The following is a 60,948-nucleotide window of genomic DNA, read 5'->3' as shown; positions in this document are numbered from 1 at the left end:
GACTTTGGTCCTCCCCTTGCATTTCTTCCTGTCATATGCAGTTATATGACTTTTCCTGTTGTTTGGTGGTGGCTAGGATTATGAGTAGGGGGCTTAGGGACAAGTAATTTAGGCTTAAGTATTAAGTAAAGGGGCTTATGTTGAACACACACGCTAGTTAGGACTTCCCTGATCTTAGTTTCTTTGCCTTTGTTTTACTGATTGTTCGAGGCAGAGGCTGCCGTCCTTAATAAGTCTCTCCATTAACTTCTTTTTGCGGGGCGGGGGGGGGGGGGGGGCAGGTACCGGGAATCAAATTCAGGACCTTGCTCTTGTCAGGCAGGCATGGCACCACTGAGCTACATCACCAGCCCTCCATTGACTTCTTACAAAGCTATGGGGTCATACTTGGGGAGCACCAGGGGTTAGTGATTGGAGCCCTCCTCTGTATGTCTAGCCTATATCGTTGTTACTTATACATATCTCTGGCTGTAACCTGTTCCTGGGTGTTCAAGACCACATTAAGGTGAGAACTTTGTCAATTGTAACTTAACCACTTGATAGATAGATAGATAGATAGATATATCTCAGTAAAATTTCCTCAGGCATTACTTTTGGGGCCATGGTCAGAGCCTCTTAGTTTCAGTTCTTCCTCTGTCAGATGTGTCATCTGCCAGGATGAGTCATTGTCTGTGCTAGATCACATGGCTTTTCTGAAGCATGGGAACCCTTTAGTGACTCTCCTTTCAGCATGATGTACATTGGTAGAATCCTATCCTCTGGGGTCCAACAATCTCCTTGCTCAGGAGGTTGGATGACTCACCAGAGTTGTAGGATCTTGCGGAAAGGTCCATTCATGTCCTGGGTCCTTGTTGACCTGGGAAAAGCAAGGGCCAAAATATTGGCTGTCCTCTTGACCTGATTATCTTTTTCAGGTTTGGTCTCCCAAACTTCAGTTGTTGAACACCCACCAAAAGAAGGTTGGTTACATCAGTGGTATAGTGACAGCAGTTAATTTTATGATTTATCTAGATAGCCAGTCTATAATATTTTCTCCTCTGAAGAAGTGCCCCTAACTGTTTGAAGGGGAAAGGGGTGTTGGCTACTCTGGCTGCTTTTGGCTGGAGGTGGTCGGAGTTGTGGTCCGAGATACTCTCAAGAGGGTCTATGTAAAGACCCTTGGTAGACATCAGGCATTTTCATCTTGGGTAGGAATATAGCTTTAAGTCTGGAGGAGAAAAAACTAAAGAACCAGTTAAATATGCATGGGCTAAACAATAAATAAATAAGACTGTTATTAATATGGCCAACAATTGCTTCCACCAGGAAGAACCAGCGATAGCCTTCCACAAAGAGGGTAAGGAATAGGTCCAGGGAGCTTCAGAATCTGACATGACATTAATCTGTCATCTAATACCTTTTTTTTTTTTTTTTTTTTTGCAGTATTGGGGTTCAAACTCAGGACCTTGCACTTCCCAGGCAGGCACGGCACCACTGAGCCACATCCCCAGGCCTGTCATCTAATATCTTGAACAGCCATCTAGGTGTTATCAGATTGATCAGGAATGTGCATGCAACATTCAGCTTTTACAGTTGCACAAGTTCCTCCATGTGCTGCTGTTGGGACATCTAAGGCCATCTGGTTCTCGAAGACAGCTTGTCTCATTAACTTGACTTCTTCATTTAGGAGAAAGATCCTGGTTAAGGTCTCATTTAAGGCCCCTTGAGTATAGCTGGTTAAGGCCTCGACGTGTTGCATGACATCCTCTAATCCTAGAGAAGGGATAAAAAATAGCAACCAAATGATCATACCAGTGAGACACACTCTTAGACCATCAGTGTCACAGATGAGGTAAGTTTGCCGGTTGACCAATATTTTAACACTCCTGCCTTGTAGCCATGCAAATCCCAGTGTGCATCTCCCTATCCACCCAAGGGGTAGCCAGGGCCACAAATTGGTTCCGCAGGACCAATAAGTGTCATTGGGGCTTGCCTATCTAATTCCAGGACAATTAAGTCAGTCTGTTGCAAACCAATCTTTGACCTATAAAGTTATAATGTGTGTGCATTGCTCAGAGGATGCCCGCCCCAAGCATTTAGTAGAGTTAGGCCAATGAGAATAGGAGTGATTTCTCTGTTCCCAACATAAGGAGGCCTGCTAAGGTGCCCTATAGTGGGAGCTAACCACATGTAATCATCCCACATCTGGAAGTAGCCATCTTTTGGCGGGGGGGGGGGGGGGGCTACTTGGGATTGAACTCAGGACCTTGTATTTTTAAGGCAGGCGTTGGCACCACTGAGCTAAATCCCCAGCCCTGGAAGTAGCCATCTTGATATCTATGATTGCTGGCTCTCGAAATAGATCCCTTACTCCTATCCTCTAGGGGCTTTACCAAACCCCATAGAGAGGTTTCAGTGGCATCTTTAGAAAAAGTCCGGTTATGTCTGGGATCGTTAAGAGTGGATTTTATGGGCTACTCAGTTACCTTGTAATGGTGAGCTAAACTATGAACTGTGGAGCCTTTCCATGTCTCTTCAATGTAGTCTTGTAATTTATTCCAGTCATCACCTTGAAATGGTGATACCCACCAAGGGAGTCCTGAGGTACTTGACAAGGGGAGCAGGCCACATATCCAGTGAGATTTTTGTTGTAATGACTCTGCATATTCCTGTGCCCACACTAGAAAGAAATTGAACTCTCCTTTAAGTGGTATAAAAGTAATTAGTGAGAGAGTTAAAAGTAACATCTTAGATTACTTATCTTGGTTTTGTCTTTTGAATAGGAACTTTAGGTCCTCCACAGGTTCACAAGTACAGGTGGGCTCAGATGTGGCCTGGGGATGATCCAGAGGTGTATTGTCATGGTTCTGGGAGGCAGTCCAGAGCTTTACTCTGGAGTGATGAATCCAGGAGTCCTGTCCTGTCACCTTAACTTCAATGGGGGAGGAAAGGATCACTGTGTAAGGATCTTCCCATAGGGGTTTGGTTAGGTCTTCTGTGTTTAGACCTTTGACAAGCACTAGGGTCCCAGGACAGAACAGAGGCTTGCTAGATGGAGTTGGCCATTTGCCTTCAGGCTAACAGGATCTGTTGGAACTGGGCTAAGGACCTTCTCTCAAGGATCCTTTGGTTTCCTCATTGTGTAGGATGTCATTTCTGAGGGAAGGTCACCCATACAGAAGTTCAAAGGGAGACAGCCCCTGAAACCTGGATGTATTTTTGGGCTATATGAGGCCCACAGGTAGGAGCTGTTTCCAAGGAGCCTTGCATTCCTGTGCCAGCTTGAGCTGTTGCAGAAATCTCAGAAAGAAATACACAGAGACACAGAATTCGGATTAAATATTAAAATTTCTTCTTGCGAGTGGATGGGAATGCCAGAAACCAGTCTGGTCAATATCCGTGCCCACTTTGTTCAGCATTTCCCTTTTTATATCCTTTTTAGCCATTATCTCATCCCTAGTGGTCTTTGATATGTAAATACAATTCCAGTTCCTATTTACAAGTCACAGACACAAGATAGACAATATACATTGTAAATTCACCCTGGCATGGTAACTTTGTTAGGTTAATGAAGTTACTGGTTAGAGTCAGATAATCCTCACCTTAAACAAGGAGTTACAGGAAAAGCAAATCTTAAAAGAACACATTACTTATTTTGCTTCTACAACTACCTTAATATTCAATCTATTAAGTTATCTAAAACTTTTCCGTATCAGAGCAAGCATCTCTTGAGTCTCCTATTAGCCCATTCTACCTGTTCTGATAACTGGGGCCACCAGGCACAGTGACGCTGATACTCAATGCCCAAGGCTTTTGAGACTCCCTGGCTAATTTCAGAGCAAAAGGCAGGCCCATTGTCATTTTCAAGACTTTGTAGTACCCCAAATCTTGGAATAATCTCATGGTCAAGAACCCTGACTACTTGTCAAGCCTTTTCAGTCTGGGTAGGAAAGGCTTCTATCCAACTCGTGTTGGTGTCAATCAGGACTAAGAGGTACTACCTGTGTTGTCCTCTTGGCATGTGAGTGAAATCAATCTGCCAGTCCTCTCCTGGATAACTGCCTTAATATTGTACTCCTTGAAGTTTTAATTGGGCATTCTGAGGATTAGTCCTTAGATACACTACATCCTTTAACCACTTGTTGTGTCACTTCAAGTCCTTTTCCCACAAAGGACTTGGTAACCAAGATAGGAGTGCTCTTTTGTCCTAAATGACAAGTATCGTGGGTACTTTTAGTTACTTTCCATGCCAAATCTCTCAGCAGAAAGAGGCAGCCTTTAGGTATGGCCCGCCATCCGTAAGTTAAGGGTTCATCCCTGGCTCTTGGCATGTAGAATTTCCTTATCAGAATAAGCAGATGGGCTAGTAGCAATAGACTAGTGGACCACAAAAGGGAGCATTCTAGCTGTTGAGAAGCAGCTACCTTTGCCTCTTTATCAGCTCTTCTACTGCCCATAACAATAGAATCTGTTCCTCCTTGGTGTCTCAGGTAGTGACTTATTGCCACTTCTTGAGGCAGGTGTACAGCCTCAATGAGTTGTAGAATCTCTGGGGAATGTTTAATGGGAGGTCTGTAAGAAGTCAACAGGCCTCATTCCCTCCAAATAGCAGCATGAGCATGAATCCCATAAAATGCACACTTAAAATCAGTATAAATGTTTACTCTTATGTCTTGACAAAGTCAGCACTGAAGTGAGAGCAATCAGCTCTGCCTTTTGAGCACTTGTGTCATGAAGTAACAGGACTAACTCTAATGCTCCCACACTGGTAATCACTGCATATCCTGCCTTCCTATATCTATCCTGTACAAAGAAGCTGCCTTCAGTGAACAACTCAGTGTCTGGGTCATTGAGAGGCTGATTAGTTAACCCTCTTTTTAACTGTTGAGTGTGGATTAGAACCTTTGTATAATTATGTTTACTTTCTCCTGGCTCTCGAAGATCACACAGAAAGGTGTCAGGGTTAATGCTTTGACAGGTTTCAATATTTACATCTGGACCTTCTAGCAAGAGAACCTAACATTTTATAGCAATCTTTTTTTTCTTTTGGTTCCAGGGATTGAACTTGGGTCCTTGTGCTTGTGCAGCAGGCGGTGAAACCACTGAGCTAAATCCCCAGCCCAGAACCTAACATTTTAAAATCTGTCCATCAGAGACCCAGGGATGGACTGGAGCATTAAGAAGTCTCCCAATGCTGTGGAGGGACTTGATTGTAAGGGTCTTCCCCTGAGTTAGCTTGTGAGCCTCAGCAACTAATATGCCTGCTACCACTAAAGCTCATTAGCAAGCTGGCCATCCTCTGGCCACAGTGTCCAGTTTCTTGCTTAAATAGACTATGCACTGGTGGCTAGGCCCCAGGGATTGGGTAAGAACACCTAAAGCCATTCCCTGTCTCCCCATTAAAAAGAGAGTATACTGGGGCCAGGGATTTAGCTCAGTGGTTCCGCTACCTGCCTCACAAGCACAAGGTCCCAAGTTTGATCCCTGGTACAAAAAAGAGTATACTTGTCTTGAGTTGGGAGTTTCAATGCAGGGGCTTCCTGTGGGGCCCTTTTGAGGACCTGGAATGCCTGTTGGGGCTCTGGGCTCCAGACAAGGAGATGAGCCCCTGCATCCTGGGTCTCCTTAAGAAGCTGGTAAAGGGGCCTGGCCTTTTCAGCATATCCTAAGCCCCAAACTCTGCAAAACCCAGTCATCATTAGAAAGGCTGTCAGCTCTTTGCTATGCTTGGGCAAAAGGAAGTCCAGAATGTGTTGAATTCTCTCTGAATTTAGTGTCCTTCTGCCCTGAGCAGCCCTAAATACGTGACCGGGGATTAGCATATTTGGGCCTTCTCTTGGGACACTTATAACTTCCAGAGGCTAAAAAGTTAAGGAGGGTCTCAGTTCCCTCCCATACTTGGATCTCTATATCCCATAGAACATCAGATCATCAGATTAATGTAAAAGGATAATGCTCTCGTTCTTCCATTCTAGAATTCTAGGGCTAGGCCAAAAAGATGGGAATTATTTAAAAACCCCTGGAGGAGGACTGTCCAAGTTAATTGGCCCACCCCTGCTAGTGAATTCTCAAAGGCAAAGAGATTCTGACTTTCAGGCACCAAGGGAACACAAAAGAAAGCATTTAAAGTTCTAAGACAGAAAAGCAGCTGGCTGAGGCTGGAATCTATGTCAGTAAAGTGTAGGGACTGGGCACAACTGGATGTAGAGGCACCAGAGCCTCACTAATGAGGTGCAGCTCTTGTACCAATCTCCACTTAATAGGCCCCTTTCTGACTTCAGGTAAGAAAGATGGAAGAACTAAGTTTCTCTGTGTGATCTAGTCTGCTCTTCATTGGAGGCAGTAATCCAAAGTCTGGGGTCAGTGTTCTCCTCTCAGTCCAGCTCCAAGCATTTTTATCTCTAGGCGGTCAGGAGACTATACCAAATCATTAACAGCCCATTATCCTTTCATCCAGACTCCCAGGGAGACCTTGACTCCTTATCATATCCCTCAAGGCAGCAGGCTATCATGCCCTTCCTGAGAGGTACATGATATACCACAGTCAGCATTGTGCATATAATATAATGGCAAGTTGATGAATCTCTGTTGCCAGGGCATAATCTTTAAAAATATTAGTGAGTCATCTAATATAGTCCAATAGCTAGACTTCCACCCACGTGTAGTTACTAAAGGCACAGGAATTTTGAATATGAGAGGTGTTCGGGGCTTTGTTCTTCCTAGTTCCTATGAGATTTTTTGCAGTGCTGGGGATCAAATCCAGAGCTTCTTGCATGCTCAGCAAGTGTTCTATCACTATGCTACTGTAGGAGATATTGTAGATAGGTAAGTTAATTAGATATCTAAAATAGTTCATTTTAGTTAGCTTATAAGTAAGGCAGCTAGCTAGGGGAAAGGCATGAGATAGAGTTAGGTGGCCAACCATGATGATAAGAAGTAAAATAAGAATAGACAAATGGTACTGTAACAAAGTGCAGCACATTAAAGCAACTTCATTGTTAAAAAAAAAAAAAAGAATAGACAGTGAACTAGGACCTCGGACCAAGGATGAACTTCTTCAGGCAACATGAAATTCAGCTCTCTCCCTACTAAAGGGAGTTGTATCCACTCCCTACTAAGCTCCTGAGTTCTGAGGAATTTAAGATGCAAAATAACCATTTTTTCCTCTAAAACCGCAGCTCCCTTTAGTCCCTACATGTTGAAAAACTGGATCAGAGAGCCTGAATTCCAATTGGTCATTTTAAATCCACAGAGCTACCTGTAGAAAGTGGCCACTAGGCAATTGAGCAATTCCTGCTCTCTTCTTATCTATTATTACTTCTGAATTGAGGGACCATGTGGCCACCCCCTTGGGGTCCCTCCTGGAAATCAGGAACTATTTTTCTTATTCCCAGTAAAAACTCTCCTAACTTCCTCCTTTGTCTTCGTGACTTTATTCCTTGAGGTTGAGACCAGGAGCTCAGTACATATGGTGACATCATGCCCCTAGCCCTATGATTCTTCAGTTTTGAATTTTTCATCTAAAAGTCCTCAGCTAGTATTTACTCTACTTCATTTAAACCAGGATGTATTTGAAGTTCAATTTCCAATAAGGAAGAAATCAAAGTTAAAGGATTGAATTTTCCTACCATTATTTTCCTTTTTTTTTTTTTTTAATGGTACTGGGGATCGAACCAGGTCCTTGTGCTTACAAGGCAGGTGGCAGAACCACTGAACTTAATCACCGGCTTATTTTACATTTTCTTCTAAGCATCTTGATATTTCATTAAAATGTAATTAGACAAGGAATTCCTTTCATTTACTCTGAAGATTTATGTTTTTTGAATCAAAAGATTTATATAATTTATCAATTATGTAAAACTTTTCAGCTATCCTTTCATATTTCTTTGTACTTCTCTCCTTGTAGAATTCATTTTAGACATGGTGTACATTGTCCTAATCTATTATATTTTGCAAGTCTTTGTATCTCATTCTGAGTAACTTTATCTGATCTTTTTTCTCTTTCTTGAATTCTTTGTTCATTTCTGATTTATCTTGACAATTGAGCCTTTCATTTCAATTACTGTAGGATTTTGGTATTTTGGGGGTGGGGGTGGGCGTGAGACAGTGTCACTTTGTAGTTCAGGCCAGCTTGAACTCACTGCTTAGCCCAGGCTAGTGTGGAACTCACAGAGATCCTCCAGCCTCTGCTTCCTGAGTACTGGGATTACAGGGATGTACCACCACACCCAAGTGAATTAGTATACTTTTAATTTTAAATGTTTATTTTGGTTTTTTTCCAAATCTGCTTTGTGTATTTTTCATTGAGTCTTGTTATTTATTCCAATGCCTTTACTAATTTTAGAGTATTCATTTTAAAGTCATATTTAAACATACGCTGGGGCCGGGGATTTAGCTCAGTGGTTTTGCTGCCTGCTGCGCAAGCACAAGGACCGAATTCGATCCCCGGTACCAAAAAAATAAAATAAAATAAACATACACTGTATAATTTCAAATTCTTAAAACTGCTATGTTGTTTACTAATACTGGATCCTTTACTTGTGTTTTGTAATTTTTTACATTATAAGATCATTTTCAGAAACCTTTTTCTGTTTATGGGAAATCCACGTGACCTAAAGCAGTTTTTTGCGTGCTTTGCTTACACTATATCCACAGAAGCTTCACAGACTCAGTACTAATCAGTACCTAAGTTCATTTTTCAACTACATTTGGATTTCTATCCTATGCAAGTTTCAGACCTGGGAGTTCAACCCTCAGCAAGTTTTGTTGTTAATGCAGTCTTATACTTCAACATCTTAAGTACATTCCTTCAACTTCTATCCTTGGGTAGACATTAAAACCCAATAACGGGGCCAGGGATTTAGCTCAGTGGTTTTTTTTTTTTTTTGGTACCAGGGATCAAACTCAGGTCCTTGCGCTTGCGCAGCAGGCGGTGAAACCACTGAGCTAAACCCCTGGCCCTAAACTCAGTGGTTTTGACGCCTGCTGTGGAAGCACAAGGACCCGAGTTCGATCCCCGGTACCAAAAAAAACCACCCAGTAACAACTGAGCATGGTGGCATACACCTGTGTCCCTAGCATTCTGAGGTGAGGCAGGAAGAGGCTGAGGCAGGAGGGTTGCAAATTCAAACCCAGGCTAAGCTTAACAGTGATTTAACAGTGACCTCGCTCAGCGAGGGTCAGCCCTGGAGCAGAGGAGCCAGGGAGGAGGAGAGTTCAGACAGCCCAGGCTTTGGTTGGCCTGCTTTGTCCTTAGAACAGCACAGATTCTATGACAAGTACTGAGAAGTAAACCCAGGCGTGCTGTACCACTGAGCTACACCACCAGCCCTGCAATTTTCACTCTGAGACAGGGTCTCACTGAGCTGCCCAGACTGGCCTTCAACCTGCAGTCTCCTGCCTTAGCCTCCCAAACAGCTGGGACTACAGCCTGAAAAACTCAAATCAGCAGCCCTCACTGTGTGAGAAATGTCATCAGGATCGAGCCAAGTCAGCACAGGCTGGTAAATTATAAAGAAAAGAGGATTGTTTTGGTTCACGGTTCTGGTCCAAGACTGAGGAGCTGCATATGGTGATGGTCTTTTTCCCAACAGTCTGCACACTGCTTGGGGCAGCACATGGTGAGAGATGTGGAGTGTGTAGGATCTTGCTTTGTAGAGCAGGCTGTCCTCGAACTCACTATGTAGTCCAAGCTGGCTTTGAATTCATGATGATCCTCCTGCCTCAGCCTCTCAAGTGCTGGGATTACAGGTGTGGGCCACCATGATGGGAAATGGCTTGTCTTTTGAAGGGCAGAGTTTTTCAATTTTTTTTTTTGGTACCGGGGATTGAACTCAGGTCCTTGCACTTGTGTAGCAGGCGGCAAAACCACTGAGCTAAACCCCCGGCCCAAGTTTTTCAGTTTTGATAAGGTCCAATTTATCAATTGGTTTTTTTATGGATAGTGTTTTTGATATGTTAGGAAATCTGCCTAATGCAAGGTCAGAAAGATTTTCTCCTGTGTTATCTTGTAGAAGTTTTTATAGTTTTAGGTCCTCTCTCTCTCTCTCTCTTTCTTTTTCTTTCTTCCTTTCTTTCTCTTTCTTGCCTCCCTCCCTCCCTTCCTTTCTCCTTTTCCCCTCCCTCTCTCTCTCCTTTTTCTTTCTTTCTCTCTTCTCTCCTGTCTCTCTCTCTCTCTGTCTTTCTTTTATTCTTTATTCTTTAGTGCTGAGGATCAAACCCATCCTAGGCACTTGCTTTACCTATTATATTTATTTCTACAACATATCTCCCATTAATCTTTGTGTATAGTATGAAGTATGTATCAAAATTTGTTTCCCTATACTACGAAGCTACTGTGATAAAAACAGCATGGTAGTGGCAAAGAAACAGACCCAAAGATCAGTGGAATAGATTAGAAGATGCAGAAACAACTCCAGACATACTCAACCACCTCATCTTTGACAAAGGAGCCAACCACCCTCATTGGAGGAAAGACAGCCTCTTTAATAAATGGTGTTGGAAGAACTAGATTTCAGCCTGCCAAAGATTAAAACTAGACCCATTCCTATCACCATACACTAAACTAAGTTCAAAGTGGATTAAAGATCTAAATATTAAGACAGAAACACTAAACTTGCTGGAAGACAAGTTAGGTAGAACTCTTGAAGATACTGGCATAGGAAAAGACTATGAACAAATCTTCAGTAGCACAGGAGCTAGCACAAAGAATCAACAACTGGGATTTCATCTTATTAAAAAGCTTCTGCACTGCAAGAGAAACCACCAACAGAGCTAAGAGACAACCTACAATATGGGAAAAAAATTTTAGCAGCTGTACCTCAGACAGAGGTCTACTATCTAGAATATATAAAGAATTGAAAAAAATCAGACCTTCCAAATTCAAAGACCCAATTCAAAAATGGGTGTCTGAAATGAACAGACATTTCTCAGACAAAGAAGTAAAAGCAGCAAATAAATATATGAAAAAATGTTCATCATCACTGGTCATTCAAGAGATGCAGATGAAAACAACACTGAGATTCCACCTCACCCCTCAAAGAATGACTGCTATCAAGAAATAACAAATGCTGGCAGGGGTGTGGAGAGAAAGGAACCCTTCTCCATTGTTGGTGGGAGTGCAGACTGGTGCAACCACTGTGGAAATCAGTATGGAGATAGCTCAAAGAACTAGGACTAGAGGTCCCATTTGACCCAGCTATTCCCCTATTGGGTATCTTCCCCAAAGAGTTGAAAGAATCATACCACAGTGATATATGTGCACCCATGTTTATAGTGGCACAGTTTGCAATAGCTAAAGCTTGGAAACAGCCCAAGTGCCCATCAACTGGAAACTGGATAAAGAAGATGTGTTTTTTTTCAATAAAACGGAGTACTACTCAGCCATAAAAAATGAGACATTTATAGCTAAATGGATGCATATTGAGGTCATCCTTTGAAGTGAAATAAATAGGACACACGTGTAAATACTGAATAGTTTCTCTAGTGTGAGAAACTGAAAGTGTAAATAAGGATTAAAATGAGTAAAATGAATAATTGATAATTTGAAATAGGAAAAGTCCCAAAGGTGTAGGGATGGTGAGAGGGGAAGGGGAAAGGGAAGAAGGGAAAGGAAAAATTATGAGAAAAGAAAAAAATGGAAATGAAATCTATGTAAATAGGAAAGGGTGGAGGGGGTGAAGGGTACACAGGTAATGGGGAAAAAACAAGAACTAAGATACATCATGTACAGGTACAAGCACTCAGTGATCAATGTAAACGTATTGTATACCTAAAATGTACCAATAAAAGTATTAAAAAAAAAACCAAAACAGTGACCTTGCTCAAACAATGAATAAAAAAGAACGGAGGAGTAGCTCAGTACACCCTTCCCCCAATACATGCATAACAACTATTCACTTGCTGATTCAGGATCCAGTAATACTGCTCCAAAGTTGAGTCAGCTGGGCTGGGGATTTCGCTCAGTGGTTCCACAGCCTGCCTTGAAAGCACAATGACCTGAGAGTTCAATCCCTGGTACCAAAAAAAGAAAAAAAAAAAGTTGAGTCAGCTAACACATCACTCTGGTTTTCCTTTCTTCTTTGTTTTTGACATCTGAAGATTTTCTTTTTGTTTATGTGAGCTTATTATAGACAGGTAAATTAGTTACAAATATTATGAGCAGTCAGACAGGGCTGGGCCCTGGAGAGAGTCAATGAAAAAGACAACTGTGGCTGGAAGCACATTTGTTGAAGGCCAAGCTTCGACACAAAGAAAACTGACTACACCCACATACTTCTGCTAGGGATGAACAGCAGTGATTAATAGTCTAAATAGGCATCGGGCCTGGGGATTTAGCTCAGTGGCACCATGCCTACCTTACAAGCACAAGGTCCTGAATTCCACCCCCCATCCCCCCACCCCTCGCCCCCGCCACCAAAATAAATAAATTAATAAATAGGCATCAATCACCTAGGTGGGGTACCAAGACCTTAACCCATCTCTTCCAGGAAAGGTTTCCCTCCCAGGAGAAATCCTTGTTTGTTCCATGTTTGTTCCCCATTTAATCAATATTACCTAAGCAAATATACTTGTGATCTTATTGACTGACCATGGTTTTGTACCACCTCATACCCACCTTGTGATTTTCCTTTAGGTCAATATTACCTAAGCAGCTATACTTATAATCTTTTTTTTTTTTGCAGCTATACTTATAATCTTATCAGTTGACTATAGTTTTGTCCCACCTACCCTCACCTCATAGTTTTGCTCTATAAAACTCCCTTGAGAAGCAGGGTCTGCGGGCAACCCACTTTCTGGGGACCCTTCTGTTTCTCTTAGCCAGAAGCTATCTTTCTCCCAATAAATACTTCCTACTCCTAACCTCCTTTATTCCTAGAATTCACTCTTCAATTTTAGAGAACATGAACTCAGCATATCAGACATCTAGCAGATTGGGAATTATAATTTTCTCTCATATTATTTGGATTATTTAGAGGTCCATATATCATTCCTATGTCATATGCCCTATGTGAGAAGGGTAGAAGGGAGGGGAGGGGAATGGGAAAAAAAATAAGAATCAAGATATATCATGTACAGGTACAAATTCCTTACTTTTTTTTTTTTTGTACCGGGGATCGAACTCGGGTCTTTACGCTTGCAAGGCAGCGAAACCACTGAGCTAAATCCCCAGCCCAAATTCCTTACTATTAATGTGATCATTATGTGTATCTAAATTGTACCAATAAACTTAATTAATGATAAAAAAATAAAATAAAGCTTGCAGGTTCACTGACTCCCGTTATGGAAATTAATTTTCAGGACTTGTCAGTAAAAAAGGTGTGAGAAAGATTAGAGTAGATATAGGATGCATCAAGAGTGGAGTGTGGGTGTGCAAAGAAAAGAGGCACCATACAGTTGGGAACTGGGGATTTTTTATGTGTTTTGGGAGATGGAAATCTGTGGAATCTATATCCTTAATCCTAGTCTTAGTGGGTGGGAGAGGATGGCCCACACCAGGAGATAATGGTCTATTTTTAGGGGAAATGCCAAAAAGGTGGTCCCTTCATGGGTGAAGGAGGACCTTTTGTGAGTAAAAGGGACTGAGCAGACCCATTTGCAGCTGAAAGGGTTTTCTGTTTGGGGAGAAGGAAAAATAAATCAATAAATAAACAAACAAACAAACACACTGGGCTTGTGTTCTGAGGCTACAGTTTTTCTTTAAAGTACAATTTTTAAAAATTCAATTTCCTTGTCTCCTTTCTACTTAGTTTTATTTCTTTTACCTCAGAAAGCACCCTTTTTTTTTCAGTACTGGGATTGAACCCAGGGTCTTGTGCGTGCTAGGCAAGCATTCTAGTCCTGAGTTACATTCTCATCCCTTTTTATTTTCATTTGAGATAGGGTTTCACTAGGTCACTAGGTTTCCCAGGTGGTCTCAAACTCAAGATCCTACTGCTTCAGCCTCTCCAGTAGCTGAGATTAGAAGAATGTACCACCATGATGCAGGTCAAAAGGGAGTAATAGTGGACAATTAAGAGTTTGTTTGGGGCCGGGGATTTAGCTCAGTGGTTCCGGCGCCTGCCTTGCAAGCGCAAGGTCCCGAGTTCAATCTCTGGTACCAAAAAAAAAAGAGAGAGTTTGTTTGCTGGGCACTAGGGAGGCTGAGGCAGGAAGATTGCCCTGAGTTCGAGGCCAGCCTGGGCTACATAGCAAGATTATCTCAAAAAAAAAAAAAAAAGAGTTAGTTAGTTTGACACCTATAATCCCAGTTTATCAAGAGGTTGAGGCAGGGGGATCATAAATTCAAGGACAGCCTGGGCAGTTTAGTGAGTCTCTGTCTCAGAAAATAAAAAGAAGGTGTCATTATCTTGTACACCTAAAATGTACCAATAAAAGGATTAAATAAAAAGAAAAGAAAAGGAAGCTGAGGTTGGTGGCACATGCCTGTAATCCCAGCACTAGGGAGCCAGAGGCAGGAGGTTTGCCAAGAATTTGAGGCCCCCCTGAACTACATAGCGAGACTCTGTCTCAAAAAAAGAAAAGAAAAAGGATGGGGGATGTGGCTCAGCAGTAGAGTGGTTTGGATTCAATTCCTAGTACTCCCCTCCCCACACGGATATTTTAAGGGAGATGCAGATCAAAGTATATTATACATGTGTATGAAAAATGCCACATGTAACCCAATATTCTATTAAATTAATATGTACTATAAAATATATACTGAAAAAAAGAGCTTTCTTCTCATGAAAGCATGTAGGTGATTAGTGATGCCTATCCAGCAGTCTGTGTTTATTTAATGATCTCTTTAGAAAGAGCTGGGGATGTAGCTCAGTGGTAGATCTTTGCCTCGCATGTGCAAGGCCCTAGGTTCACTCCCCAGTACTGCTAATAATAATAATAATAATGTTATTTATTATTCTTAAAATATCTATTTAAGTGCTAAAAGAGCTTTTCAGTGACAATGAAGCTTTTTGTGTGTTTTTCTTTTTGACAAGCTGTGAATAATGTAGGAGGTGACAGCTTCCCTCTTAATCAAAAATAGTAAAGAAATGCATTTTGGGGGGCTGGGGATTTAGCTCAGTGGTTCTGCCGCCTGCCTCGAAAGTGCAAGATCTCAAGTTCAATCCCTGGTACCAAAAAAAGAAAGAAATTATTTTTTAATGGTAGTTGAAGACATTAACAATAGAGGCAGTGGAGAGATAATGAATGTACAAAGAGGAGGTACACTCCTTCCTCCTACCCCTGGTTTTTATCTGAATAGGCCTGGCTCATAGGCAGAGAATGAAGTTGTCTGTGTGAATAATTTAAACAGCCAGGAAGACACATTTAATCACACTGATGCTTGAAATGCTACCATTTGCAATCTATTTCTTTGTACTAAGCAGAAGCTCTTGAAGTTTATAGATTTATAAGAGGAGCAATATGTCAAACATCTAATTCTCCACAGTGAATTATATATTCATTAATTCAATAAACATTTTACTGAGTGTCTCCTGACTGACAAGTTTGAGATCATAAAATGAACGACTCAGTACTTGTCCTCAAGGAGTTCACTGTCTAGTTGATTAACGCACATGTAAACAGATACCTTAACACTGCAACCATGCTGGATGTGGTAGTGCATGCCTGTAATCCAGCATTTAGGGAGCTAAGGCAGGAAGATAGTGAGGCCACCCTGACCCTGACATAGTGAGATTCTGCTGCCCCCAAAGTAGCTAAGCCAGGGGTTGTGGTGCACACCTGTAATCCCAGCACTCTGAGAGGTGAGGCAGGAGGATCCCAATTTCAAGTCTAGCCCTAGCAATTTAATAAGATCGTGTTTCAGAATGAAAAACTAAAAAAAAGGGCTGAGGATCTAGCTCAGTGTGAAGGCCCTGGGTTCAATCCCTAGCACCAAAACAAAACAAAAACCAAATAGTGTGTTATCTCTCTGCATCCTGAGATTGCTAAATAAGACTAATGTCAACTCCCATTTACAAGCTGTGAAAAAGTCAGTGTTGTATTCAGTAGACCTGTTAATTTTGGAGAGATTGGGGCTTATATTTTTATGGTCACTTCCAACTCTACATATTGGCTCCTTCTACACTAGTTCTGTTGAGTGATCATGATTATCTTACTGTGAAGTATCTGTTGTCCTTATTCCTGTGCTACTGTCACACTAACATTGAACCTTGCTATTTCCTTTATTTCCACAATTTCCAAACAACAAACTACTTAGCAAACATACTAGTTTTGTGTGTATGTGTGTTTAACATGTAAATAGGTTCAGGAAGATATAGGATTTATATGTTAGAAATACAAGCACCTTAAAATTTAACATAAAATATTTCTTTTCATAAAAGATTCATTTTTGCATGATTCCTGTTATTATGATGTTCACTAACTGAAGAGATAGGTAGTCATAAAACAATTTATTTTGGCTGGGTATGTGGTGGCACACGCCTATAATCCCAGCATGTAGGAGGCCGAGGCAGGAGGATCTATACAAGTTCAAGCCCAGCCTAGGCTACATAGTGAGTTCAAAATCAGCCTGAAATACATAGCAAGTCACTGACTCAAAAAAACAAAATAAGGGCCAGGGGTTTAGCTCAGTGGTTCCGCTGCCTGCCTTGCAAGTGCAAGGTCCCGAGTTCGAACCCCATACCAAAAACAAAAAACATCAAAAAAACCACCCACTTCATTTTACTGGTATTTTTATAATTTTGTTAGAAGCTCTCATAAGATAAAAGACACTAATTATGTAAAACAGGGAAACCTGGCACAAACTGGGAGTCCTAGAATGAATTCTTTGAGAAAGCAGCATTTGATGAATGATGGTTTATGGGGAGAAAGATGATTCAAAATGACTCAACTAGGAAAACAGTATGAATGGAGGCTTGAGGTTGAGGAATAACTTCGTGTGAGGACATTAGACAAGACCAGTGTGCTCAGAAAGAGAGATTAGAAATGCTAGCTAAGTGCCTGCCTTGGCAGAACGTGTACTAAAACTGGAACGATATAGAGATTTTTGGGGGCCTGTCTTTTTTTTTTTCATTTTATGAAAAAATAAAATTTCTTAACAAAATAACACAATAACAATAGTTAATACACAGCTTATCATTATCTTCAAAGTAGTTACTCAGAATACAAGACATAGGCAAAAAAGATTCTCTCTTACGAAAAAGAAATAGACAATACCACAAAACTTTCTTTTCAATGAATTAAGAGAAACTAGTAACATAAATGAAAGAAAAGCTACATAGAAGATAAATAAATAGGAAGTAGGGAGAAGTTCAAATAATTTCCCAAATTATTTATTGCATTGTTTCAAAAACATTTTTTTTGGTACCCGGGATGGAACTTGGGTCCTTGTGCTTGTGCAGCAGGCAGCAAAACCACTGAGCTAAATCCCCAGCCCCTCAAAAACATTTTAACCTACTTGTAAATTTGTTTCACTTACACAGAGAGATTAGCAAGGCCTCTGCCCAAGGAGGAAGTTCAAACCGGTTTCATTTTCTAATGTTCCTATGAGACTCTGCTAGACAAACTGACTTATCCAATTGAGAGCCTTTCCAGCTTCAACCCCTACCCACAACTCCCTAAACTTTAACTCCTTCTGCCTCTGAGTCCTGGATAACTGGTGTTACAGGAATGCACCACCAGAGCGGCCCCAACTCCTTCAAAACAAAACAAAACTGAAAAAAAAAAAAAAGAAAAGAAAAGAGGAAGAGAGAGACAGATGGTAGGTAAAGCTGAGGAAGTAACCAGAGTTAGATTGTGCAAGGCCTCGCAAGTTAGGTTAAAATTTATTGCAGATATATGAATACAGTGCTGGTAGCAGTAACCAAATATTTAGGGAGAACCAAAGGGGTGACATTTGGGTCTTAATGTGTTGAAGTCAAGGGGACAGTGTTATGATTTAGATCTAAAATGTCCTCCAAGTTGGGTGTGCTGCGGCACATTCGTAATCCCAGCACTTAGGAGGCTGAGGCAGGACTGCCATGAGTATGAGGCCAGCCTGTGCTATGTAGTGAGCTCAAGACCAGCCTGAACTGCCTAGCAAGACCCTGTCTCAAAAAAACAAAGACAATGGGGCCGGGCATTTAGCTCAGTGGTTCTAGTGCCTGCCTTGCAGGTGCAAGGTCCCAAGTTCCATCCCTGGTATGAAAAAAAACCAAAACCAAAACTAAGACAAAAACAAATAAATAAATTTTATAAATGTGCCCTGAAAGTCTTGTGCATAGTCTGGAAGGTGACAGGACCATGCAGACCTTGCACTCATCTGTGGGTTAGTCTGTTGATGAGTTCAGGGCTGAAGGTGCTGGTAGAAGGTGGGGCCTGGTCAGAAGGGGTTGTCACCTCACAGGGGTGTAAGCTGGAAGGGTGTTTTTTGGGTTTTTGTTGTTGTTTCTGGTTTTTTGAGACAAGTTCTCCCTATGTGGTTCAGGCTGGGCTTTTCTTGGTGATCCTCCTACCTCAGCTTCCCCAGTGCTGGGATTATAGGCATGAGCCTCCATGCCTGGCTTTTGCCGCAAATTTGTAGCAATCTTCTTGTCTTAGTCTCCCAAGGGCTAGGATTACAGGCATGTACCACCATGCCCGGGGAACTGCATTGATAACTTAGACCATGTTAACACAGCCATAATAATCCCCAAATCCCAGTGGTTTAAGACTTACTGTTACTTATACTACAGTATTCCATCTCAGGTCAAGAGGGTCAGCCCTGTGGCACAATGTCCTTTTCCAAAACCTAGGCTGATGGCTATTTGGAAAATAACCAACAAAAATGTACACATTTAAACTGAGTGTGGTGCTGTATCCCTGTATCCCAGGACTCTGGGATGCTGAGGCAGGAGGATCCCAAATTTGAGCCAAGTCTGGTCAACTTAGCAAGACCCTGTCTCAAAAGAAAAAAAAAAGTACAAAATGAAAATAAATGAATAAAAAATAATGGAGATGTAGCTCACTGGTAAAGACCCCCCAGTTCAATCCCCAGTCAAAATAAAAATAAAAAGGATACCTAAATTCCCCAAAAGCCATTGATTTAAACATTCAAACAGTACTTCAAAAGATTAAAACAGAACTATACAAATGTATCGGGACCATTTCTACATAATTTTGGAGAAAAATCATTTCATAATTAAAGTATGACTGTAGCTGTCTAAGGCCCAATGTCCCTTTGCCCATGAGCCAGCCATGGCATTCAGAAATAGAACTCTGTTTTTTGCCTCCAGTCACAGCTGAGGCCTCAATAGTCTTGTTACGCTGTAATACTCAAGGGCAAGACTGCATCAGTTAAAGACATCCTGGTTCTTTGAGAACCAAGTAGTAAGAGAAAGGTTTCACTTGGGGAGGGACAGATTCCTTATCAGCTTAACTCATCCCACCTATTATTGTAAGCATGCTCTCCTTACTGCCTTCATCAACATAAGATCCTCATGCACCCAAGATCTTCACCAGCATAATATCCGCATTGACCTAGGATAACTGCCACCCCCTAAATCACCTGATACTCCCTCCAATTATTGGGTGCACCCAATAAATGCTGGCTAGCTTGGAGAGTCTTTGTCTTTGTCCACTCTGAAGCACTAACCTCCTGGCCCCCCATACACTTTGAAATTACACAAGTCTCTGTTGTCTTTTTTTCTTTTCTTTTTTTTTTTTTGGTACCGGGGATCGAACTCGAGTCCTTAGCTTGAGAGGCAGGCAGTGGAACCACTGAGCTAAATCCCCAGCCCTGTATTTTTTTCTTTAGCACTTTTCTAAAAAGCCGTTTCTAGGCAGATCCATCGTCCTCCAATACAAATGCCTATCAACAGTACAATGGATACAAGGGCCAGGGATTTAGCTCAGTGGTTCTGCCACCTGCCTCACAAGTGCAAGGACCCGAGTTCGATCCCCGGTAACAAAAAATAAAAAACAAACAGTATAATGGATACATATTTGCACAAAGAAATAGTAATACAAAGCAATGAGGACAAAAATCCACACATATACATGTAACAATATGGATGAATCAGGCTGGGTGTAGTGGAACATGCCTGTAATCCCAGCACTTGGGAGGGTGAGGGGGGAGGATTGCTGGTCATTCTGATATAGGGGGAAAGAGATGTAACTCCCACACCTGCTAGATATCCAAAACTCGAGTTCATGTTCTCTAAAATCGAAGAATGAATTCTAGGAGCAACGGAGGTTAAGAGTAGGAAAAATTTATTGGGAGAAAGAGAGCCAAAGAGAGACACAAGGGGGACCGGAAAGTGGGTTGCCCTCCTACCCCACTTTTCAAAGATGTTTTATACAGCAAAGCCTTGTGGTGAGGCAGGTACAAAGTGGGACGAAACTATTAAGACCCAATGGAAATTTACAAGGCGGGCATGAGGTGGGACAAAACCATGACCAAGCAATAAAATTACAAGTACAGTCAGTCACCCAGGCAATATTGATTAAATGGGGGTCAAATGGGGGAGCAAGTCACATAGCAAGCTTACAAGGATTTTCAGTAAGGGTAGGATAGGGGTATTCCCTGGAGAGGCTGGGTTAAGACCTTGGCCCCCCACCCAGGTGACTGATACCTATTTAGAATATCAATCACTGCTGTTCATCCTACATGGGTGTGCTAATTTCTCTCCTTTTACAATGGTGGCCTTCAGTGAATGTATCTTCACTTTCCACCATGTTGGCTCCTTGTGGGCTGGCCCTGTCTAACTGCCTACAAGATATCCGATTAACTTACCTATCTGCAATGGTTCAAGGCCAGCCTGGGCTACATAAGAGACCCCCTCTCAAAAAACAAAACAAAATGAAACAATATGGATGAATCATGGAAACATGTTGCAACAAAAATAGCCAGACATGATGGAGGATGTTCTGTGTAGTAATCCCATTTGTACCTGTGTAACAGGTCAAAGTAATTTATGGTGTGAGAATATTTCTTAGTGTTATCCCTGGGCTCAAAGAATAGAAGGGGAAGAAAAGGGCAATTCCCTGGGATTGATATGTTCTATTGCTTCATCTGAGAGCTGATTAATGAGCATGTTTAGTATGTTAAAATTCATTGAGATGTACACTTATATATACCTTTTTATACGCATGCGTATTCTTTTACATACAGATATGTTCACAAAGTTAAAGCAAAAAGAAGCAGCTCTAGGCTTCCTTACAAAGTGTAGGCTCCTCATTCCCATTTAGACCAGAAAACAAGGTTAAATCCTTCCTCTCCCCATCTAAGACCACTTTACCTGGGACCTCTGGATAGTCTTCGGTGGAAATGAGCAGTTGATTTGGGTAAAACTGCCACCCTACCCATAGGTTATGGGCTGACTTCCTGGACTCAGCACTTAATTCCATTTTTCTTTTCTTTTTTTTTTTGGTACGGGGGATTGAATTTGGGTCCTTGCACTTGCGAGGCAGGCAGTGGAAACACTGAGCTAAATCCCTGGCCCTAATTCCATTTTTCGGTTGCTGAGGTTTTTCTGTTTTTGTTTTCCCTGTACTGGGGCCCAAGCCTAGGAACCCTTTGCCATGATTTACATCACCAGCCCTTTTTGTTTTTTATTATGAGACAGGGTCTCACTGAGTTACCCAGCCTGGCCTCAAATTTTCCATCCTAACTGGTTTAGCCTCCCAAATAGCTGGGATTACAGGGGTGGGACAATGTTTTTTGATGGTTTTGTTTTTAGATTAGTATTTTTTTTTTTTTTTGGTTTTGAGGATCAAACTCGGCACCTTGTGCTTTGGAGGCAGGCACCAGAGCCACTGAGCTAAATCCCCGGCCCTGATGGTTTTGTTGTGTGTTTTTTTGGTTTTGTTTTTAAAATGGGGTCTTATGGTAATACCCAGGATGGTCTCAAACTCCAGGTCTCAAGCAATCCTCTCACCTCAGCCTCCTAAGCACTGGAACTATAGAAGCTGATTTTTCTTTAATTAATATTTTATTTTGAGAAAGCTGTACAATCATATGTAGTTGTAAAAAATAATACAGAAGGTGGGCATGGTGGCTCATGCCTGTAATCTCTTCATGCAGGAGGCTAAGGCAGAAGGATAGCTGTGAGTTCGAGGCCAGCCTGGGCTACATAACTGAGTTCAAGGACAGCTGAATGACATAGTGAGACCATGTCTTAAAAAAAGTATTTAGTTACATGCTATTAGGAATGAAAAAGGTGAAGTCACAACAGATTCAGCAGAAATCCAGAGGATCATCAATACCTAGTTTGAGAACCTATACTCTAATAAAATGGAAAACACAGAAGAAATGGACAGATTTCTAGATACATATGAATTACCAAAATTGAATTAAGAAAATATAAAAATTCTAAACACCCCAATTACAATCAGTGAAATTGAAAATGTCATTAAAAATCTACCAGCAAAGAAAAGCCCAGGTTCTGATGGCCTCACTGCTGAATTCTACAAAACAGTTAGAGAAGAACTACTGTGAATACTCTTTAAACTCTTCAATGAAATTGAAAGGGAAGCAATACTTCCAAATTCATTCCTGGAAGCAAGTGTTACTTTGATTCCAAAACCAGGGAAAGACCCAACCAAAAAAGAGAACTACATGCCAATCTCCCTAATGAACATAGATGCAAAAATCCTCAATAAGATACTGGCAAACAGAATACAGAGGGTCATCAAGAAGATCATATACTCTGACCAAGTTGGATTTATCCCAGGGATGCAAGGATGGTTCAACATTCATAAATCAATAAATGTAATACACTGTATTAACAGAGTCAGGGACAAAAATCATATGATCATCTCAATAGATGCAGAAAAAGCATTCAATAAAATTCAACACTCATTCATGATAAAAAACCCTGCAGAAAATTGGAATAGATGGTCTTTATCTCAACTTGATAAAGGCTATTTATGAAAAACCAACAGCCAACGTCATACTAAATGCTCAAAAACTGAAAACCTTCACACTAAAAGCAGGAACAAGACAAGGATGTCCACTATCACCACTCCTCTTCAATATAGTTTTGGAAACATTAGCCACAGCAATTAGACAAGAGAAAGAAATAAAAACAATAAAGATAGGAAAGGAGGAAGTTAAACTGTCATTATTTGCTGACGATATGATACTCTACTTAGAAGACCCAAAAAACTCTGCCAAAAGAATTCTAGACTTAACTGACAGATTCAGTAGAGTAGCTGGATACAAGGGCAACACTCAAAAATCAATAGCCTTCTTGCACACAAATAACAGACTCACTGAGAGAGAAATAAGGGAAACAATCCCTTTCACAACAGCATCCAAAAAAATAAAATGTTTAGGAATCAATCTAACGAAGGAAGCAAAAGACCTCTACACTGAAAACTACAGAACTCTGAAAAAAGAGATCAAAGAGGATATAAGAAAATGGAAAGATATCCCCTGTTTCTGGGTAGGAAGAACTAATATAGTGAAAATGGCCGTACTTCCAAAACTGCTATACAGATTCAATGCAATCCCAATTGAAATGCCAGCAGTATATTTCACAGACCTAGAGAAAACAATCCGAAAGTTCATCTGGAACCAGAAGAGAACTAGAATACCAAAAGCAATTCTAGGGAATAGAGTCATGGCAGGAGGTATCACAATCCCCAACTTGAAACTATACTACAAAGCCACTGTGATAAAAATAGCATGGTACTGGCAAAAAAACAGACCTGAGGAATAGATTAGAAGATGCAGAAACAACTCCAGACACACTCAGCCTCCTCATCTTTGACAAAGGAGCCAATATCCTAACTGGAGGAAAGATAGCCTCTTTAATAAATGGTGTTGAAAAAACTGGATTTCAACTTGTCAAAGATTAAAACTAGACCCCTATCTTTCACCATGCACTAAACTGAAATCAAAGTGGATTAAAGATCTAAATATTAAAACAGAAACACTAAACTTGCTGGAAGACAAGTTAGGTAGAACTCTGGAAGAACTGGCATACGAAAGGACTTTATGAAAAAATCCTCACTAGCATGGGAACTAAATCCCTGGCCCTCTACTATCTAGAATACATAAAGAACACAAAAAAATCAGACCCCCTCAAATATAAAGATCCAATTCAAAAATGGGCATCTGAAATGAACAGACATTTCTCAGACAAAGAAGTAAAAGCAGCAAATAAACATATAAAAAAATGTTCAACATCACTGGTCATTTGAGAGATGCAGATGAAAACAACACAGAGATTCCACCTCACCCCAGAAAGAATGGCTGTTTTCATGAAATCAACCAAAAACAAGTGCTGGTGGGGTTGTGGGGAGAAAGGAACCCTTCTCCATTGTTGGTGGGAGTGCAAACTGGTGCAACCACTGTGGAAATCAGTATGGAGATACCTCAAACAACTAGGATTGGAAGTCCCATTTGACCCAGCTATTCCTCTACTGGGTATCTTCCGAAAAGAACTGAAAGAATCAGGGCAGGGGATTTAGCTCAGTGGTTCCGGTGTCTGCCTCGCAAGCCCAAGGTCCGGAGTTTGATCCCTGGTACAAAAAAAAAAAAAAAAAAGAATTAGAAGAATCATGCCACAGTGATATATGCACACCCATGTTTATAGTGGCACAGTTCGTAATAGCTAAAATTTGGAAACAGCCAATTTGTCCATCAACTTGAGACTGGATAAGAAAATGTGGGGTTTTTTTTTTTTATAAAAAGGAGTACTACTCAGCCATACAGAATGAGAAACTAGAGACATTTATAGCTAAGTGGATGCACATTGAGGCCATACTCTTAAGTGAAATAAATAGGACACACGTGTGTAAATACTGAATAGTTTCTCTGGTATGAAAAACTAAAAGTGTTAATAAGAATAAAAATGTATAATTGATATTGTGAAATAGGAAGAAAATGTTTAAAGGAATAGGGGAAGTGGGAAAGGAAGGGGAAATGAAAGAAGGGAAAAGAAGGACGGGGGATTTAGCTCAGTGGTTTCGCCGCCTGCTGCGCAAGCACAAGGACCCGAGTTCGAGCCCCCCCGCCCCGTATGAAAGAAAAAAAAAGAAGGGAAAAGAAAAAATATGAGAAGAGGAAACAAAGTCTTTGTAAATAGGGAGGGGTGGAGGGGGTGAAAGGAGCGCAGGGGAATGGGGAAAAAATAAGAACCAAGATACATCATGTAAAGGTACAAGATCCCAGTGATGAACGTAACTGTATTGTACGCCTAAAATGCACCAATAAACTAAATAGAAAAATAATTATTTAGTTTTGATGAGGTCAAATTTATCGATTTTTCCTGTTTTTTGTACTGAGAATTGAACCCAGAGTATACGAAGCTACATCCCCAGTCCTTTTTATTTTAAGATTTTGAGACAGGGTCTTATTAATTGCCCAGTCTGGCCTTTACCTTTTGATCCTCCTGCCTTAGTGTCTTAAGTAGGTGGGACTACAGACAGTTTTTCCTTTTATATATCAAAGTCTTGATTGGTGTCAAGTCTAAGAATTTTGTCAGTCATGTATTCCAAAGACATTTCTTCTAAACATTTCAGTTTTGTTTTACATTTAGGTCAGTAATCCATTATGAGTTAATTCTTATTTTGAGTTAATTTTTATATGAAGTATGACATTTAGGTTAAGGTTCATGGTTTTGTCTATGAATGTCCAAGTAATCAGATTCACTATGTATTTCATTTATTTATTTAATTCATTTTATTTTATTTTTATTTATTTATTTATTTTTGGTACTGGAGCTCAAACTCAGGACCTTGCACTTGCCAGGCAGGCACAGCGCCACTGAGCTACATCCCTGGCCCAGAAGAAAGGCTATTTAATTCATTTTAAAACAGGGTCTTGTTCTTTTGCTCAGGTTAGTCTCAAGTGACTCTACCTCAGCCTCCCCAGAGCTCGGACTATAGTCACATGCCACCATGGCTTCTAGTAAGTCCATTTTTGTTTGTTTTGTTTTGTTTTGTTTGGCAGTGCTGGAGATTGAATCCAGGACCTTATGCATGCTAGGCAAGTGTTCTACCACTGAGCTACATTTCCAGCCACGGTAATTCAGTTTTAAACAACATCAGTTGAAGACCAAGAATCACAGTATTCAACACCTCATCATTTCACTTCAGTTTTTACTCACATGTGCAGTGGAAAAACTCAGGCCAGTATGTTCTTACTGTCATCATTCATTAATACAATCCACTGTGAACCAATACTTTAATTTAAAGAAAACTCTCAAGAACAAAGCATTTTGTACAATTTTTTGTTTGTTGTTTGTTTTTGGTGCTGATTTAACCCAGGGCCTCTTGGATGCTGGGCATATACTCTACTACTGAGCCATCCCCCAGCCTTGTGGACAGTATTCAAGTCAATAACTACTAATATGATACATTTGCCTAATTCTGCTAGCACCCACAGTCCTACTAAACACAATCCTAATTTCCCTTGTTCATAACACTTCCAGTAAGTAGACATCTATAATTGTTTTTGGCTGCCACACCTCTGAACCTGCTTGCTGATTTAGGAATCTGGTTATCTGGGCTTGATGGAAGGCAGGCTCTTCCTTTCAACTGCAGAGCCTGAGGGGTGTGATTCACCCTTATTCACTCCCTGACATCCTCTTGCCCCAGGTTTGGCCACCACATACTTTTTTTTTTTTTTTCCCATACTTTGAATCTTGAGCAAGTGGTACCAAGATGAAGGGATGATGGATGGTATTAGATCTGTGATAGTTATGGTACCCACAGTCTGGCATTGTGGCTGTGTCAGAGTAGAGGTAACATATGCTAATTGCTTCCAGTTTTGGGCTATTACCAATAAGCTGCTATGAATATGGACATATGTGTCTTTATGGAACATATATTTCCTTTCCTCTTTGATAACACTTAGGAGAATGGCTGGGTCATCTGGTAGTTGTGTGTGCAAAATTTTTGTGGTTTTTTTGGATACTTCTCTGTATTTTGATTGACAAATGCATAAATGCACATAAGCATTACAAATAAAAGCCGGGACTGCCAGGAATATCCAAAAAAAAAGTCCATATTCATCACAGGTTGGACCAGATGTCTTTTTTCTATGACTAAGATTTTCCCCCTTTTTGAGTATTTAATTACTTTACTATTATTTAAAATGAGCGATTCTATGCTATAGTGTTAATTCAAGCTAAAAAAAAAATTACAGCATTAGGATAGTTCCAAAAACAGTGGAAATTCATTTCACCTGAAACTTGCTATTTAAATGACATATCAAAGACAAAAACCCCAAAATGCAAAATACAGTTCTCTGCTGGCCTTGAATTTGCAGTGATCCTCCTGCCTCAGCCTCCCAAGTGCTAGGATCACAGGTGTGCTCCACCTCACCTGGCCCAAAACAGAATTCTTATTAGATCATGGTGAGATCCTTTTCAAGCTCCAGAACAGTTTCTTTGAGGGCTGGATCTGCTGCCCAGTTGACTTTACTCCCCAAAATGAGGTTCTGGAACACATGTTGAATAACTGTAGCAATCTGTCTCTCCCTCTGTAGGCTTTGTTTCATGGTCTTTATCTTGTCCGAATTTTCCATACTGCCCAACTCCTCTTTCCGTTTCTTCTTCTCAGTTTCTATTTCTAAAAGCTTGCTTTCTGAAGCTTGTTTTAATTGAAATCTCTTCTTTCTAACATCAAGTAGTTTTTCTTCTAATTCCCAAGATTCCTGCTGTAATTTCATTACTGATTTATTTAGCTTTAATACTTCTTTCATGGTATCCATGAGCACACTGTTCCCAGTGTTAATTTTTTCCAGGTCGTTTTTAAGTGCAGCTGAAAGTTGCATCCTGCTCAATGCAAGACTTTTCATTTCCAAGGCAATTTTTACCTCTTCAATTTCATTTTGCAGGTCTTCAACTTTAGCTTCAATTTGTTTTTCTTGTATGATTTGTTCTGAAGGTTTTTCTTCATTTGCATCAATCATCGACTTATATTCTAAGAGTTGTTGTTTTGTTTGTGCTCTCAGCCTGAACAGCAGCGCCATGTGTTCCTCGCTGCGTGCTTTCTGGCTGCCGGTGACCTCTGGCGGCCCGCCTGCCCCTCCAGGGTCCGAGGAAGCCACGCCTAGCGGGTCCTCCGCCTGCTGCTCCATCGCCGGCTGGGCGGCGCCAAGAGAGAGAAATTTTTTTTTTTAGGGTACCGGGGATGGAACTCAGGACCTTGCGCTTTGCACTTGCGAGGCAGGCGTGGTGCCACTGAGCTAAATCCCTGGTCCGTGTGTGCAAAGTTTTAAGATGCTACAAGTTGTGCCAGGTGTGGTGGAACACATTTTTAATCCCAGCCCTCAGGAGGCTGAGGCAGGAGGATTGCCAGGAGTTTGAGGTCAGCCTGGGCTACATGGTGAGTTTGAGGCCCAGCTTGCACTACATAGGAAGGAAAAAAGAAACTAAAAAGGAAAAAAGAAACTACAAGTTGTTTTCCAAAGTGGTTACACTTTTTTACATTTTAACCAACAATGTATGAGAATTTTAGTTGGTCCACATACTAGCCTACATTTGGGCCAGTCAGTCTTCAAACTTTAGGTCGACTAGTGGGTGTGTATAAGTATCTCATTGTAAATCTAATTTGAATCTTCCCAATGACTAATAATAATGAGCATATTTTGAGTGCTTATTTAACATCTATATGTCTTTACCAGTGAAATGCCTGTTAAAAATCTTTGTCTTGAGCTGGAAAAATAGCTTGGTAGTAGAGCACTTGCTGAACATGTCTGAAGCCTGGTTCAAACCTAAGCGCCAAACAAAAATGAAATTCTTTGTCTTTTGGAGATGACTATTTCTTTTCTTATTACTGAGTGTTTATAGTTTCTTGTATTTCTGAGAAAAAAAATCCCGTGCCACGTATGTGATTTACAAATATATTTGCTCCCAGTCTGTGGCCTTCTTAGTTCCCTCATATTCTCTTTCATATTTCCTCCCTCTTTATCTCCCCACCCCCATACTAGAGGTTGAACTCACAGCTACAGTCCCCAGCCCTTTTAATATTTCTTTTTAAAATTTTGAAGCAATGCCTCACTAAGTGCTAAATTGCTCAGGTTGAGCTCAAACTTGCAAGCCTTTTTCCTCAGCCATCCAGAGTGCTGGGATTATGGGTGTGTGCCACTATGCCTGGTTCTCCCATTCTCTTAATAGATAGGGTCATTTTACAAAAACTACCAAAAGCCTCATCAGTTTCCTAATGGCTTCCCTTAATTACCATACACACACACACACACACACACACACACACACACACACATATATATGTATGTATGTAGTTATTATTATCATCATCATTATTATTGAGGTATTGAGTATTGAAGCCAGGTCCTTTGCACTGAGCTATAACTCTATTCCTTTTCATTTTTATTTTGAGACAGGGCCTCCCTAAATTGTTAAGTTGCCCAGGCTGGGTGTGAATTTTTTTTTTTGTACGGGGGATCAAACTCAGGTCCTTGTGCTTGCAAGACAAGTGGTGGAATCACTTTGCTAAATCCCCGGCCTGGGTGTGAACTTTTGATCTTCCTGCTTCAGCCTCCTAGAGTACTGGGATTACAGGAGTATGCCACCAAGACTGGCTATGCAAAATTATTATTATTATTATTGTTAATTTTTTTTTGAGACAGGGTCTCACTCTACAACTCAGGCTGGCCTTGAACTCATTATGTAACCCAGGCTGACCCTGAACTAACAGTGATCCTCCTGCCTCAGCCTCCTGAGTGCTGAGATTACAAGTGTGTGCCACCTCACCCAGCTATGCAAAAAAATTTTTCTGGGACAGGGTCTCGATTTACAGTTTAGTTGGCTCTGAACTCACTATGTAGCCTAGGCTGGCCTCCAACTCTCGGGAATCCTCCTGCCTCAGACTCTCGAGTGCTGGGACTACAGGTGTGTGCCACCACACCCAGCTGCAAATTATTTTTTTTGATGTATTTTGTTTTGGTTTTTTTCCCTAAAATTCTTTTATTGGTACATTTTAAGTATACAATATGTTTACATTTATCATTGGGTGTACATGATGTATCTTGGTTCTTATTTTTTTCCCCATTACCTTTGTACCCTTCACCCCCTCCACCCTTTCCTATTTACATAGATTTCATTTCCATTTTTTTTTCTTTTCTCATAATTTTTCCTTTCCCTTCTTCCCTTTCCTCTTCCCCTCCCACCACCCCTACCCCTTTGGACCTTTTCTTCTTTCAAATTATCAGTTATTCATTTTAATCCTTATTTACACTTTCAGTTTCTAACACTAGAGAAACTATTCGGTATTTACACATGTGTGTCCTATTTATTTCACTTCAGAGGATGGCCTCAATATGCATCCATTTAGCTATAAATGTCTCTAGTTTCTCGTTCTTTATGGTTGAGTAGTACTCCGTTTTATAAAAAAAACACATCTTCTTTATCCAGTTTCCAGTTGATGGGCACTTGGGCTGTTTCCAAGCTTTAGCTATTGCAAACTGTGCCACTATAAACATGGGTGCACATATATCACTGTGGTATGATTCTTTCAATTCTTTGGGGAAGATACCCAATAGGGGAATAGCTGGGTCAAATGGGACCTCTAGTCCTAGTTCTTTGAGCTATCTCCATACTGATTTCCATAGTGGTTGCACCAGTCTGCACTCCCACCAACAATGGAGAAGGGTTTCTTTCTCTCCACACCCCTGCCAGCATTTGTTATTTCTTGATAGCAGTCATTCTTTGTGGGGTGAGGTGGAATCTCAGTGTTGTTTTCATCTGCATCTCTTGAATGACCAGTGATGATGAACATTTTTTCATATATTTATTTGCTGCTTTTACTTCTTTGTCTGAGAAATGTCTGTTCATTTCAGACACCCATTTTTGAATTGGGTCTTTGAATTTGGAAGGTCTGATTTTTTTCATTTCTTTATATATTCTAGATAGTAGACCTCTGTCTGAGGTACAGCTGCTAAAAATTTCTTCCCACATTGTAGGTTGTCTCTTAGCTCTGTTGGTGGTTTCTCTTGCAGTGCAGAAGCTATTTAATAAGATGAAATCCCAGTTGTTGATTCTTTGTGCTAGTTCCCCTGCTACTGAGGTTTTGTTCATAAAGTCATAAACTACAGCACTCTGAAAAAGGAGATCGAGGAGGATATAAGAAAATGGAAAGACATCACTTGTTCCTGGGTAGGAAGAACCAATATAGTGAAAATGGCCATACTTCCAAAACTACTATATAGATTTAATGCAATGCCAATTGAAATTCCAGCAGTATACTTCACAGACCTTGAAATGGCAATCCAAAAATTCATTTGGAACCAGAAGAGACCTAGAATAACAAAAGCAATTCTAGGCAATAGAGACATGGCTGGGGATATCACAATCTCCAACTTGAAACTATACTACAAAGCTACTGTGATAAAACAGCATGGTAGTGGCAAAGAAACAGACCCAAAGATCAGTGGAACAGATTAGAAGATGCAGAAACAACTTCAGACATGCTCAGCCACCTCATCTTTGACAAAGGAGCCAACCAACCTCATTGGAGGAAAGATTGCCTCTTTAATAAATGGTGTTGGAAAAACTGGATTTCAACCTGCCAAAGATTAAAACTAGACCCATACCAATCACCATGCACTAAACTAAGATCAAAGTGGATTAAAGATCTAAGTATTAAGACAGAAACACTAAACTTGCTGGAAGATAAGTTAGGTAGAACTCTTGAGGACATTGGCATAGGAAAAACTTTATAGAAATTAGTTTTGAAACACATTCCTTTTTTCTTCTCTCTGCCTTTCTAATTAACTGGTTTAATTGCAAGGCCCCACGTGCCATAACATTATGTGTATGGTTTTAAGAACTCTCTATATCACTTTCATCAACTTCATAACGTCTAGTCGGGTGTGGTGGCACACCCCTGTAATCTCAGCACTTGGGAGACAGAGGCAGGAGGACTGCTGTGGGTTTGAGGCCAGTCTGAGCTACTTAGTGAGTTCATTGCCAGCCTAAACTACAAAGTGAGACCCTGTCTCAAAAAAAACCAAAAAACAAAACAACAACAACTTCATGAAGTCTAGTTCCTATTACAAGTTTCATTCCTTTTGTATTTGGTTGCTATTTGGGGTATTTATCAATTTCAAGCAATAAGTTCAGGAATGGAGGCATATGCTTGCAGTTCCAGAGTTCAGGAGGCTGAGGAAAGAGGATCTACTTGAGTTCTGTGGAACTATCTGTGGATATTCGATCAATTGGGAGGCCACCAAAGATGTTTTCAGAAAATACCAACATTTAAGAAGACTGATTCTCCTGAATCTGTGTTCCTCATGCTGTACTTTGAAAGACCTGGGCCTTATTCTAAAAATGAATACAGTACACCAATTTGACAGGATGTCAAGTTACCGAGTGTGTAATTTAGTCAAACCCTTAAAAAAAAGTTTAAAGCCAAGCACTTAAAAAGAACTTGTTGGTCTGTAAGAAGCAGGAGTTCACTATAATTGGTGTAAATAAAGAAATGTCAAAAGTTAACTAGTAATGAGGTAGGAGATTAGGGCATGGCAGGCTGGCTGGAAGACAGGATACAAATTGTTAATCATGAAGATCTGGACAGGAGGCTAAAAACAAGATGTAGCCATGTAACCTGCTCAGGAAAGGACATGGCTTGCCAATCACAGCCAGGATGCATGGGCAAAACAACTTCCAACAGACTGGATCTAGGAAGATATAAAAGATGGTGGACATTAACTTCCATGCCACTGCAATCTTGCTGCTCTGCTGACCTTCTCTTTCTTCAGTGGCCCATCTTGCTTGCTGGATGTATCTCTTCTTGCTCTTCTCTTTTCTTCACTTCTATTCACTCTTTTTCTTCCTTTACCTTTTTTTTCCTTAAATTCTTTTATTTTCCTTTCCTTTATTTTATTTTATTGCTATGGGGGATTGAACTTGGGTTCTTGTGCTTGTGCAGCAGGCAGTGAAACCACTGAGCTAAATCCCTGGCCCATCTTCCTTTACTTTAAATAGAAGTTTGTGTTTAACTGTTCATTGGCTGTCCTGGCCAATTCTTTGGGCAGGAGAGAAAGACCTTGGAAAAAGAAAGAAAGAAAGAGAAAAGAAAAGAAAAGGGAAGAAAAGAAAAGAAAGAAAGAAGGAAAGAAAGAGAAAGAAAGAAAGAAAGAAAGAAAGAAAGAGGGGGAAAGAAGAAAACTGGGCACAGGTTCAACAAAAACCAACCAGAAGAGAAACAGAAAGAGAAATGAAAGGCGTAACAGTGAAATCATGGATAAAAACTCACTTGAAAAAAACTCAAAAAACAATTCACTTGAAACTAAGTTATTTACACCAAGAGAGCAATTAGGACCCATGTCCAAGTGAAGAGGAAGATTTTGAAGAGACCAAAAGAGAATCAGGGTGTCCCTTAATGAGTGGCTTACAAAATGAAGTTGGAGATTTTTGTGAATAGCTATAAAGAAAAAACGTTGTAAAAACATAGATCTTGGCCTTCCTGCTTCCTGTGTGGTGAACTTAATTTTCTCAAAAATGTGCACTAGAACTAAAGAAGACAACAAGAACCAGGTGTCATCTGAAGTTGAGTGGTTCACTAATAATCCTTGGACAAAGTTATAGATCACTGCTCAAGCATAAGTTTTCCTGAGACTGCTACAGAAATGGTTGACATAAAGACTCAGGCTGAATATGTTGTGTGATGGGCTGTGAAGGACCCATATGGTTTCCTTACAACAATGATTTTGGCCTTTACTCCACTGTTTCTAGCAAGTGCTGTCTTGTCCTGGAAATTAGCCAAGGTGATTGAATCCTGGAAGAAGAAGCAAAAGAAGAAATAGAAACATGAAGAAAATATTGCAAGGGGCCGGGGATTTAGCTCAGTGGTTCTGCTGCCTGCCTTGCAAGCAGAAGGTTCTGAGTTGGATCCCCGGTACAAAAAAAGAAAAAAGAAAATGTTGCAAAAGCTAGATGATTGAAAAAAGATTGAGCAGCCGGGTATTTAGCTCAGTGGTTTCACCGCCTGCTGTGCAAGCGCAAGGACCCGAGTTCGATCCCCTGTACCAAAAACAAAAAACAAAAAAAAAAGATTGAGCAATGAACAAGTCTACAAGCAGAAAAGTCATTTGAAAAATTATGCAGCTTTAGAAGGACCCCATAAGGTTTCTTTGGATTTCATGAAAGTTATTAGTGTCTGTATAGAAGAATCATTATGGACTCTTTGTATTTTATTTTATTTTATGTTATTTTATTTTTTGAGACAGGTTCTCATGATGCAGGTCGGGCTGCCTTTGAACTCACTATAAAGCTGAGGCTAGCCTCGAACTCCTAGCAATCCTCCTACAACCTCTTGAGTTCTGGGATTACAGGCATGTGCCACCACTCCCAGCTTCATTCTGGAATCTGACCTCAATTCTGTAGCAACTTTTAGGCCTGGGCACAGGTATGTGATTGGTGACCATTGGCAGTTACTATAAATTAGCATACTTGTTGAGCATTACTGATTCCTAACCCAGAATACTCCAAAATCCAAAACTTTATATGTACAGATGTGATCCCACAAGTGGAAAATTCCACAGGTGACCTCTGATGGGTCTTGGTCAAAATACAAATACAGTGAAATGTGTAAAATTTCTTCCAGGCTATATGAAACAAATGAATTTTGTGTTTAGACTTGGGTCCCTTCCCCAAGGTATATCATTACATATATGTAAATATTCCAAAATCTGAAAACATCTAAAACATTTCTGGTTCCAGGCATTTCAGAGAAGGAATAGTCAACCTGTAGTATAAATTCCTTATCACTGACTTAGTCATTTGCCATTTTGTAGCTATGTTCTGAAATAAAAATATCCTGTGGAAACACATGACTTTACAGTATAAACTCTATTCAATTAGTGGCTACTTTTCATTTTAACGATGTCATTTAAAGTTCTAAATTTTGATGGAATCTCATTTATCAATTTTTTTCTTTTATACATCATTTTTTATATCCTACAAAATTCTTGCCTATCCTAAATTCATAAACATTTTCCCTTATAATTTCCTCTTAAAGTTTTATAGTTTTAGTCTTTCATATTTAGCTTCATAGATCCTTTCAAGTTATTTTTATGTATGGAAATAAAGGGTTGAAGTTCATTTTTTATATACAGATACCAGGTGTTCAGTGCCACTTGCTGAAAACACTATCTTTTCCTCTGCTCTGGAATTGAGTTCATGTTCTATAAAACGTTCATGTTAAATAATCTTTCAATACTCAGTGGACCATATATGTGTGGTTCTATTTCTAAATTCTCTGTTTTATTCCAATGATCTATATGTCTTTCCTTACACCAACACTGCCTTGATTACTGTAGCTTTAGAGGAAGTCTTAAAATTAGGTAATAAATGTCTTCCAACAGTTCTTTTTTTCTTTTTACTTTTCTAGCTCCTTTTACTCCTATATAACTTTTAAATCTCAGTATCCAATTCTTCATTTATAGCAAGTATACATAGACCTGAATTTTTATATATACCTTGTGTTTTCTAATCCTGCTAAATTCAAGTACAAATTCTAGGGGCTCCTAGAGATTTCTTAGTATTTTCCCTGTAGATGATCATTTCATCTACATATAAAGATTTTGCTTCTGCTGTCCCAATCCTATCCTAGTTGTGTCATTTTATTGCCAGACTATTTTGGTGAGGGCTAGGTTTCAAAGTTTAATGGACAGATGAAGAGTAGGCATATCTGCCCTTGTTGCCCACCTTAAGGAGAAAGCATTGTATCGTCTCCATTTAGAGAAGGAGTTTTTATTGGAAGTATGGAGTACAGGTCTTTGATCTGTTGAGAAGGTTCTGTTCTACTCCTAGTCTCCTGATAGCGTTTACCATGAACAGCTGTAGAATTTAGTCCCAATACGTTTTCTCCAACTAGTGACAGGATCATATGGCTTTTTCCTTTCCTCTGTTAAAATGATGACTTTTGGGGGTGGATCTTCCAATGCTGAACCAACACTGTCATCCCTATAATAAAACCACTTTCTACATACTGCCAGATCTGACTTCTAATAATTTGTTTTATTAAACAAATTTCTATCTATGTTCATACTTTTTTCTTCTATTATCTTTATCCAGTTTTAGTATGAGCACAATGTTAATTTCCTAAAATGAGGGGAGAAGTGTTCCTTTTTTGTTTCTGCTTTAAATGTTTGATATAATTTATCAGTTAAAATGTATATGAGCCTGTTGTTGTCATAGAGGTAGGTTTTCAAGCTAGGAATATACTTTCTTTAATAGGTGCTATTCAAATTTTATATTTCCTGCAGAGTTAGTTTCATTAATTTGTCTTCCAAGGTACTTCTTAGAAGTTGTCAAATTTATTTCAAAACAGATTTTTGTAATATGCTTTCTATATCCTTTTAAATTCTGTAAAATCTGTGGTAATGTCTCCTAGGTCTTGATATTGTAATTTTAAAAATGTATAATTGATATTGTGTAATAGGAAGAAAAGATCTAAAGGAGGAGGGGAAGTGGGAGGGGTGGGGGAAAGGAAAGAAGGGAAAAGAAAAGTATGAGAAAAAGAAAAAAATGGAAACAATGTCTTTGCAAATAGGGAAGGGTGGAGGGGGTGAAGGAAGGGCAGGGGAAGGGGAAAAAAAATAAGAACCAAGATACTCATGTAATGGTACAAGACCCCAGTGATGAATGTAACTGTATTTTATACCTAAAATGTACCAATAAACTTAATGGGGAAAAAAATAGTGTCTTATAGCAGGGTCCTGTTCTGGACAAAGGATTCTAAGACTGTTAAAGTCAGACTTGCCCTTCCTGAGGTGAAAAGTCTGCCTGGGCCTAAAAGACAGCATATTAATCACATCTTTTGTCATTATTGCTTATTTCTTGGAATTATTTCTGACTTTCTCAAAGCAAAATAATATTAATAAATGAGTACTTCTAGTTTCTGTATTTTTCTGATGTTAGCCTTTGAGACAAGTGGTAATTATCAAGACATTCTGCCTTTTTTAAAATCTAATTTTATAGAACTCTTTGCAGGCCCGAACATTTTTAGCTTTCACAATGTTTATTAAATCCTAGTCTAGTTTAACAATATCTGATTTTATAGACATCATCCCATGGTAAAATATGTTTACTAAGTGAATGTATTCAGACATCTAAGTCCTTATTTTCTGTAGACTAAGCAATAACTACACAGAACACTATGGATAATGATACACACTGGCTCAGAGTTTTCATACAAGACATGTTATCAAACTATACCTACTAATAATATTTAATGCAGTAGTTACTGATTGTAGTTCTTATATAATTTAACTGTAAGAACCTTATTGAGAGAACATCTTGACAGTTTCACTGAACTTTCCAAATTAGCATAATATATTTAAGGAAAAGAATGTAGAGTAAAATGAAAATTGAACATGAAGAGTGTTATAAAGAGAAAATGAAGTTAGAAAAACAGGAAAGTCAAACGTTGAGGTGGAAAAGTCAGATTTATACAGCTTGTTGGAAGGGAAGACATCGAGTATGGATTTCACAAAATCAAAAGTTTAAAAACTCAATGCAACACAAATCCTTGATCTATTCTTTTAGTTTAGTTTAGTTTAGTTTAGTTTAGTTTTGTGTTTTGAGTCAGGGTCTTGATAAACTGCCCAGGCTGGACTCAAACTCCACATCTTACTGCTTTAGCCTCTAAGGGTTGATATGATAGACATGCACCACCACACCTAGCTTATTCTTAAGTAAAGAAAAGTAAGTTGTACCACAATATGTATACATAATTTTTTGTTTAAAAAACAAAAACTATTAGTACTAGTTAACTCTCATGGTTGATATACTTTTAAGACATTCTTGATTAATTTAGTTCTAGACTTTCAGCTAATACAAATCAAAATTCTGATGACTCCCAAAGGATATGACACCATTTGAATGAGACTTTAAAAATAATTTGTCTAAAACTTTGTGCACTAAAAATATTGTTACACAGTCATCGCCAAAGTCGATGGAATTTTAAGATCTTCCTTATGTGTGACTGGATTTCCAGCTCCCACCTTTCTATTGATGAATTAACAGGAAATGAGAAACAAGTAGCAATTTCTACAAGAGATGAACCATAAGTATTTGTAATTACAAACATACAACCAGAAATGGCCCGGTATATTTAGGCATTTTACCATGAGTATATCCTTTTTTTTTTTTTTTTGGTACCGGGGATTGAACTCGAGTCTTTGCGCTTGCGCAGCAGGTGGTGAAACCACTGAGCTAAATCCCCAGCCCAAGTATATCATTTTTTAAAGAAAATATTTTCTTCATCTCTCTGTATATCAGTACATATTCCAAATACCAGTACTAGTATACCAGTACCAAAAATGAAAGAATTATCTTAATTTCATAACTAACTAGACTAAGGCTGTTGTCTAAAAAATAACCTTGGGGAAACAGTGGGGTTCACATATAGGGAATGAGAAATTGAGTCACATAGCTGCCCCATAAAGTTCAGACACAAAGGGCCGGGGATTTAGCTCAGTGGTTCCGCCGCCTGCCTTGCAAGTGGAAGGACCTGAGTTCGATCCCCGGTACCAAAAAAAAAAAAAAAAAGTTCAGACACAGAAATGAAGAAAAGATTCAATTCATTTCTAAGTGAAAAACTTAGAAGTCTGCAAAGTTTAAACATTATCTAGATGCAAAATACTCTTTTTACCCTGTTCTATATATAGTCCAATGAAAATCAAGGAATTATACAACTTGTTTTCTCAAAATCCATATACCACACATGTCAATAAACAAAGGAAATACTTACCTTCAAAAAAAACCCCCCAAAAACCAAAAAACCTTAATTTTATAAAGCCTTGTCTTATTTTGACTATGTAGAGTACTACCTACTAGATGTAATAATTTTTGTACTTATAAACACTGTCACTTTCTTAGAGATGATTTAAAACTTGCAGTATTAAAAAAGAAAAGAAAAGAAAAAAAACTTTCAGTAAAGGGGCTGGGGATTTAGCTCAGTGGTTCTGCTGCCTGCCTCGCAAGTGCAAGCTCCCAAGTTCGATCCCTGGTACCAAAAAAAACCCCCCCAAAACCCAAAAAAACCCAAAACACACAAACAAACAAAAAAACTTGCAGTAAAAACACCAAACACTGTAGTCTCTTGGAAGCAGCGTTTTGGTATGCAAAAACTGTAAAATTTGTTAAAATGTGTTATCAGATAATTTGCTCATTATATAGTTTATACTTTTGTTTTTATTCCAATCTTTGTTTTAACTTACATAGTAATGGTATGTATAATTTCTGTCAAACAGTTTGAGGTGAAAATTAAAATTTCAATTTTTTTTGGTACCAGGGATCGAACAGGGGGCCTTGTGCTTGAGAGGCAGGCAGCAGAACCACTGAGCTAAATCCCCGGCCAAAATTTCAGTTTTTAAAAGATACTCTTAAAGAGTTAACATTTAAATCATACTTCATAAGTGGTTAAAAAAGCCTTAAAATTTGGAAAATTTTCAATGGGTATAGTAGTAATTGCACAAACAGGACAAATTATGTCAAAATTAGAATGTGCTATAGTTAGGTCCAGAGCTAAAGGATCTTTTGATTAAGCAGTATAACCAAAACTTTTGACTACTAAGCATGGCTTTTCAGGGCCCAGTATGTGTAGCACATTGGTGCCTCCCCTGCCTGGCAAGTACAAGGTCCTGGGTTCTATTCTTCATATCAGAAAAACAAACAAACAAACAATCATGGCTTTTCTTTCTCTCTCTCTTTCTTTCTTTCTTTCTTTCTTTCTTTCTTTCTTTCTTTCTTTCTTTCTTTCTTTCTTTCTTTCTTTTTTTCCTGGGGATTGAACTCAGGACCTTGCACTTGCAAGGCAGGTGCAGTGCCACTGAGCTAAATCCCCAGCCCCAAACATGGCTTTTCTAAATGCATGGTCCAGTGATTTTATTTGATGCAGTATTTAATAGCTTATTAATGTTTTCTGCACCTTTGATGATGAATTTAAGATACAGTGATTGTTCCATAGCTCTAGTTTAAAAATGAAACTAGGTAAGAAATATATTTGATACTTTTTTTTTTTTTTTTGCGGCACTGGGGATTGAACTCAGACCTTGAGCTTGCGAGGCAGGCATGGTGCCACTGAGCTAAATCTCCAGCCCTGATACTTTTTTATAAAGAAAAAAAACATAGATTCTGAAGACAGTTTTCCAAATATTATGTCAATAGTTGAGTTGCACAGCACACCAAAGAGTTACTTCTCTGAAAAGGATAGTGACTTTTTTCCAACTTTGTCATTGATGTCAAATTAAAGCTCTGTTGGTTGTACAACAAGAATGCAAAGTCTTCCCTATTTAAGAAGGGATGAATGCCCTGGCACAAAGGTAGGAAAGCATATTGGAAATAAGCATAACTTTACATTAGACTCCCAGGGTCTATTTGCTAAAACTTCATATTCATTTATGAAGAAGAGAAGAATGGTAAAGTCTCCCAAATTAATCAATTCTGTGTCATCATTATAGATCCAGAACTTCGGATAAAGTTTTAAGAGAGGAACAAAAAGTACACAGAACTAAGAACAGTTACTGAGCTTTTTTCACAACTAATTTACCTGATGAAGAATTGCAGCTAGGCTGATAGACCATCCCATTTTGGTAGCTGGCCTGAGGGACCTCGAAAGTTTGTATGTGAGCAAAGATCAAAGAAAGACAGATAATGTAAACTGACTGATCCTGACAGCAGGGAGCTATTGATGAAGTTGATCTCTACTTCTGAAGGAGCATCAGGACCAGGAAGCAGTCCAGAAATACAGTATTGATAGAAGACAAGCTACTGATAGAAAATGAAGATTTGTCACCTCCATCTGAAACTACAGATTCATTCATAAAAATGGAAACAAATATATTCACAAGTTGTTTACTTCAACTGGATTTCCTAGAGTCTCTTAAAACCAAGAAAGAATAAGAAAAGGAGGCAAAGGGCCAGGGATTTAGCTCAGTGGTTCTGGCGCCTGCCTCACAAATGCAAGGTCCTGAGTTTGATCCCCGGTACCAAAAAAAAAAAAAGAAAAAAAAAAAAAGGAGGCAGAGAAGATGTTCAGTTTGGCACCAAAGTTTAACTTACTAGGATAGTGTCATAGCAATGCAACAGCAAGGGAGAAATGTGGTCTGTTCAATAGAAAACTGTAAACTGAGTATTACATTAGAAGAAAATGATAACATTTCAGAAATAAATAATAAAAAGGAGAATAAGCAAAAAGTTGTTATGACCTTTAATCATTCTCCATCATGGTTTTACCTTTGTATTATCAAAGGTTCCCCTCTAAATATAAGTAGACAACTGTATCCTCATGGTCATTTAATAGATTAGGACACACTATGTATTTTACAAACATCCCATTCCTTCTCTTATGCTACATTATGTATTTAACTTTTGGATGATATTTTTTTGCCTCTTTTCTTTTTCTGTACCAGGGATTGAACTCGGGACCTTGCACTTGAGAGCCAGGCGCTGAGAATGATATTTTTTAATCAACAAAAACTATTTTTGACCTTCAAATCTCAGGTAAGAGATGGTAATGAATTAAATGATGTAAGGCTTATTTCTTCCAAAATTTTAAGTGGCCAACCTTATACTTTGTGCTCTTTGAGGGTAATTTTTGTTGCTTTTGTTTTTTGTTTGTTTTTTGAGACTGGGTGTTGCTATGTAGTTCAGGCTGGCCTTGAGCTCACTATGTAGCCCACACTGGCTTCAAATTCACAGCGATTCACCTAATTAATAGAGGAAGTAGGTGGGGAAGTGTTCCGGTAGTTAGAGTTTATGCCGAGGCAGCAATTCCAAAGTATCAGTTGTAATAACCAACTCGACTCTATTTTGAGCCTTCTTACCATTTTATATCTGTGTTGGACAAAGTGCCAAGAGCTATTTCCGGGCACTAGCCCCCCTCAGTCACTGGCTTTAATAAAAACCTCAAATCTGACATCGACTGTGACACATCTCTATAGTTCCAACTCACTCACCTATAACACAGTGACTTAAAACATAGACGTTTATTTCTGGCTAATACAAACTCTGCCTTCAATTGCTGTCTTCCACATGGAGATGCACTGATCCAGCCTTCTTCATTTTCTGACCTCTTTGTGACTGAAGGGGAAGAGAGACTACAGAATGGTGTAGGGAGATCCCACTGACACTGCACTGAGGTAACACTGTTACTTTTCCTCATGTTTCACTAGAAAGAATATTAGTCTCATGGCAATGCTTAATTGGTGAGGTCAAGGAAGAATAGAAGAAATATTAAAAAGGGTGTGTGAGCACATAATTACCTACTACATGAAGAGATCAAGAAAAAAAGCAAGCCAGGTGTGGTGGGGCATGCTGGTAATCTCAGCACTGAGAGAGGTTGAGGCCTGAAGATGGCAAGTTCGAGGCCAGCCTGGGCAATTTAGCAAGACTCTATGCCCAAAGGGGGAGGGGCGCTAAGGGATGTCACTTAGTGACAGAGTGCTTGCCTAGCACAAGCTTAATTCCAAGTGCCACAAAGAACAACAACAAAAAAAGAAACTCTGAATGTGAAAGTCCATCTTGTCTCTTTCTATAACAATTATGTTTAGTAGCATTGTTCAATCTCACATTTCAGAGGGCTTGCAAGGAGGTCTGGCACCATAAAGCTACTTTGATAATAAAATCCAATCAACACAGAGTCCATCCCTCCCACTGTCAAATTCCATACAAATTTCGTCCAAAGGAGATAATGTCTGAAGTCAAATTCATTTGCCCTTGAGATATTTATTTACTTATTTTGGAGACAGGGTATCACTACGTAGTCCAGGTTGGCCTTGAACTCTTGATTTTCTTGCCTCTTTTTTTTGCTCCATTTCCCCTCCCTTCTCTATAAAATCTCCTTCAAATTTCTCTCTTTTTTTCTTCTCCCTTCTTTTTTCCCCTCCCTCCTTGTTCCCCTTCTCATTTGAACATTTTCTTCAGATTTCCCAGTGTCTGTTGTACATTTTAGTTCTTATTTCCACTTTTGGTTTCTCACACCAGAGAAATAATGAGGTATTTAAACATGGGTGTCTAATTTATTTTACTTAAGAGTGTGGTCTCAGGGTGCATCCATTTATCTAAAAAAATATCTCAAGCTCATCCTTACTTATGGTAGATTAGTACTCTGCTGTATAAAAAACCCATATCTTCTTTATTCATTCATCGGTTGATGGACATTTGGACTGTTTCCAAGATTTAGCTTTTACAAATTGTGCCGCTATAAACATGGGTGTGCATATATCACTGTGGCATGATGCTTTTAATTCTTTCAGGAAGATATCAAGAAAGGGAATAGCTGGGTCAAAGGCAACCTCCAGTTTTAGTTTTTTGAGGAATCTCTACACTGATTTTCACAGTGATTGCACCAGTCTACACTCCCTCCAAAGGTGGAGAAGGGCTCCTTTTCCCCAGAGTCCTTCCAGCATTTATTACTGGTTGATTTCTTTTTCTTGTCTTTTTTCTTTCTTTCCTTCTTTCCCCCTTCCTTCCTTCCTTCCTTCCTTCCTTCCTTCCTTCCTTCCTTCCTTCCTTCCTTTACTTCTTTCCTTCTTTCTTTCTTTTTGAGACAATGTCTTGCTATGTAGTTTGAGGCTGGGCTCAAACTCACTATGTAGCCCAGGGTGTCCTCAAACTCACTGCAATCCTCCTGCCTCAGCCTCCTGAGTGCTGGGATCACAGGTGTGTGCTACCGTGCCAGGCTATTGGTTAATTTTTTTTTTTTTTTTTTTGGTACTGGAGATTGAACTTGGGACCTTGCGCTTTTGAGGCAGGCAGTGGAACCACTGAGCTAAATCCCCAGCCCCATGGTTGATTTCTCCATAGCAACTGTTTTTTCTGGAGTAAGATGAAATCTTAGAGCTGTTTTCATTTGCATCTCTCAAATGATCAGTGATGTTGAACATTTTTTTCATATATTTATTTGCTGCCTCTACTCCATCTGAGAAGTATCTATTCATTTTTGCATTGGGTCTTTAAATTTGAGGGTTCTCATTTTTTTTAGTTCTTTATATATTCTAGACATTACTCCTTTGTCTGAGGAATAGCTGGTAAAAATTGTGGTTGTCTTTTCACTCTATTGGTTGTTCTTTTGCTGTGCAAAAGCTTTTTAATAAGATGACATTCCAGTTGTTGATTCTTTGTGATAGTTCCTGTGCAACTGAATTCTGTTCATAAAATCTTTGCCTACACCAATGTCTTCAAGAGTTCTACCTATTCTATTTTCCAGCAGATAGTGTTTCTGTTTTAGTATTTATATCTTTGATCCATTTTGATTTTACTTTAGTGCATGGTGAAAGATATGGGTCTAGTTTTAATCTTCAGCATGTGGAAAGCCAGTTTTTCCAGCATCATTTATGAAAGATGGTATCTTTCTTCCAGTGAAGGTGTTTGGCTCCTTTGTTAAGAGATAAGGTGGCTGAGTATGTCTGGAGTTGTTTCTGCATCTTCTAATCTGTTCCATTGATCCTCAGGTCTGTTCTTTTGCCAGTACCATGCTGGGATTTTTTGGGGGGAGGGGGATCAAACTCAGGACCTTGTGCTTGTGAGGCAGGCGAGGTGCCACTGAGCTAAACCCCCAGCTCAGTACCATGCCATTTTAATCACAGTAGCTTTGTAGTATAATTTCAAGTTGGGGATTGTGCTGTGACAATTTTTTTTTTTGGTACTGGGGATCAAACTCGGGTCCTTGCACTTGCTAGGCAGGCAGCAGAACCACTGAGCTAAATCCCCGGCCTACAAGTCAGGGATTGTGATGTCCCCTGCCTTGCTTTTGTTGCCCAGAATTGCCTTTGCTATTCTAGGTCTCTTCTGGTTTCAAACAAATTTTAGGATTGTTTTTTCTAATTCTGTGAGGTATGCTGTTGGAATTTTGATTAGGTGTGCATTAAATCAGTATAACAATTTGGAAGTATGGCCATTTTGACCATGCTTCCTACCCAAGGACAAGGGATATCTTTCTAATTTCTGATATCCTCTCCTTGATCTCCTTTTTCAGAGTACTGTAGTTTTCAATGTCTTTTACTTCCTTGGTTAAACTGATTCCTAGGTATTTCCTCTTGACCCTTGAGATTTAAACTTTAAGGAACTTGAAGGAACCTGACTCCTGTCATCCTAGGCTGCCCAGAGACCACTCTAAACCTCCCCCTACCAGCACAGCTGCACCCCATAACTCCCGTCATTATTCAGACCTGCTATTTATAGTAACCACTACTCCCTGTGCTTTCCCAAACCTCATCTTCGGGCAACCACTAACCGTTATACTTTCTTAAGCCTTGTCCTTGGCAGGTAGCCATAACTCACTTTCACTGAGCTCTCCCCCTCATGACCCTATAAAAAGACCTTTTAGCCTGTACTAGGGGAACTAGTCTGGTCTAAGTGTCAGAGTGGTCCCTGTCAGGTTTGCTCTGAAATAAACCTGTCCTGTTGAGGTCATACCTTTTTCCCTCTTTTTTTCCCCTAATATTCTGGTTCTCGTCCTCTCTCTCTCTGTCTCTCTGTCTCTCTCTCTCTCTCTCTCTCTCTCTCTCTCTCTCCCCCCTCTTCTTCCTCATGAGCTCAGGAGGTCATTGGCATTTCCTGGTAACCCCCTAATCAATATTGGACACTTCATTATCCAGCCCAGGACAGAGAAGATCAGTCCCTGCCCTCCCAGGTGTCTGGGAAGCACAGGTTTGCCATCCCAGAGCCCTGGGGGGAAGGCCCTGGGGGGAAGTCCTTGAGGGCTGGGCTTTGGAGGAGACTTCTGGAGAAATTGAAGTGGGGACAACTGCCCATTCTCCCAGAAACACACTGCCTGACATGGCTGGGCCATGTAGAGTATCCGTCTGGGTCCCTAGACCTATTTAGGGGATGCTGCAACACAAGACTATGGACGCCTCAGCTGTTGTCTTATCAGATCCTATGGGGTCCCAAATTTCTATGCCTGCCCAATCTCCCAGAAAAACCTTCTTTGATATGGCTGGGCCATAGAGAGAATCCCAGACTCCTGGAGGTCCAGCAGGGCCAGCCTCTGCAGTGGACTTCCAGAGAAATTGGAGTGGAGTGGCAGATATCTCTTTGGGTTGCCTTCTAAAAAATCTTTCACCCCTTGGTTTAAAAGAGGATAAATGGCCTACATGTCTCGTATTTTATTCTCTCATGGCTTGGCCTAGGTACAAGGTAGACAATAGTGGCCAATGGCCTGAATTTGGCAATTCAATTTCCAAATTCTTTGTGGCCTTGATAACTATCTGCAGAGAAGTCACAAGTGGCTTATTCCCAAGCTTTCTTTGCTCTCTGCTCCCATCAGTTTCTCTGCAAAAATTGCTCTGTCTACCCCAGAGATAAGGCCCAATCAAGGACAAATAAACAAACAGAAAGAAGTTACATATAGACCACCAGAAGAAATGACAAAGGGACTCTAAATTACAACCCCATACACCATCAGACCTATTTTGTAAAAAAGAAAAAAGAGGGTAAAGTGACTTATGTACAAAAAATAAAACACATGACGACAAAGAGGTGCCATATGCCCCTATAGAGGAGGAGGAGGAGGAGGCAGAGGCCTGCCTGTCCTCCAAGCCCTGGTGAAATTATCAAACTCCCCCTGGGGAAGGAGCCCATTTACTCCTTCTTTGTTGCATTAAGGTAAGGCTAAAGGCAACAAAAGTCAAGCAAGTAAATTATGCCAAACTGGGAGAGATTTCTCAGAAAGAAAAGGAACCCCCATTAGTATTTTTACAAGGGCTCAAAGATGCCATGGCCATCTGAGAGTACTTTCTGATTCAAATGCAGTTGTCTTGTTCATGTTTGTCCATTTGTCTGTTCAATCTGTGCTAATAACTGGTTTCAACACCTGCAGCTGCTTTGTCTGAGCTTAACATTTTTTTCTCTCCTTTTAAATTTTTTTAGGTTTCTATGGAAAACCTGTTCATATAAGTTTTCAAACAGAAACTTATCTCAAATGCTTGATATCAAGAAAATTGGTTTTATAAATGCATTGCCTATTGTTCTCAGTATGCAGTAATTTAGAAAATTTTTCATTGGTACTAAAGATTAAAATACTGGGGCCAAGGATTTAGCTCAGTGGTTTCGCCGCCTCCTACACAAGAACAAGGACCCGAGTTTGATCCCTGGAACCAAAAAAACCCCACAAACATTAAAATACTTCTCAAGGCCACTTGGAGATTTATTGGCATTAGGTCAAATTTACAAGGTAACAACCTGAAAACACAGAGAGAGAGGAGAGAGAGAGGGAGAGAAAGAGAGAGAGAGAGAGAGAGAGAGAGAGAAAGAGAAAGAAAGAGAGAAATCCAAGCAGTGGCTGCCAGGTTTGTTACAGAAAGATTATAAATAAAGTAGATATGGAGAAAGCTATAAGTATAAAGATATATTTTTGCTGGGCATGGTGGTGCATACCTGTAATCTCAGCATTGCTCCTATGATCATCAAATTTAGAAAAAGCCTCTCATGTAGATTTTCCAAGAAAAATATGTTCTTAAAGCCCATTAGTTGATGATGTCAAGAGTGGAGAGAGAAACTGGTTGTGGAGGTACGTACATGAAGGATGAGGCAGAAAGATCACCATAAGTTTTTTTTTTTTTTTTGGTACTGGGAATCAAACTCGGGTCCTTGCGGTTGCATAGCAGGCTATGAAAACCACTGAGCTAAATCCCTGGCCCTAAGATCACCATAAATTTGAGGCCAGCCTGGACTACATAGTGAGTTCAAGGCCAGTCTGAGCTTTCTCAAAAAAAAAAAAAAAGAAAGAAAGAAATTTTAAAAATAAGTATTAAAAATATGAGATGTCAGGGTTGGGGATTTAGCTCAGTGGTTTCAATGCCTGCTGTGCAAGAGCAAGGACCTGACTTCAATCCCCAGTACCAAAAAAAAAAAAAAAAAAAGAGATGTGTTTTTTTATAAAGCAGAGTACTACTCAGCCATAAAGAATGAGGAACTAGAGACATTTATAGCTAAATGGATGCACATTGAGGCCATACTCTTAAATGAAATAAATAGGACACATATGTGTAAATACCGAATAGTTTTTCTGGTGTGAGAAACTAAAAGTGTAAATAAGGATCAAAATGTATAATTGATAATGTGAAATAGGAAGAAAAGGTCCAAAGGGGTAGGGGAAGTGGGAGTGGTAAGGGAAAGGAAAGAAGGGAAAGGAAAAAATATGAGAAAAGGAAAAATGGAAACAAGGTCTTTGCAAATAGGGAAGGATGGAGGGGGTGCAGGGAGGGCAGGGAATGGGGAAAAAATAAGAACCAAGATACATCATGTAAAGGTACAAGTTCCCAATGATGAATGTAACTGTATTGTACACCTAAAATGCACCAGTAAACTTAATGAAAAAAAATGTGAGTTCTTGTGCCTTATTTCTGTAGAAATTATTCAGTACCTGGGTTAAGCCCTAAGAATTTGCTTTTGTTTTTCAGTACTGCAGATTGAACCCAGGACCTCTCCACTGAACTGCATTCCCATTCTTTATTTTTTATTGTGAGACAGAATCTTTTTCATTGCTTGGGCTGGGCTCAGACTTAGAGCCTTCCTTCCTCACCCTGCCAGAGTGCTGGGATTAGAGGTATGCATTACCATGTCTGGCTATGAATTTGTATTTCTAAAAATAGTCTCTGTTAGACCAAGAAAATCTTCCTTGTAGAATAGTTTTCTTTTTGTTGTTGATATTTGCACTACTATAGATTGAACCCAGGGCCTTGAACATAGTGCTCTACCAGTGAGCTACATCCCCACCCCTTTCTAAAATTTCTTTTTTTTTTTGTACCAGGGATCAAACTCAAGACCTTGCACTTGCAAGGCAGGCGGTGGAACCACTGAGCTAAATCCCCGGCCCTAAAATTTCATTTTGATACAAGATCTACCCTAGTTGCCCAGGCTATCCTTGAATTTTTAATCTCCAGCCTCCCACATGGCTGGGATTATAGGCATGTGGCACTACACCTAGCTTCTTGTTGTTTTTAGTAGACTAATTTTTTTTTTTTAAAGTTGTTGTTAGGTGAACAGCAAAATTGATGAAAAGTACACAGAGTTTCTGATATACCAAGGCTGGTAGATAAATTTGATAGAGAAAAGAAGAGGGTGGTGTATTTGGACTAAATTTCAAAGGAGACTATGTGATCTGTCATAATCTCTCTCTCCCTCTCTCTCACTCTTAGTCTCCTTTATTTTACTTAAAAAATCTGAAAGACTGAGACAGGCAGGTCTGCGCACGCCCTACCGAGGTCCTGAGTCGCATGGAACATGCCGAATCAGCCTGCACCCCGGCAACAATCCACTGGACACCTCCCCTTACCCGCTCCTCTGTACAGCCACCTGGTTCCACACTACAAAGACGCAGAGGACACAGGACTACCAGACCACGGTACAGAGTCCCGCTGCTCCCAGCCCAGAGGTAGGGGCTTCTGAGCTGCAATCCCACTGCTCCTGGTCCAGAGGAAGGGGCTGCCCGGCCACCATCCCTCCCGCTGCTCCCAGCCCAGAGGAAAGGGCTTTTGGGCCACCTACTGTCCCGCTGCTCCTGGCCCAGAGGAAGGGCCTTCCTGGCCACCATCCCTCCCACCGCTCCCGGCCCAGAGGGAGGGGCTTCTGAGCTACCATCCCACTGCTCCTGGACCAGAGGAAGGGGCTTCCCGGCCACCATCCCTCCCACTGATCCCAGCCCACAGGAAAGGGCTTTTGGGCCACCATCCCTACCACTGCACCTGGCCCCTGTCCTACCTCTCCCAGCTCAGAGGAGGTAATCTGTGCAGGCACCAACAGCTCCCCCCGCCAGTCGAAATGAGAAAACACATAAATAAGTCTCAAAATCAGACCTCCAGATCACCTACAGCAACCCCAAAGGGAAATGAGATGGAACACTCTGATCCTCAACCACCTGGACCCACTGAACTGGCAACAAAAGGGGATCTGGAAAAAATGAAATCAGAAATAATTTCTCAGACAACAGGAGAAATTGTGCCCCTAGTGAAAGACATGATTAATAAATCTAGAGAGGACCTGAGGAACATGATGGAATCCCAACATAGGAAACAAATGGAATCTATAAAACAGATGCAAATAGATTTCCAGGACATGAAAAACTGAAAGTCTACACAGCAGAATGAGCCAATGGGAGGACAGAATTTCAGATATAGAAGATAAGATTGCAGTTAGTGACCAGGAAAAGAAAAATTGCTTCAAAATTATAAGGGAACATGAGAAATCAATCCAGCAGCTGCTAGATGATGCAAAGAAGAATAACATAAGACTGATTGGGCTCAATGAAGAAACAGGAGAGAGTGACGATGACATAAAAAAATCTCTTCACATTTCTAATGGCAGAAAACTTCCCAAGCAGGGGAAAAGAGCTTGACATACAGATAAGTGAGGCATACAGGACACCAAATAGCCTTGATCAAAAGAAATCTACACATAGGCATATAATTGTTAAGATTCCAGAAACTCAACAGAAGAAGAAAGTTCTACGAGCAGTGAGAGAAAAGAAACAAATCACATACAAAAGGAAAGCCCATCAGAATCACAGCAGACTTCTCAACAAAAACCATCAAGGCAAGAAGAGCTTGGAATGACATATTCCAAGCCCTAAAAGAAAACAGCCTCCAACCCAGATTGATGTACCCTGCAAAGCTATTTTTCAAAATTGTTGGAGAAATAAGATACTTTCATGACAAAGAGCACCTTAAGAACTTTGTGAATAGCAAACCAGCACTCCAAAGAATTTTACACAATATCCTAGGAATAGACATTGAGGATCACAACCCCAGGAAGCAAAGCAGAATGAACCCATCTGGCATGACAAGAAATTAAATGTAAAGGGGGAGAACCCAACAAAAAGAAAAAGTCATTGCAATGACAAGTCAATACGTTTCAGTTATAACCATCAATGTTAATGGTCTCAATTCACCAATCAAAAGAAATAGACTGGCAGAATGGGTCAAGAAGCAAAATCCAACAATATGCTGCATACAAGAAACACACTTCATTCAAAAGGAAACTCATAGACTGAAAGTTAAAGGGTGGAAAACAATACTCCATGTGACAGGAACCCGAAAAAAAGCAGAGGTAGCTATTCTCTTTGCAGATCAAGGAGATTTCAAACCAACATTGATTAAGAGAGACAAAGAAGGACACTACATCCTTGTAAAGGGAAGAATCCAAGGGGAAGAGATGACAATCATAAATATCTATGCACCAAACACTAGTGCACCCAACTATATAAAACAAATACTAACAGACATGAAAAGTCATATATGCAATAATACAATTGTAGTGGGGGACCTCAACACCCCACTGTCACAAATAGACTAAAAATAAGTAATGAAATACTGGAACTCAATCGAACTCTTGAACAAATGAACTTAACAGATGTTTACAGAGTCTTCCACCCCACAAAATCAGAATACACATTCTTTTCAGCTGCACATGGGTCATTCTCAAAAATAGACCACATACTCACACATAGAACATGTTTAAGTAAGTGCAAAGGAATTGCAGTTATCCCCTGTATATTATCAGACCATAGTGCAATGAAATTGGAGATCCATAGCAAAAGAAACTCAAAAAATTTCATAAACATGTGGAAATTGAAGAACACACTTCTGAATATCCAATGGGTCACAGAGGAAATTAAAGAAGAAATCAGACAGTTCCTTCAATTAAATGACAATGGCAATAAAACATATCGGAATATATGGGACACAATGAAAGCTGTCTCATGAGGGAAATTCATAGCAGTGAATATGCATATTAAGAAAACAGAATGAGCCCAATTAAAAAACCTGATGCTGAACCTCAAGCTTCTAGAAAAAGAAGAGCAGGACAAACCCAGAGCTCATACCAGGGAGGAAATTAAAAGATCAGAGGAGAAATCAATGCAATGTAGACTAAGAGAATGATACAAAAAAATCAATGAAGCCAAGAGTTGGTTCTTCGAAAGAATCAACAAAATTGACAAACCTTTAGCCAACCTAGTCAGAAAAGGGAAAGAAAAGGCCCAAATCCATGCAATTAGGAATGAAAAGGGTGAAACTACAACAGACCCAGCAGAAATCCAGAGGATCATCAATACCTACTTCCAGAACCTATATGCCAATAAGATGGACAACACAGAAGAAATGGACAGATTCCTAGATACATATGAATTACCAAAGTTGAACGAAGAAGACCTAAAAATTCTAAACAACCCAATATCAATCAATGAAATTGAAAATGTAGTTAAAAACTTATCAACTCAGAAAAGCCCAGGTCCTGATGGCTTCAATGCTAAATTCTATAAGACATTTATACAGGAACTAGTGCCACTACTGTTTAAACTTTTCAGTGAAATTAAAAGGGGAGCAATACTCCAAAATTCATTCCTGGAAGCAAGCATCACCTTGATCCCCAAAGCAGAGAAAGACCCAACTGAAAAAGAGAACTATAAGCCAATCTCACCAATGAACATAGATGTCAAAATCCTTAATAAGATACTGGCAAACAGAATGCAGAAGATCATCAAGAAGATCATACACCCTGATCAAGTGGGATTCATTCCAGGGATGCAGGCATGGTTCAACGTATGCAAATCAATAAATGTAATACACCATATTAATAGAGCCAAGGACAAAAACCATACAATTAACTCCATAGACACAGAAAAAGCATTTGACAAAATACAGCATGAATTTATGATAAAAATTCTGCAAAATATTGGAATAGATGGTCTCTATCTCAATCTGATAAAAGTCATCTATGAAAAATCAACAGCCAATATCATACTAAACAGTCAAAAACTGAAAACCTTCACACTCAAATCAGGAACAAGACAAGGATGTCCACTATCACCACTCTTGTTCAATATAGTTCTGGAAACATTAGCCATGGCAATTAGACAAGAGAAAGAAATAAAATGAATAAAGATAGGTAATGAAGAAGTCAAATTGTCATTATTTGCAGATGACATGATACTCTATATAGAAGACCCCAAGAACTCCACCAAAAGTCTTCTAGACTTAATAACCAAATTCAGTCAAGTAGCTGGTTACAAGGTCAGCAAACAAAAATCAATAGGTTTCCTCTGCACCAATGACAGACTCACTGAGAGAGAAATAGGGCAAATAATTCCTTTCACAATAACATCCAAAAGACTGAAATACCTAGGAATCAACCTAACGAAAGAAATCAAAGACCTCTTCTCTGAAAACTATGGCACTCTGAAAAGAGAGATTGAAGATGATATCAGAAAATGGACAGACATCCCCTGCTCCTGGGTAGGAAGGATTAATATAGTGAAAATGACCATACTTCCAAACCTGCTATATAGATTTAATGCAATTCCAATTGAGATCCCAGCAGCATACTTCATAGACCTTGAGAAAACAATCCAAAAATTCATTTGGAGCAAGAAGAGACCCAGAATAGCAAAAGCAATTCTAGGTAACAGAGACATGGCAGAGGGTATCACAATCCCCAACCTGCAACTCTACTACAAAGCTACTGTGATAAAAACAGCATGGTACTGGCAAAGAAACAGACTTGAAGACCAGTGGAACAGATTAGAAGATGCAGAAACAAGGCCAGACACACTCAGCCATCTCATCTTCAACAAAGGAGCCAAACACCCTCACTGGAGGAAAGATAGCCTCTTTAATAAATGGAGCTGGAAAAATTGGGCTTCAACTTGCCAAAGATTAAAACTAGACCTATATTGTTCACCATGCACTAAACTAAAATCAAAATGGATTAAAGATCTAAATATTAAAATAGAAACTCTGAACCAGTTGGAACAGAGGTTAGGTAGAACCCTTGAAGACATCGGTGTAGGTAAAGATTTTATGAACAAAACCTGTTGCCTGTGGACTAGCAGAAACAATCAACAAGTGGGATCTCTTCTTATTAAAAGGCTTCTGCATAGCAAGAGAAACCACCAGTGGTGTGAAGAGACAACCCACAATGTGGGAAAATATCTTCACCTGCTCTTCCTCAGACAAAGGTCTATTATCTTGAATCTATAAAGAACTTCAAAAGATCAGACCTCCCAAATTTAAAGACCCAATCCAAAAATGGGCATCTGAAATGAACAGACATTTCTCAGATAAAGAAGTAGAAATAGCAAATAAATACATGAAAAAATGTTCAACATCACTGGTCATTCAAGAGATGCAAATGAAAACAATGCTGAGATTCCACTTCACTCCAGAAATAAGGGCTGCTATCATGAAATCAACCAATAACAAATGCTGGCGGGGCTGTGGGGAAAGAGGAACCCTGCTCCACTGCTGGTGGGAGTGTAGACTGGTGCAAGCACTGTGGAAATCAGTATGGAGATACCTGAAAGTACTAGGACTGGAAGTCCCATTTGACCCTGCTATTCCACTGCTGGGGATCTTCCCCAAAGAATTAAAAGAATCACACCACAGTGATATATGTGCACCCATGTTCATAGCACCACAGTTTGTGATAGCTAAAACTTGGAAACAGCCCAAATGCCCATCACCTGGAGACTGGATAAAGAAAATGTGGTTTTTTAATAAAATGGAGTACTACTCAGCCATAAAAAATGAGAAATTAGAGACATCTATAGCTAAGTGGATGCACATTGAGGCAATACTCTTAAGTGAAATAAATAGGACACACATGTGTAAATACCAAATAGTTTCTCTGGTGTGAGAAACTGAAAGTGTAATTAAGGACTAAAATGTATAATAGGTAATGTGAAATAGGAAGAAAAGGGGCAAAGGGGAAGGAAGTGGGAGGGCTAGGGGAAAGGATAGAAGGGAATGGGATTAATATGAGAAAATGGAAAAATAGGAACAAAATCTTTGTAAATGGGGAGGACTGGAGGGGTTGAAGGGAGCGCTGGGCAAGGGTGAAAAATAAGAACCAAGAGAGACTATGTAAAGGTGCAAATTTCCAATGTTGAATGTCATTATATTGTATACGTAAAATGTACCAATGATTAGAATGAATAATCGATAATGTAAAATAGGCATAAAAGGTCGAAAGGGGTAGGGGTAGTGGGAGGGGCAGGGGAAAGGAAAGAAGGGAAAGGAAAAATGATGAGAAATGGAAAAAATGGAAACAAAGTCTTTGTAAATAGGGTAGGGTGGAGGGGGTGAAGGGAGGGCTAGGAATGGGGAAAAAATAAGAACCAAGATGCATTATATAAAGGTAGAATTCCCAATGAGAAATGTAATTGTGTTGTATCCCTGCAATGTACCAATAAAAGAGTTTAATAAAGTGCAAAAAAAAACAAATCTGAAGGACTAAAAGACCCTATCACAATGCTAATAATCATGGATAGTTGGTGACAAAGTCAAATGAAATGTATCAATAAATTGTTAATCTTTGCAGCTTCATTTTAACTTTGAGAATTAAAACCTTAAATATTTAATTAATAATTTATAAGAATGTACACAGTAAAACAGTTTTACTCCCAGAAGTGGTTTTTCTGATTTTCTTGGCAATTTTTTAAAGGTGCTGATACATGTTCATTTAAATGCTATTTTATTTCCTTCGATATTCTTGAATAAACTTTCTCTCTTGTGCTGTTCCCTGGCAGAAATAATATTCATTGGCGCTGTTTGATGACATTTCAAAAGTGTCTGCTGCTTCCTCTATTCTTAGATTTGTATTATATTTTCCATTATGAATGCATAGCATCTTTTTATAGGCTTCTCCTCCATCTCTCTCTCATAATAAAATAAAAAGAACGCTGGTTGGGAGTTCTTGACCTTTTTTTTAAAGTTTTATACTTTTAAGTCTGTGTTTTTGAAATTTTTTATTGGAAAATGGTTTGTGTTACTTAGCAGTGAGCTTTGCTACTAGATCTTTATTGGAACAATTAAGTGATATTTTTGACAAATTACGACATCTCAGTGTATCTTCAGCTCTTTTCCATTAGTATCACCTATGATGTAGTCTTTTAAAATATCTAATCCCTGTTTTTCCATTCTGGGGAATTTTCTTGTTAAATATCTCATAAATTCATAAATGCTTTCACAGAATTTGATCCAAGTTTTAAATAGTTTCAAGGCTCTTCTAGTTTTCAGAATGTCTGTCCTGGAAATACTGGGCCAGGGATTTAGCTAAGGGCTGGGGATTTAGCTCAGTGGTTCCCCCACCTGCCTCACAGGTCCAAGGACCCAAGTTCAATGCCTGGTACCAGAAAAAAAAAAAAAGAAATACCAATAGATTTTAACTTATAGTTTTTTCTGACTTAAAGTACTCTTGAGGACTAAGGGTGTAGATCAGTGGCAGAGTGCTTATCTAAAAGGTGCAAGGCCCTGGGTTTGGTCCCAGCACCCCCAAAACAAACCAAGAAGCAAAGAAACATTTTTGAAATAATAGTCAAATTTTCCTTAATAGGTTTGTTGTTGAATTTAAATTTGTTTTTCATTTGTCTTCCTGTCTATCTATGTATCTATGTATCTATCTAAGACAGGGTCTCACTATGTAGTTCATGGGTGGCTTTGAATTCACTATGTAGCCCAATTTGGCCTCAAACTCACAACAATCCTCCTGCCTCAGCCTTCTGAGTGCTGGGATTACAGGCATGTTCGATCATGACCAGCTTTCCTTTCTTTTTTTATATATTAGTAGGTTTTTGCTTTACATAATAATCACATTCAAAACACTGGTCCTTTGCACTGAACTATATGCCCAGCTCTTTCTTAATTTATTGTTTTATTTTTGAGACAGGGTCTTGCCTGAGGATTTTCCCTGCTTGTGTGAACTAAGACACTCATAATGTGGCCAGGGATTTAGCTCAATGGCTCTGCTGCCTGCCTTGCAAGCACAAGGACCTGAATTCGATCCCTGGTACCAAAAAAAAAAAAAAAAGGACATGTGTAATGTGAAGCATAAAATAAACTAGAACAGTCCTGGCCCAGAGGAAGGGGCTTCTGAGCTGCAGTCCCACTGCTCCCAGCTCAGAGGAGGTGAGCCACGTGGGTGCCAACAGCACTCCCCCACCCCCCTGGGTTGAAATGAGAAGACACACAAACAAGTCTCAAAACCAGACTTCCAGATCACCTACAGCAACCCCAAAGGGAAATGAGATGGAACGCTCTGATACTCAACCACCTGGACTCCCTGAACCGGCAACAAAAGAGGATATGGAAAAAATGAAATCAGAAATAATTTCTCAGATAACAGCAGAGATTGTGCTTGTAGTACAAGACATGATTGATAAATCTAGAGAGGAGCTCAGGAACATGATGGAATCCCAACATAGGAAACAAATGGAATCCATAAAATAGATGCAAATAGATTTCCAGGAGATCAAAAACTCCATTGAAAGCCTACACAGCAGAATGAGCCAATGTGAGGACAGAATTTCAGATATAGAAGATTAGATTGCAATTAGTGACCAGGAAAAGAAAAATTGCTTCAAAATTATAAGGGAACATGAGAAATCAATCCAGCAGCTGCTAGATGATGCAAAGAAGAATAACATAAGACTGATTGGAGTCAGCAAAGAAATGAGAGAGTGCTGATGACATAAAAAAAAAACTGTTCAGAGAAGTAATGGCAGAAAAATTCCCAAGGAGGGGAAAAGAACTTGACATATAGATAAGTGAGGCATATAGGACTCCAAATAGCCTTGATCAAAAAAAATGTACACATAGGCATATAATTGTTAAGATTCCAGAAACTAGGGCTGGGGATTTAGCTCAGTGGTTCTGCTGCTTCCCTCGAAAGCTCAAGGACCAGAGTTCGATCCCCAGTACCAAAAAAAAAAAAAAAAGATTCCAGAAACTCAACAGAAGAACAAAGTTCTACAAGCAGTTAGAGAAAAGAAACAAATCACTTACATAATAATCACATTCATCATGGGGAGTTGGTACATGTACATAATATGTCTTAATTATTTTTTCATCCCTTTCCCCTTCCCTCCCTTCTGCCTCCCTCCATCTCTTGCTTACCTTCCCATTTGTAAAATTTCTTTCTGTTTTCCTAAAACCAATAAGAGCATAACACTATGCCTGTTCATATGGCACTGAGATGTTATCTCCTCTGTTATTACTCTGATGGAGTCCTGTCTCGAGCCTCTCTGGCCTGAGTTGCTTCAGAAGCTGCCTAGTTGGTTGATTTGATTTGGCATTCTGTTCCCATCATCTTTCTGAACCAGGAGCCAGAGTCTTCTTATTAAAACATAATTCAGAACTGGATTACATGGCTATAATCCCAGTTACTGAAGAGACTGAGGCAGGAGGATCCAAAGTTCAATGTTAGCCTGGGTAATTTAGCAAGACCGTGTTTCAAAATAAAAATTCAAAAGTAGCTCAGTGGTAGAGAACCCCTGGGTAATCCCTAGTACTGGGAGTGTGTGTGGGGGAATCTTTAAGGTATGGGGTAAGAAGTCCCCTTTCTACTGTTGTGACATTTTGAGTGACATATTGTTGTGCATAGCAATATTAGAAATGGACCTTATCACCTGGCTTTTTCAACCTCAGTGAATTTGTCACTTGTCTAGTCCAGTGGTAGGTAATAGCTTAAGGCCAATAGAACCCTCTCTCTCTCTCTCTCTCTCTCTCTCTCTCTCTCTCTCTCTCTCTCTCCAGAGGCTTCATACCAAGCTATGTCTCTAATATTTAAATTTTTTTTTTGATACAGGTTGCTAAATTGCCCAGGTTGGGCTTGAACTTCTGATCCTTCTTGCAGTCATGGGCCACCATGCCCAGCCTCAGTGTTTTAACATGCTAGAAAATCACCTATCTTGACAGCATGGTGAGTACTTGACACCTATTTCACAAACAACACAGGCCACAACATAAGAGTAAGAGTGTCTCCTACCAGTCATCCTAGCAGAGCTGTTGGTGAATTTTTCTGTCATATTCAAATCTTCATTTCACTCACAGCCCCTAGAAGTACAAGTATATGAAAGACTCTCTGTCCAGGTAACAAATGACTGAACCAGAGATGGGCTTTTGATCTTGGTGGTCAATGGAAAAACTGGCTCAATCCAATTATCTCCTGAGCATCTGAGCTGAGATTCAGACTATAATAAGATGGTGGTGGATGACTAAACTGAGCCTCATTTCCAACCAGAGCCAAGAGTCCTGATGACAAAGTGATGAGCAAGCAGAAGAAGGAAGCAGACAGATGAGAAAATGGATAGCAGAGAGGAGTGGAGAGATCAGCGTTGGTGACTTTCTAGTTCCCAGGAGATTCTATCATCCTTTCTGCATTGGTTTCTGTAAGATCCCCACTGTCCTTTTTTATAATCTCTGTTTTCATTTCATCTATTTGGTTTTTTTTGGTACCAGGGATTGAATTTGGATTCTTGTGCTTGTGAGGCAGGCGGTGGAACCACTGAGCTAAATCCCAGGCCCCTCATTTCATCTTTTGAATGAATGAGAAACATCTCTTCTTTGCAAACAAATGAGCAAGCCAGAATAATAATTTTGCAGAAAATTATTTTTTCTTAATAATTTCTCTCTTCCTATTTCAATATTACACTGGTGAATGTTTCCAATTTATAATGATACATTAATCTCTGGCTGCTCAAAGTATGATGAGGGCACCAACAGTATGGGCATCTCTGGTAGCTAATTTGAAATTTGAAATTTTAGCCAGGCATGGTGGTGCATGCCTGTCTGGGAGGCTGAGGCAGGAGGATTGAGAATTCAAGCCCAGCCTGGACAGCTTAGTGAGAACCTGTCTCAAAAAATAAAAGGCTAGAGATATACCTCAGTGTGACAGTCCTAGGTTCAATCCCCAATAACACCCCCCCACACACACTATAGTGGATTAACTAATGGTCATCTTGTAAATGTACTGAATCAGTGTGGTGTGGGCGTGGAAGACCCACCTGAGGATTGTTGTCAACAGCCATAAAAAGAGAACTGGAGGGGAAGATCGTGGCCTGTTGATTTTCTAGGAGAAGCTTGTGGCAGATGGTTTTCCTGATGCAAACTAGGCTGTTCTCATCAGTGGAGGAGCTCAGAGCCTCACTGTCATTGGGAATGGCTGCTGTTTTCCCCAGGGGAGCTCTGATCTTCATCGTGAGCATCATTTCCTTGCTCCAATGTGGATCCCTCAGCCTAGTGGCACAAATTCTTCATCTCACCAGCATAGATTTTCTGGCTTCCACTACTGGCCTTCAGGCCTTCCAGGTGCAGATCCTCAATATGGACAAGCATGAGACATTGCCATGAGCTCTAGGCCACTCACTGGACTTGTGTGGGAAATTGCTGGGATCCAGGCCCTTGACTGGATTCTTTGGGCCCCTAGTGTGCGGTCAATCTCTTACACTCCTTTGCATTTGACTTTTTGGGTAATTATCATAAAGTAACATTATAAACTATGTGTCCTGTAGTAGATGTATTTCCTTGCCAAAACCCTGACTACAACACACACACACACACAGACACACACACACACACACACACACACACACACACACGGCAGATTTTCAGTGTATATGCCAGACCTCCTGTTTTTTAACAGGATCCCTAGGTGAACTCATATGCAGATACTAGTTTGAAACACTAGGCTGTGATTTACTGTACACAATTAATCAAATGAATCTTTCCATTTTCATCATGTACTAGTATTTTGAATGGTTCCCTGTTGCTCTCAGAACTTGTCAAATATCCTAGTCTCAGCTTTATGGCTCAGTAAGATTAACCTATGTGACTCTCAAATCTTTCCTATTTGAGCATCCTAGATGAGACTCCTGCAAGCAAAGATGGCCCCAGATCTGACCAAGAGCCCACTCTAAGCTTCATTATACCCTTATTATAATACAGTTCCATACTAAGGTCTCCACCCAGAGGGCAGAGCCCATACATTTGAAAGCACATTTGGGCATGTGTAACTTCACACCAGCACAGTCCCTAAACTCCAGTTTGTCCACAGACCGCCTTCTTTAAAAAAAAAAAAATTGAATGATTAATGACATTCCCTTGAGACTATAAAAGTGAAATGCCTCTTTGTCCAGAGCTTGGTAGCCAGCATCACTGTCTCTTTCCTGGGCTGGGCTGCCTATGGCAACCAGCTGTGTTTGTTTGCTGTAATAAACTTTCACTTTGTTTTCACACTAGAGCTGATCCATGTCTGATTTCCACCTCATACGAAGCTCAGGACCATGCCAGCGGGTGACAGTGCTGTACTTCCA

General features: G+C 39.8%; 1 long non-coding RNA gene and 2 pseudogenes across 2 annotated transcripts; 1 reads left to right on the top strand and 2 right to left on the bottom strand.

Moving 5' to 3' along the window:
• Positions 1-290: 290 nt before the first annotated feature.
• On the bottom strand, positions 291-17,512 carry LOC110346141 (uncharacterized). 2 transcript variants are annotated; one of them, XR_002389980.2, is made up of 4 exons: positions 17,399-17,512; positions 11,878-11,991; positions 2,466-2,911; positions 291-1,752 (listed from the first exon to the last, which is right to left on the bottom strand). It is a non-coding gene; the product is annotated as an uncharacterized LOC110346141 (long non-coding RNA). The 2 variants fall into 2 exon arrangements; XR_015453107.1 differs by having other exon boundaries at positions 291-2,911.
• Positions 17,513-27,122: 9,610 nt separating this feature from the next.
• Positions 27,123-27,979, bottom strand: LOC101699323 (centromere protein H pseudogene; annotated as a pseudogene).
• An 11,458-nt stretch (positions 27,980-39,437) lies between these two features.
• Positions 39,438-40,763, top strand: LOC110346133 (uncharacterized; annotated as a pseudogene).
• Positions 40,764-60,948: the final 20,185 nt, after the last annotated feature.

Source organism: Heterocephalus glaber, unplaced genomic scaffold, assembly GCF_053883595.1.
Source record: "Heterocephalus glaber isolate CG9 unplaced genomic scaffold, H.glaber_assembly_v1.0 deba00001457, whole genome shotgun sequence".
Classification (NCBI taxonomy): domain Eukaryota; kingdom Metazoa; phylum Chordata; class Mammalia; order Rodentia; family Bathyergidae; genus Heterocephalus; species Heterocephalus glaber.
Note: the sequence above shows the minus strand (reverse complement) of the source record. Positions and strands in the feature narration are given on the sequence as shown.